Here is a 72,089-nt window from a genome sequence, read left to right as displayed (position 1 = left end):
CAAAACGTAAAATTAATTTTTATGAAGTGCATTGAAGTTCAGAACTTAATTAGCATCCTCATGGACTCTTCTGAAATCTGGGGCCTCATGCAGAAACTCATGTCTTACTTATTGTAACCTGCCACTGTCTGGTATTCTATTGAGACTTTAAATATGGAACAGTGACATCAATGTACAATATGCACATACGCCTTAACTTTAACTAGATGCTCTGTAACCGCACTCTGCTGCCCCACCATCCAATGAACTCTGTGTTATAGGTGCTATTACTGGGTTGTGACATATAGGGGAGATTGGCAAAGCTAAAATCTGAAGCTAAGGCCTATGTGGACAAGCCAAGACTGGGTGGGTGCACAGAAAAGGATTTATGGCATATTTTTTAACAGGCTACTGGTGGAGTCTATTTTTCAGCAATGATGTTGGTCTTAATTTATACCTTTTACTCTCTATTCATATTACAAGTTCACTTTTAGTTTTAGAGATTGAATAAATATATAGATAAAGTAGAAAGTCTATTGAAAGTGTTTTTAGTGTTACATGACATAACTGAAAAGAGTGTCTCCTTCCAAGCACCTTGAATTCCACTGAAGTGTCAAGTCATTGTATCTCCTCATGTCAGTTGAAAAATCATCATTTTTTTTCATTCAAACCGTCCTTTTTATAAAGTAACATTCTTGCACATGTCAATCAGCCTTTTGTAAATATTATCTTGCATACTCCAGTATGTGCATTTAAATGCAGGAACACCTGTGTGTTATTTAATTGCTTAGGGCTGTACCGGCTTACTGAAGACACTCCTTTTCCTGCACAGGAAGAACAAAGGATTTATACTATAAATGAGTGATGCTGCTGTCACTCATGGGCTGCTAGCTGAACTACCTTATGTTTGCCTACATTCAGGCCTAGGCGTTGGCGTCCCACAGGAAAATCAAATACACATATTTACAAAGTGGTTACATAGAATGGCTGGAAAGCTTTATAACCACCAGTGACAATTGTGTAAAATTCTTAATGAAACATTTGATATTTTTAATGTATTTGAAATTTTGCTGTCTTACTTATGGGAAATGTACCCACTTATTTAGCTTTCCATTACCCCTAAATGACAGTGCTGGTGCTTGGTGACTGGAGCTAAGCCAGCCAATGCTGTCACATGGGAATGAGCTTTCAGCTCTGCATAAGTTTCAAGTTGTGACCTGGAGCTTACAAAGGGTTTTTCGTTTATGTTCTAAGCAACCAATCAGAGCAGCAGAGGAGAAAAGACAGTAAATATGTGTAGCTAGGGTGGGCAGCAGGTAAGTGAACCTGTTGGTTCACCTTGCATGGGCAAAGAAGAAGTTCAGTTTAAAGACCTGCCTGAGATTAGGTCTTTATAGACTTAAGACCATATCTGTAAGCTCAGAACAGGCTATGCAAATGACATGGATCATGCAAATATTTTTGGTGCCCTTAGTTTTAGCTGTACAATCCCACAAATCAAAGGCCATTGCATCTTTAAAGGTTATGTTGTCAGGGAATGTGCATATCTATGCGCAGGCACAGAACCCTTGTAAGTCCTGCTCATGGCTGATTAGGAAATGCGTGCAAGTGCGCATGCGCAATGGTGCATTGGCACTGCCAGGCAAGCTATTTAGGCTGGGCTAGGGCCTTGCATTAGTGCCATTTGGTCTATTATGTTTAAGCACCCATGCATCCTGTTACCTGTGATTCTGTTGCCGATCTGACCTGTTATTGACCCTGCCTGAATCTGCCTGTACCAACCCCTGGCCTGCCCTTTGACTATTCTTCTGCCTGCTGTTTATGCTTGCTCTGCCTGCTAGTTGCCGACCCGGACTGTCTGACCTTGCCTTACTCTGCCTTCTGCACCCGAACCAGCTGATCCTTTCTGGTGTCCAGCTCCTGCACTTCTGCCATCGTGCAATCTTCCAGCTGCTCCTGCACTTCTGCCATCGTGCAATCTTCCAGCTGCTCCTGCACCTCTGCCAGCATGCCATCTGCCAGTCTGCTCCTGCCCCTCTGCTAGTATGTCATTTGCCAGTCTGCTCCTGCACCTCTGCTAGTATGTCATCTGTCAGTCTGCTCCTGCACCTCTGCTAGTATGTCATCTGCCAGTCTGCTCCTGCACCTCTGCTAGTATGTCATCTGCCAGTCTGCTCCTGCACCTCTGCTAGTATGTCATCTGCCAGTCTGCTCCTGCACCTCTGCTAGTATGTCATCTGCCAGTCTGCTCCTGCACCTCTGCTAGTATGTCATTTGCCAGTCTGCTCCTGCACCTCTGCTAGTATGTCATCTGTCAGTCTGCTCCTGCACCTCTGCTAGTATGTCATCTGCCAGTCTGCTCCTGCACCTCTGCCAGCATGCCATCTGCCAGTCTGCTCCTGCACCTCTGCCAGCATGCTATCTGCCAGTCTGCTCCTGCTCCTCTGCTAGTATGTCATCTGCCAGTCTGCTCCTGCACCTCTGCTAGTATGTCATCTGCCAGTCTGCTCCTGCACCTCTGCTAGTATGTCATCTGTCAGTCTGTTCCTGCACCTCTGCTAGTATGTCATCTGCCAATCTGCTCCTGCACCTCTGCTAGTATGTCATCTGCCAATCTGCTCCTGCACTTCTGCTAGTATGTCATCTGCCAATCTGCTCCTGCACTTCTGCTAGTATGTCATTTGCCAGTCTGCTCCTGCACTTCTGCTAGTATGTCATCTGCCAGTCTGCTCCTGCACCTCTGCTAGTATGTCATCTGCCAGTCTGTTCCTGCACCTCTGCTAGTATGTCATCTGCCAATCTGCTCCTGCACCTCTGCTAGTATGTCATCTGCTAGTCTGCTCCTGCACCTCTGCTAGTATGTCATTTGCCAGTCTGCTCCTGCACCTCTGCTAGTATGTCATCTGTCAGTCTGTTCCTGCACCTCTGCTAGTATGCTAGTATGTCATCTGCCAGTCTGCTCTTGCACCTCTCCTAGTATGTCATCTGCCAGTCTGCTCCTGCACCTCTGCTAGTATGTCATTTGCCAGTCTGCTCCTACACCTCTCCTAGTATGTCATCTGCCAGTCTGTTCTTGCACCTCTCCTAGTATGTTATCTGCCAGTCTGCTCCTGCACTTCTGCTAGTATGTCATCTGCCAGTCTGCTCCTGCACCTCTGCTAGTATGTCATTTGCCAGTCTGCTCCTGCACCTCTGCTAGTATGTCATCTGCCAGTCTGCTCCTGCACCTCTGCTAGTATGTCATTTGCCAGTCTGCTCCTGCACCTCTGCTAGTATGTCATCTGTCAGTCTGCTCCTGCACCTCTGCTAGTATGTCATTTGCCAGTCTGCTCCTGCACCTCTGCTAGTATGTCATCTGCCAGTCTGCTCCTGCACCTCTGCCAGCATGCCATCTGCCAGTCTGCTCCTGCACCTCTGCTAGTATGTCATCTGCCAGTCTGCTCCTGCACCTCTGCTAGTATGTCATCTGCCAGTCTGTTCCTGCACCTCTGCTAGTATGTCATCTGCCAGTCTGCTCCTGCACTTCTGCTAGTATGTCATCTGCCAATCTGCTCCTGCACTTCTGCTAGTATGTCATTTGCCAGTCTGCTCCTGCACTTCTGCTAGTATGTCATCTGCCAGTCTGCTCCTGCACCTCTGCTAGTTTGTCATCTGCCAGTCTGTTCCTGCACCTCTGCTAGTATGTCATCTGCCAATCTGCTCCTGCACCTCTGCTAGTATGTCATCTGCTAGTCTGCTCCTGCACCTCTGCTAGTATGTCATTTGCCAGTCTGCTCCTGCACCTCTGCTAGTATGTCATCTGTCAGTCTGTTCCTGCACCTCTGCTAGTATGCTAGTATGTCATCTGCCAGTCTGCTCTTGCACCTCTGCTAGTATGTCATTTGCCAGTCTGCTCCTACACCTCTTCTAGTATGTCATCTGCCAGTCTGTTCTTGCACCTCTCCTAGTATGTCATCTGCCAGTCTGCTCCTGCACCTCTGCTAGTATGTCATTTGCCAGTCTGCTCCTACACCTCTTCTAGTATGTCATCTGCCAGTCTGTTCTTGCACCTCTCCTAGTATGTCATCTGCCAGTCTGCTCCTGCACTTCTGCTAGTATGTCATCTGCCAGTCTGCTCCTGCACCTCTGCTAGTATGTCATCTGCCAGTCTGCTCCTGCACTTCTGCTAGTATGTCATCTGCCAGTCTGCTCCTGCACCTCTGCTAGTATGTCATTTGCCAGTCTGCTCCTGCACCTCTGCTAGTATGTCATCTGCTAGTCTGCTCCTGCACCTCTGCTAGTATGTCATCTGCCAGTCTGCTCCTGCACTTCTGCTAGTATGTCATCTGCCAGTCTGCTCCTGCACCTCTGCTAGTATGTCATCTGCCAGTCTGCTCCTGCACCTCTGCTAGTATGTCATCTGTCAGTCTGTTCCTGCACCTCTGCTAGTATGCAAGTATGTCATCTGCCAGTCTGCTCTTGCACCTTTGCTAGTATGTCATCTGCCAGTCTGCTCCTGCACCTCTGCTAGTATGTCATCTGCCTGTCTGCTCCTGCACCTCTGCTAGTATGTCATCTGCCAATCTGCTCCTGCACCTCTGCTAGTATGTCATCTCCTAGTCTGCTCCTGCACCTCTGCTAGTATGTCATCTGCCAGTCTGCTCCTGCACCTCTGCTAGTATGTCATCTGTCAGTCTGTTCCTGCACCTCTGCTAGTATGCTAGTATGTCATCTGCCAGTCTGCTCTGGCACCTCTCCTAGTATGTCATCTGCCAGTCTGCTCCTGCACCTCTCCTAGTATATCATCTGCCAGTCTGCTCCTGCACCTCTGCTAGTATGTCATCTGCCAGTCTGTTCCTGCACCTCTGCTAGTATGTCATCTGCCAATCTGCTCCTGCACCTCTGCTAGTATGTCATCTGCTAGTCTGCTCCTGCACCTCTGCTAGTATGTCATTTGCCAGTCTGCTCCTGCACCTCTGCTAGTATGTCATCTGTCAGTCTGTTCCTGCACCTCTGCTAGTATGCTAGTATGTCATCTGCCAGTCTGCTCTTGCACCTCTCCTAGTATGTCATCTGCCAGTCTGTTCTTGCACCTCTCCTAGTATGTCATCTGCCAGTCTGCTCCTACACCTCTCCTAGTATGTCATCTGCCAGTCTGTTCTTGCACCTCTCCTAGTATGTCATCTGCCAGTCTGCTCCTGCACTTCTGCTAGTATGTCATCTGCCAGTCTGCTCCTGCACCTCTGCTAGTATGTCATCTGCCAGTCTGCTCCTGCACTTCTGCTAGTATGTCATCTGCCAGTCTGCTCCTGCACCTCTGCTAGTATGCCATTTGCCAGTCTGCTCCCGCACCTCTGCTAGTATCTCATCTGCCAGTCTGCTCCTGCACCTCTGCTAGTATGTCATTTGCCAGTCTGCTCCTGCACCTCTGCTAGTATGTCATCTGTCAGTCTGCTCCTGCACCTCTGCTAGTATGTCATTTGCCAGTCTGCTCCTGCACCTCTGCTAGTATGTCATCTGTCAGTCTGCTCCTGCACCTCTGCTAGTATGTCATCTGCCAGTCTGCTCCTGCACCTCTGCCAGCATGCCATCTGCCAGTCTGCTCCTGCACCTCTGCTAGTATGTCATCTGCCAGTCTGCTCCTGCACCTCTGCTAGTATGTCATCTGCCAGTCTGCTCCTGCACCTCTGCTAGTATGTCATCTGTCAGTCTGTTCCTGCACCTCTGCTAGTATGCTAGTATGTCATCTGCCAGTCTGCTCTTGCACCTCTGCTAGTATGTCATCTGCCAGTCTGCTCCTGCACCTCTGCTAGTATGTCATCTGCCTGTCTGCTCCTGCACCTCTGCTAGTATGTCATCTGCCAATCTGCTCCTGCACCTCTGCTAGTATGTCATCTCCTAGTCTGCTCCTGCACCTCTGCTAGTATGTCATCTGCCAGTCTGCTCCTGCACCTCTGCTAGTATGTCATCTGTCAGTCTGTTCCTGCACCTCTGCTAGTATGCTAGTATGTCATCTGCCAGTCTGCTCTGGCACCTCTCCTAGTATGTCATCTGCCAGTCTGCTCCTGCACCTCTCCTAGTATATCATCTGCCAGTCTGCTCCTGCACCTCTGCTAGTATGTCATCTGCCAGTCTGTTCCTGCACCTCTGCTAGTATGTCATCTGCCAATCTGCTCCTGCACCTCTGCTAGTATGTCATCTGCCAGTCTGCTCCTGCACCTCTGCTAGTATGTCATTTGCCAGTCTGCTCCCGCACCTCTGCTAGTATCTCATCTGCCAGTCTGCTCCTGCACCTCTGCTAGTATGTCATTTGCCAGTCTGCTCCCGCACCTCTGCTAGTATGTCATCTGTCAGTCTGCTCCTGCACCTCTGCTAGTATGTCATTTGCCAGTCTGCTCCTGCACCTCTGCTAGTATGTCATCTGTCAGTCTGCTCCTGCACCTCTGCTAGTATGTCATCTGCCAGTCTGCTCCTGCACCTCTGCCAGCATGCCATCTGCCAGTCTGCTCCTGCACCTCTGCTAGTATGTCATCTGCCAGTCTGCTCCTGCACCTCTGCTAGTATGTCATCTGCCAGTCTGCTCCTGCACCTCTGCTAGTATGTCATCTGTCAGTCTGTTCCTGCACCTCTGCTAGTATGCTAGTATGTCATCTGCCAGTCTGCTCTTGCACCTCTGCTAGTATGTCATCTGCCAGTCTGCTCCTGCACCTCTGCTAGTATGTCATCTGCCTGTCTGCTCCTGCACCTCTGCTAGTATGTCATCTGCCAATCTGCTCCTGCACCTCTGCTAGTATGTCATCTGCCAGTCTGCTCCTGCACCTCTGCTAGTATGTCATCTGTCAGTCTGTTCCTGCACCTCTGCTAGTATGCTAGTATGTCATCTGCCAGTCTGCTCTGGCACCTCTCCTAGTATGTCATCTGCCAGTCTGCTCCTGCACCTCTGCTAGTATGTCATCTGCTAGTCTGCTCCTGCACCTCTGCTAGTATGTCATTTGCCAGTCTGCTCCTGCACCTCTGCTAGTATGTCATCTGTCAGTCTGTTCCTGCACCTCTGCTAGTATGCTAGTATGTCATCTGCCAGTCTGCTCTTGCACCTCTCCTAGTATGTCATCTGCCAGTCTGCTCCTGCACCTCTGCTAGTATGTCATCTGCCAGTCTGCTCCTACACCTCTCCTAGTATGTCATCTGCCAGTCTGTTCTTGCACCTCTCCTAGTATGTCATCTGCCAGTCTGCTCCTGCACTTCTGCTAGTATGTCATCTGCCAGTCTGCTCCTGCACCTCTGCTAGTATGTCATCTGCCAGTCTGCTCCTGCACTTCTGCTAGTATGTCATCTGCCAGTCTGCTCCTGCACCTCTGCTAGTATGTCATTTGCCAGTCTGCTCCCGCACCTCTGCTAGTATCTCATCTGCCAGTCTGCTCCTGCACCTCTGCTAGTATGTCATTTGCCAGTCTGCTCCTGCACCTCTGCTAGTATGTCATCTGTCAGTCTGCTCCTGCACCTCTGCTAGTATGTCATTTGCCAGTCTGCTCCTGCACCTCTGCTAGTATGTCATCTGTCAGTCTGCTCCTGCACCTCTGCTAGTATGTCATCTGCCAGTCTGCTCCTGCACCTCTGCCAGCATGCCATCTGCCAGTCTGCTCCTGCACCTCTGCTAGTATGTCATCTCCTAGTCTGCTCCTGCACCTCTGCTAGTATGTCATCTGCCAGTCTGCTCCTGCACCTCTGCTAGTATGTCATCTGTCAGTCTGTTCCTGCACCTCTGCTAGTATGCTAGTATGTCATCTGCCAGTCTGCTCTGGCACCTCTCCTAGTATGTCATCTGCCAGTCTGCTCCTGCACCTCTCCTAGTATATCATCTGCCAGTCTGCTCCTGCACCTCTGCTAGTATGTCATCTGCCAGTCTGTTCCTGCACCTCTGCTAGTATGTCATCTGCCAATCTGCTCCTGCACCTCTGCTAGTATGTCATCTGCTAGTCTGCTCCTGCACCTCTGCTAGTATGTCATTTGCCAGTCTGCTCCTGCACCTCTGCTAGTATGTCATCTGTCAGTCTGTTCCTGCACCTCTGCTAGTATGCTAGTATGTCATCTGCCAGTCTGCTCTTGCACCTCTCCTAGTATGTCATCTGCCAGTCTGCTCCTGCACCTCTGCTAGTATGTCATCTGCCAGTCTGCTCCTACACCTCTCCTAGTATGTCATCTGCCAGTCTGTTCTTGCACCTCTCCTAGTATGTCATCTGCCAGTCTGCTCCTGCACTTCTGCTAGTATGTCATCTGCCAGTCTGCTCCTGCACCTCTGCTAGTATGTCATCTGCCAGTCTGCTCCTGCACTTCTGCTAGTATGTCATCTGCCAGTCTGCTCCTGCACCTCTGCTAGTATGTCATTTGCCAGTCTGCTCCCGCACCTCTGCTAGTATCTCATCTGCCAGTCTGCTCCTGCACCTCTGCTAGTATGTCATTTGCCAGTCTGCTCCTGCACCTCTGCTAGTATGTCATCTGTCAGTCTGCTCCTGCACCTCTGCTAGTATGTCATTTGCCAGTCTGCTCCTGCACCTCTGCTAGTATGTCATCTGTCAGTCTGCTCCTGCACCTCTGCTAGTATGTCATCTGCCAGTCTGCTCCTGCACCTCTGCCAGCATGCCATCTGCCAGTCTGCTCCTGCACCTCTGCTAGTATGTCATCTGCCAGTCTGCTCCTGCACCTCTGCTAGTATGTCATCTGCCAGTCTGTTCCTGCACCTCTGCTAGTATGTCATCTGCCAATCTGCTCCTGCACCTCTGCTAGTATGTCATCTGCCAATCTGCTCCTGCACTTCTGCTAGTATGTCATCTGCCAATCTGCTCCTGCACTTCTGCTAGTATGTCATTTGCCAGTCTGCTCCTGCACTTCTGCTAGTATGTCATCTGCCAGTCTGCTCCTGCACCTCTGCTAGTATGTCATCTGTCAGTCTGTTCCTGCACCTCTGCTAGTATGCTAGTATGTCATCTGCCAGTCTGCTCTGGCACCTCTCCTAGTATGTCATCTGCCAGTCTGCTCCTGCACCTCTGCTAGTATGTCATTTGCCAGTCTGCTCCTGCACCTCTCCTAGTATGTCATCTGCCAGTCTGCTCCTGCACCTCTCCTAGTATGTCATCTGCCAGTCTGCTCCTGCACCTCTGCTAGTATGTCATCTGCCAGTCTGTTCCTGCACCTCTGCTAGTATGTCATCTGCCAATCTGCTCCTGCACCTCTGCTAGTATGTCATCTGCTAGTCTGCTCCTGCACCTCTGCTAGTATGTCATTTGCCAGTCTGCTCCTGCACCTCTGCTAGTATGTCATCTGTCAGTCTGTTCCTGCACCTCTGCTAGTATGCTAGTATGTCATCTGCCAGTCTGCTCTTGCACCTCTCCTAGTATGTCATCTGCCAGTCTGCTCCTGCACCTCTGCTAGTATGTCATTTGCCAGTCTGCTCCTACACCTCTCCTAGTATGTCATCTGCCAGTCTGTTCTTGCACCTCTCCTAGTATGTCATCTGCCAGTCTGCTCCTGCACTTCTGCTAGTATGTCATCTGCCAGTCTGCTCCTGCACCTCTGCTAGTATGTCATCTGCCAGTCTGCTCCTGCACTTCTGCTAGTATGTCATCTGCCAGTCTGCTCCTGCACCTCTGCTAGTATGTCATTTGCCAGTCTGCTCCTGCACCTCTGCTAGTATCTCATCTGCCAGTCTGCTCCTGCACCTCTGCTAGTATGTCATTTGCCAGTCTGCTCCTGCACCTCTGCTAGTATGTCATCTGTCAGTCTGCTCCTGCACCTCTGCTAGTATGTCATTTGCCAGTCTGCTCCTGCACCTCTGCTAGTATGTCATCTGTCAGTCTGCTCCTGCACCTCTGCTAGTATGTCATCTGCCAGTCTGCTCCTGCACCTCTGCCAGCATGCCATCTGCCAGTCTGCTCCTGCACCTCTGCTAGTATGTCATCTGCCAGTCTGTTCTTGCACCTCTGCTAGTATGTCATCTGCCAGTCTGCTCCTGCACCTCTGCTAGTATGTCATCTGCCAGTCTGCTCCTGCACCTCTGCTAGTATGTCATCTGCCAGTCTGTTCCTGCACCTCTGCTAGTATGTCATCTGCCAATCTGCTCCTGCACCTCTGCTAGTATGTCATCTGCCAGTCTGCTCCTACACCTCTCCTAGTATGTCATCTGCCAGTCTGTTCTTGCACCTCTGCTAGTATGTCATCTGCCAGTCTGCTCCTACACCTCTCCTAGTATGTCATCTGCCAGTCTGTTCTTGCACTTCTGCTAGTATGTCATCTGCCAGTCTGCTCCTGCACCTCTCCTAGTATGTCATCTGCCAGTCTGCTCCTACACCTCTGCTAGTATGTCATTTGCCAGTCTGCTCCTGCACCTCTGCTAGTATGTCATCTGTCAGTCTGCTCCTGCACCTCTGCTAGTATGTCATTTGCCAGTCTGCTCCTGCACCTCTGCTAGTATGTCATCTGTCAGTCTGCTCCTGCACCTCTGCTAGTATGTCATCTGCCAGTCTGCTCCTGCACCTCTGCCAGCATGCCATCTGCCAGTCTGCTCCTGCACCTCTGCTAGTATGTCATCTGCCAGTCTGCTCCTGCACCTCTGCTAGTATGTCATCTGCCAGTCTGCTCCTGCACCTCTGCTAGTATGTCATCTGCCAGTCTGTTCCTGCACCTCTGCTAGTATGTCATCTGCCAATCTGCTCCTGCACCTCTGCTAGTATGTCATCTGCCAATCTGCTCCTGCACTTCTGCTAGTATGTCATCTGCCAATCTGCTCCTGCACTTCTGCTAGTATGTCATTTGCCAGTCTGCTCCTGCACCTCTGCTAGTATGTCATCTGCCAGTCTGTTCCTGCACCTCTGCTAGTATGTCATCTGCCAATCTGCTCCTGCACCTCTGCTAGTATGTCATCTGCTAGTCTGCTCCTGCACCTCTGCTAGTATGTCATTTGCCAGTCTGCTCCTGCACCTCTGCTAGTATGTCATCTGTCAGTCTGTTCCTGCACCTCTGCTAGTATGCTAGTATGTCATCTGCCAGTCTGCTCTTACACCTCTCCTAGTATGTCATCTGCCAGTCTGCTCCTGCACCTCTGCTAGTATGTCATTTGCCAGTCTGCTCCTACACCTCTTCTAGTATGTCATCTGCCAGTCTGTTCTTGCACCTCTCCTAGTATGTCATCTGCCAGTCTGCTCCTGCACCTCTGCTAGTATGTCATCTGCCAGTCTGCTCCTGCACTTCTGCTAGTATGTCATCTGCCAGTCTGCTCCTGCACCTCTGCTAGTATGTCATTTGCCAGTCTGCTCCTGCACCTCTGCTAATATGTCATCTGCCAGTCTGCTCCTGCACCTCTGCTAGTATGTCATCTGCCAGTCTGCTCCTGCACCTCTGCTAGTATGTCATCTGCCAGTCTGCTCCTGCACTTCTGCTAGTATGTCATCTGCCAGTCTGCTCCTGCACCTCTGCTAGTATGTCATCTGCCAGTCTGCTCCTGCACCTCTGCTAGTATGTCATCTGTCAGTCTGTTCCTGCACCTCTGCTAGTATGCTAGTATGTCATCTGCCAGTCTGCTCTTGCACCTCTGCTAGTATGTCATCTGCCAGTCTGCTCCTGCACCTCTGCTAGTATGTCATCTGCCAGTCTGCTCCTGCACCTCTGCTAGTATGTCATCTGCCAATCTGCTCCTGCACCTCTGCTAGTATGTCATCTCCTAGTCTGCTCCTGCACCTCTGCTAGTATGTCATCTGCCAGTCTGCTCCTGCACCTCTGCTAGTATGCTAGTATGTCATCTGCCAGTCTGCTCTTGCACCTCTCCTAGTATGTCATCTGCCAGTCTGCTCCTGCACCTCTGCTAGTATGTCATTTGCCAGTCTGCTCCTACACCTCTCCTAGTATGTCATCTGCCAGTCTGCTCCTGCACCTCTGCTAGTATGTCATCTGCCAGTCTGCTCCTGCACCTCTGCTAGTATGTCATCTGTCAGTCTGTTCCTGCACCTCTGCTAGTATGCTAGTATGTCATCTGCCAGTCTGCTCTTGCACCTCTGCTAGTATGTCATCTGCCAGTCTGCTCCTGCACCTCTGCTAGTATGTCATCTGCCAGTCTGCTCCTGCACCTCTGCTAGTATGTCATCTGCCAATCTGCTCCTGCACCTCTGCTAGTATGTCATCTCCTAGTCTGCTCCTGCACCTCTGCTAGTATGTCATCTGCCAGTCTGTTCCTGCACCTCTGCTAGTATGCTAGTATGTCATCTGCCAGTCTGCTCTGGCACCTCTCCTAGTATGTCATCTGCCAGTCTGCTCCTACACCTCTCCTAGTATGTCATCTGCCAGTCTGTTCTTGCACCTCTGCTAGTATGTCATCTGCCAGTCTGCTCCTGCACCTCTGCTAGTATGTCATCTGCCAGTCTGCTCCTGCACCTCTGCTAGTATGTCATCTGCCAGTCTGCTCCTGCACCTCTTCTAGTATGTCATCTGCCAGTCTGCTCCTGCACCTCTGCTAGTATGTCATCTGCCAGTCTGCTCCTACACCTCTCCTAGTATGTCATCTGCCAGTCTGTTCTTGCACCTCTGCTAGTATGTCATCTGCCAGTCTGCTCCTGCACCTCTGCTAGTATGTCATCTGCCAGTCTGCTCCTGCACCTCTGCTAGTATGTCATCTGCCAGTCTGTTCCTGCACCTCTGCTAGTATGTCATCTGCCAGTCTGTTCCTGCGCCTCTGCTAGTATGTCATCTGCCAGTCTGCTCCTGCACCTCTGCTAGTATGTCATCTGCCAGTCTGCTCCTGAGCCTCTGCTAGTATGTCATCTGCCAGTCTGTTCCTGCACCTCTGCTAGTATGTCATTTGCCAGTCTGCTCCTGCACCTCTGCTAGTATGTCATCTGCCAGTCTGCTCCTGCACCTCTGCTAGTATGTCATCTGCCAGTCTGTTCCTGCACCTCTGCTAGTATGTCATCTGCCAATCTGCTCCTGCACCTCTGCTAGTATGTCATCTGCCAATCTGCTCCTGCACTTCTGCTAGTATGTCATCTGCCAATCTGCTCCTGCACTTCTGCTAGTATGTCATTTGCCAGTCTGCTCCTGCACCTCTGCTAGTATGTCATCTGCCAGTCTGTTCCTGCACCTCTGCTAGTATGTCATCTGCCAATCTGCTCCTGCACCTCTGCTAGTATGTCATCTGCTAGTCTGCTCCTGCACCTCTGCTAGTATGTCATTTGCCAGTCTGCTCCTGCACCTCTGCTAGTATGTCATCTGTCAGTCTGTTCCTGCACCTCTGCTAGTATGCTAGTATGTCATCTGCCAGTCTGCTCTTGCACCTCTCCTAGTATGTCATCTGCCAGTCTGCTCCTGCACCTCTGCTAGTATGTCATTTGCCAGTCTGCTCCTACACCTCTTCTAGTATGTCATCTGCCAGTCTGTTCTTGCACCTCTCCTAGTATGTCATCTGCCAGTCTGCTCCTGCACCTCTGCTAGTATGTCATCTGCCAGTCTGCTCCTGCACTTCTGCTAGTATGTCATCTGCCAGTCTGCTCCTGCACCTCTGCTAGTATGTCATTTGCCAGTCTGCTCCTGCACCTCTGCTAGTATGTCATCTGCCAGTCTGCTCCTGCACCTCTGCTAGTATGTCATCTGCCAGTCTGCTCCTGCACTTCTGCTAGTATGTCATCTGCCAGTCTGCTCCTGCACCTCTGCTAGTATGTCATCTGCCAGTCTGCTCCTGCACCTCTGCTAGTATGTCATCTGTCAGTCTGTTCCTGCACCTCTGCTAGTATGCTAGTATGTCATCTGCCAGTCTGCTCTTGCACCTCTGCTAGTATGTCATCTGCCAGTCTGCTCCTGCACCTCTGCTAGTATGTCATCTGCCAGTCTGCTCCTGCACCTCTGCTAGTATGTCATCTGCCAATCTGCTCCTGCACCTCTGCTAGTATGTCATCTCCTAGTCTGCTCCTGCACCTCTGCTAGTATGTCATCTGCCAGTCTGCTCCTGCACCTCTGCTAGTATGTCATCTGTCAGTCTGTTCCTGCACCTCTGCTAGTATGCTAGTATGTCATCTGCCAGTCTGCTCTTGCACCTCTCCTAGTATGTCATCTGCCAGTCTGCTCCTGCACCTCTGCTAGTATGTCATTTGCCAGTCTGCTCCTACACCTCTCCTAGTATGTCATCTGCCAGTCTGCTCCTGCACTTCTGCTAGTATGTCATCTGCCAGTCTGCTCCTGCACCTCTGCTAGTATGTCATCTGCCAGTCTGCTCCTGCACCTCTGCTAGTATGTCATCTGTCAGTCTGTTCCTGCACCTCTGCTAGTATGCTAGTATGTCATCTGCCAGTCTGCTCTTGCACCTCTGCTAGTATGTCATCTGCCAGTCTGCTCCTGCACCTCTGCTAGTATGTCATCTGCCAGTCTGCTCCTGCACCTCTGCTAGTATGTCATCTGCCAATCTGCTCCTGCACCTCTGCTAGTATGTCATCTCCTAGTCTGCTCCTGCACCTCTGCTAGTATGTCATCTGCCAGTCTGTTCCTGCACCTCTGCTAGTATGCTAGTATGTCATCTGCCAGTCTGCTCTGGCACCTCTCCTAGTATGTCATCTGCCAGTCTGCTCCTGCACCTCTGCTAGTATGTCATTTGCCAGTCTGCTCCTACACCTCTCCTAGTATGTCATCTGCCAGTCTGTTCTTGCACCTCTGCTAGTATGTCATCTGCCAGTCTGCTCCTGCACCTCTGCTAGTATGTCATCTGCCAGTCTGCTCCTGCACCTCTGCTAGTATGTCATCTGCCAGTCTGCTCCTGCACCTCTCCTAGTATGTCATCTGCCAGTCTGCTCCTGCACCTCTGCTAGTATGTCATCTGCCAGTCTGCTCCTGCACCTCTGCTAGTATGTCATCTGCCAGTCTGCTCCTGCACCTCTGCTAGTATGTCATCTGCCAGTCTGCTCCTACACCTCTCCTAGTATGTCATCTGCCAGTCTGTTCTTGCACCTCTGCTAGTATGTCATCTGCCAGTCTGTTCCTGCACCTCTGCTAGTATGTCATTTGCCAGTCTGCTCCTGCACCTCTGCTAGTATGTCATCTGCCAGTCTGCTCCTGCACCTCTGCTAGTATGTCATCTGTCAGTCTGTTCCTGCACCTCTGCTAGTATGCTAGTATGTCATCTGCCAGTCTGCTCTTGCACCTCTGCTAGTATGTCATCTGCCAGTCTGTTCTTGCACCTCTGCTAGTATGTCATCTGCCAGTCTGCTCCTGCACCTCTCCTAGTATGTCATCTGCCAGTCTGCTCCTGAGCCTCTGCTAGTATGTCATCTGCCAGTCTGCTCCTGAGCCTCTGCTAGTATGCTAGTTGAACTTTTTGTTTCCCTTCTCTGGAGTTGACTTTCCATATATCATACTGCTTAAGGAGTGACTGTCTAGTAGTTTCTCCAAAAGAATGAAGGGAGACGACACACCACAGAGTAGTGTAAATTTCAGCTCACAGACCTTCACTAGGTGTTTCTAAGACAGGAGGTACAGAGAAATATTTCAAATGGGAAAAAAACCGATGGAGAATCAAATCCTCCTTCACTGTATACAAAAAAGGTTTTGGACGGGGTTCCTTTTTAAATGATGGTGTTTTAAACTGAACCAACCCTGCAGTTTCCACCTGACATGATATATTTCCAGTGATACACTGGCAGTGTGGTGCCTACATAAGTGCTGATGACTTATCAGTAAATATGAGAGTTATTTGTATGTAAACTTATATAAATGTAATACAGATGTTTCTATTCATAAACTGACCTCATTATACTCTGTAGAAGCTGGGAATGATTAATTTACCATTTTCTTGAATTCTCTGTAATGGCCTGCGGTTGTGTTTTAATGCATTAATATAGTTACAAACATTATTATTTTCTTCTTGGCAGCAGTTATTTCCTCATAGCAGTGACTGCTGTCCAAGCATAACAGAGGACCTACACGGACCAACAATAAGTGTATGAATACAAACTTAAAACTGAGTCGGTCCCCCTCTTTCCACAAAAACAGCCACTTTTGCTTCCAAAACAGCCCTGACCCATCAAGGAATGGATGCCTCTAGGGTCTGTGGTATCTCGCACTAATCCATCAGTAGCAGATCCCTTAAGTCCTGTGGGTTGCAAGGTGGGGCCTTCATAGATCGGACTTGTTTTGCCAGTATATCCCACAGATGTTTGATTTGATTGAGATCTGGAGAATTTGGAGGCCAAGTCAACACCTTAAACTTGCTGTTGTGTTCCATAAACCATTCTTGAACCATTTTTGCAGTGTGGCAGCTGAAAAAGGCCACTGTCATCAGGGAATACCATTTTCATGAAGGGGTGTACTTGGTCAGCAACAATGTTAATGTAGGTGGTATGTGCCATGTAACATCCACATGAATGACAAGACCCAAGGTTTCCCAGCGGAACATTACCCAAAGCATCACACTGCCTCTGCCAGCTTATCTTCTTCACATATTGTATCCTAATGCCATCTCTTCCCCATGAAAATGATGCACACCCACCCCACCATCCACATGATGTACAAGAAAACGTGATTCATCAGACTAGGCCACCTTCTTCCCATGCTTTGTGGTCCAGTTCTGATGCTCATGTGCAAATTTTAGGCACTTTTGACTGTGGACACAGGTCAACATGGGCACCCTGACCGGTCTGCGGCTATGCAGCCCCATACACAACAAACTGCGATTCCCATTTTTTCTGCTTTCAACACATCAACTTCAGAGACAACATGTTTACTTGCTGCCTAATATATCCTACCCACTTTCAGATGCCATTATAACAAGATAATAAATGTTATTCACTTGTAGCATAAATCCGGGACTGGTCTGGCTGTTTGATCCTAGGTTGGTCTCAGGTTCCATTCTCTGATAGGCACATAGAAGCCAGGCACAGTCACTCGAGTCAGAGAACAGGCTGTACATGTCTTTTTGCTGTTTTTTTTTGCTATAAGAACTGGGATACTCCAAAAACTTCTAACAAAACTATCATGGAGGACTCTAAATCTGACCTGGTCCTTCAGGGTGAGAACCACCCTCTTGAATGTGAAGGGTAACTAGATTCCAAAGAGGACCTCCTCAACAACAGTACAATCCTGTACCCTGTATACTGTGTTGTCACCTGCAGTACAAATCAGCTTCCTGTGTCATGGATCCTCAGATGAGTTTTCTGCATGCTTTCAGGAGGTAAGGCCAGAGGTCCCATAGCCCAAGCATGAGATGGGACTCCAAATGGATTTCTTTGGTGTTGCAGGTAGTCTCCCAGGGATGCCTAAGTTTTCAGGCTGTGTCTTACTTCCCGAGGAACAAGAGGATTAAGGATTGGCACCTTTGGGGAACGGTGGGGTGCCCTCTTCCTCTTCCTCTGTGATCACCTAGGCAATCGGAAGTTGTCCTCCCCCCCATCCCTGTAGTTTTCTGGGACACGTGACAGGTCCCAGTAAACTACGGGGCCATTCACAAAGTGCAGTGCTTCTAGCGCATGTGCAGTGGGAACCCGGCTGTGAAGCCACAAGCTTTCAAAACCAGGTGCCCACACTGAAGATGCCGGGGAGAGAATATGGCTGGTGAACCCAGCTGCGATGAGGACACTGCTAGACCAAGGGACAGGTGAGTGCCTGTATTTTAAAAGTCAGCAGCTACAATTTTTGTCATGTTTCGGTCCATTCAACACCGCCAGGTTGCACTTCAGACTGTCCAGAAGGTCAGTGATGTCCTGGTCCAGATCTGGGAGGAAATACCCGAGGACACCATCCGTCATCTCATCAGGAGCATGCCTCGATGTTGTCAGGCATACATACAAGCACGTGGGGGGCCATACAAACTACTGAGGACCATTTTTAGTTGCTGCAATGAAGTTTCAGTAAAATGGACTAGTCTGCTGCATCATTTTTTCACTTTGATTTTCAGAGGGTGTCTTTGAATTCAGTCCTCTGTAGGTTGACAATTTTCATTTCCATCAAACGATGAGGCATCCTTAAGTTCCTAATACATTACCCAGTCCATATCAGTATAGATATCCAGATATTTTTCCCCATTGAGGTCTGATGTGTTTTCACAGTGTTCCTTTAATTTTTTTGAGCAGTGTATATTATTTATTATCAAATATGCCAAAAAGTATCCCTTAATACAAAAAATGGAATACATCCTATTTAAAAACAACGCAATGATGGAATTGCCAACCGTCCATAGATTTACGAACAGACCGTAAACTTTAACCATTTACGGGCTGTCCGTAAATGTCAGTTTATGGATGGTGGGCGTCAGTGGAAAATGCAGGGAAAATAATTATTTGCATTGCGCATGCGTAGTTCCGGGGATGGCTGATGATATTTGGCTATCCCCGGCGCACATGCACAGTGTGGCAGGAAGTCAGGTCTGCCCATGCGCAGTGGCTATTTCTGTGACGTCTTTGTGCATGTCGCTCCACATCTATAAAACCGCATGCCAGCTTCCCACCTGCCACAATTTCTCAGCTGGACTGCTTTGCTCTCCTTCACCAGCACATTTCCCTGTGGAACTCTGTTAGCACGGGTCACAGAAAGAATCAGTATGTTTGTTAGCCTAGTACTACTACTCTGCCACCGGTATTTTGGGCATTTTTGTGAGCACACATAAGTTCAGTTTGACTTTGAGAATGCAAAAAGGCCGCAGCACCGCTTCCGTGCCTATGCCTGCCTATGCCTAAGTCTACTCTGCTCACACAGACTGAGGAAATCTCTGTTTTCTAGTACTGCTCTGCCAAGGAGATTATTTGGGGCATTTTTGTGTGCACTAAGTTCAGTGACAGAGCGTAAAAAGGCCATGCTGCTTGCCTGCCTATGCCTTAGACTTGCTGTTACCTGTTTTCTCACAAAGGCCACAGATACATGTATGTGATTGTGAATGTGTGTCCTACACTGCTGCCACCACCACTGAGATTATTTTGAGCATTTTGTGTGTGCACTAACTTCAGTTTTGAGAACACAAAAAGTATATGTCGCTTGCCTAACGTGACATGATGTATGTGATATTGTGAATTAATTTGTTCTACTACCACTACACTATGGCCACCATCAAGATTATTTTTGGGAATTGTGTGTGCTCTATGTTCAGTCTGAGAGCGCAAAAAGGCCACGTCACTAGCCTGCCAAAACTTGCATCTGCATAGCTGGCACAGGCCACATGTATATGATTGTGAATGTTTACTACTACTACTGGCAGCACTGAGATGGATTTGGGCATTTTGTGTGCACTAAGTTAAGTTGGCTTGGCCAGGAGGGTGAAAGAGAAAAGCAAACATAATAGTGGCCACCATCATGTTTGCTTTTCTCCTTCACTCTCTCCCCTTCCATCTTTTTCCTTTGTGCTGTTAGGTTGGATTTCCCTAGAATGTGGACTCCCAATCACACCAGCTTCCATACAATGGTGCCACCACTGCCACTACCATTAGGAACTACCATCTGCCTGCCACAACTGCTGAAGCATTCCCTTTGGTTTCAATCCAGTAAGCAATCAGAGAATGGTTTTGCAGTGTACTCAAAGAAGTTATCTGCTATAGTCCTCATGTTTGCTTTTCTCCTTCTCTCCTTTTGTGCCGTTGGGTTCTCCTGGACTGACGCCACCCACTATTGACCAGCCACTGGCAGTGCATCCAGTCCCATCCGGATCATATCACTTTTCTTGCAGCTCTGTCCTTTGGTAAGTATGGAAGCCTGTTGCTTTGGAATGTCTGTTTATGTGACTGTTACTGTGGGGAAGGGAACTTGGGTGTGGGGAGTAGGAGTCTTTGGCGATTGAGGTCATAGAAAGCTAATTTGTTTTGTTTCTTGAGAAAGCAGCTGTAAGGCTGTGCAGACACCACCAGCAACACCACCAGATTAGACAACCAGCTTGTGTAACTGTAAGTGCTTACCCATCACACCAATACACCACACACACACTTTGTCTTTGCAGCCTACTGTAGTGGGCAACATAGACAAAACTACATTATTTTTAAATTTTTTAGACACCTTCCAAGACTCCACATCCACAACAATCTTCACACATGATGCATCTCTGTCTAATTGCAGCTAGCATGTTTTATTAGTACAATAATTCAGAAAATTCCTAAAGATCAGTTTCTATTAATTATAGCTTTCTTGAATTTCGTGTACACATACAGCCATCTGCAGCACTCAAAGCATTGAAATGTAGGAGGGCTCATTCTGGGCTGGTTTGACAAAAAACTGACAAAAAAAACAGAAATATAAATCCCTTTTGGAAGAACAAGAAGAAGAACCAGACAAATCAATGATCAGCACTAGCCATTCGCTCATCATTTACTCTATTCAGAAAAAAGCTAGCATTCTTTTCAAAGGATGCAAGGTGTTCTGTGATTTTTAGGTGGGGAGATCATGATATTCAACAGCACCTTTTCCAATCACAGAGTGACTTGGGTTAATTAAAAAGAATTCAAGCTTCTTTATGAATGGAGGAGGTGTTAAGTGAGTGACTCCCATTAATTCACTTGGCACCTCTACATGTACAGCAGCCAGAACTACATATCTCAGCACTGGACATTTGGTGCTGACAGGAAATTGCTCCTTGAATAGCAAATGTTACAGAAGCCAGATATGAGTGCTAACTGATATGCAAATGGTCAAAAATTATTTTTCTTCATACTTCAGCTTTAAGGAAGGGTAAATTAGCATCCCCTCCATTTACAGCAGTGGGTTTAGATACACTTTAATTATGCATTTATTTTTTCAATTAAATAACACTATACACTTTATAACTAAGACATTTTATTTAAGAGGCCACAACAGCAATGCAATGCAATGCAAAACAAGAATTATTTTTGGTCCAGTAAGAGCAGAGTAAGCGTTAAAAATGTTATATTTATATTTCTAGAAATGCAGAAAAAATGCTATAAATTAAAAGATACAAATTGAATCAACATCGGAATTGGATCTCCAGGGGCAAAGGTTGCTGCCTCTCCTATCCTTGTTGTTACACCAATTAGATACATTAGGTAGCATGCCCTGTAGGAATTACTGATTAAAGGAAATATTGTGCAAAAGACATTATAAAATATGCGAAATCCCTGCTGGAAGAAAGTACAGCCTGCTGTAGAAAAGAATGGGTAGGTTGGATGGTATGCATGTTTCTTTTTTGCTGCTATATATAATTGTCTTTTTTTCTTGCCTACCTTGTCAGTTTTTTTTCTTGCAATTTGCTTAAATTTTGTCTTTTTCTATGTTCAGCCAGCAGGGAGTACAGTATCAGAGGTTCAGGCTTAGTATATACTGTAAATAAACTCTGAACACACTTTTGCAGTGTGACAAAGCATCAGGGGCGGACTGACAACTCATGGGGCCCCCGGGCAATAGGGGATCATGGGGCCCCTGTGTCCTTGCCCAAACTCAAAAAAGCCTATGAAAAAGGTACCAGGGGCATCTCATGGGGCCCCCTACTGACCCCAGGCCCTCGGGCAGTGCCCAAGTTTCCAAATGGTCAGTCCGCCCCTGCAAAGCATGCATTTTACATTACGCTTGAGTTTTAGTTAGCCCATGCATTCTTAAATCTGAACTCCGGGATTCTGCTGGCCCAATTAAACCGTTACCGAATTATAACCAAAAAGGGCATACTTTTTTAGATCTCTGTGACTGTAAAGTACTGTGACGTCATAGCGTTCCACAGAAAATTGCTCTGCTTCTGAGCGCTGGGAGGAGGGCTTTAGAGCTGACCACACATCACATCTGCACTGCTATACAAAACTACATTTCCCATGACATGAAGGTACATGATCCAGGCGGAGATGAGCCATGGTTGCAGTTAAAGTGGGTGGATCAGACCGGGAGACTGAGACTCCTGGATCCACCCACTACAGTGAGTCGGGCGTAATTAAGTCTGCTCGCTGTCTAAAGTACTACAGTGAAAAAGTTACAAGACTGGTGGCCAGAGGGATAGAGAGCGTAACGGCCACCGGTCTTATGCAATGGAAGTTAAAGGGAAAGAACACCTTAAAGCACTAAAGAAAGCATGATTTTATCTCTACCTGGATAGCAATTAATGGAAAGAAGAAAGTTTTACTTAAAGGTATGAAAGTACCTTTACAATGATGCATTAATGTTTCTGCCCAGATATCTGCTTTGAAACCTTTACCAGCATTCATTCAATTATATTTCCCTTTCCCTAAAAAGGTAATCACTGAAACAAAGCCTCAGGCTTCATTTTGTGAATGGTCAGAAGGAGAGGGAGGTGAAGGCATGACCATAGAGCTTGAGCCTATGAGAGCAGCAGGGCTTAAACCTGAGTGGCCTAGAAACTACAGTGGGAGCTATATTTCTCTCAGAATGTGAACAAGATTTACTTAAGCAAGAAAAAAGTTGGCATGATGGGGTGTAGTTTTTCAAGAATGTAAAACTGTATATAACTAATTGAATGCTGATGTACTTTTTGCCACAGTTGGCCTTTAATGGACTGCCAATGCACCAAAACTGCACTTGACCCTTTTTTCACAAACATGTGGTAGTACAGCACTAAGATGAAGGTAAAAGCAGATGATCAAAAAAGTTGCATAAACTGATAATGAAATTGAAATAATAAAAATATAATAATAAAAACAGTGGTGTTGGATAATGTGCTTATAGTGATTGATAATGCCATCTCCTACGACGCAACAATAGTCCCAACGATAGGTGCAAGGTGGATATATAATATGCACTAACCAGAAAGCGCATAAGACTGCGCATTTGAGTTATCAGACCACTCCTGGTGCTCCGGAACTGAAGGAGTAGGGTTCATCTGACAGACCGTCAGCACGGCAGGTAATCAGCAACCCAATTCTAGCAACTGTGGTCCTTCATCCAGCCAGCAGGGGGTCATCAAGTATGTAGTAATAGGTATTCACATAGCCAATGAAGGACTCATCAATGCAGGGCGACTAAACCCACACTCGAAATCCACATAATATAAACCAGGAACAAAAGATGGCCGACGGCCTCCATGCGGCTCGGACGGTGTGACGTCACCGGCCAGTGGAGCCTAGCCGGTGACGTCACGCCGTCCGAGCCGCATGGAGGCCGGTGGCCATCTTTTGTTCCTGGTTTATGATATGTTTTTTTCCAGTTTTAAACCTTCTATGGACTCTGCCTCGGCATAGGCCCATTTTTTCAGACCCAACCCTGCTACACTTGATGTGGTTATGGGACTCATCCCATTTGCCCTTATCTGGTATCTTAGACACTCCCCAATTTTTGCCAGCAAATGACAACCCAGCAGCGTTTTGCTGGTGAAAGATGAGAGGGACTAAATATGTGTACAAGTTCATGGCGCTGGACGGCATCAAATCCTTCGACCATGTACGTAAGCACTGGCAAACTGCTGAGATCTTTTGCTACACTCAAATCCATCATCCTCTCTCCTTAAGCCCTGGGTCACACTGGATCTGACATTGAAATCATGCAACTTCACTTGAAAGTCAGATGGCAGTATGATTTCATGCACAAATGTCTATGCAAGTCACAACCCAAATTGCAAAAGTAGTGCAGGAACTACTTTTCTAATCAGTGCGACTCCAACAAAGTCAGATTCACACTGATTAGAACAGTTCCATTGCTGATCATTGCAAGTGATTTGTCACGTGATTTGAACAGTCAAATCTAATGACAATTTGCATCAGTGTGAACCAGGGCTAAATTCTATCCGGACTCCCCTAAACAATTGACTTCATTTGAAAATAGGTGTCGTAAGGATCCCTGACTGAAGGGTTTGGTGTCTGACCTCTACAGCTCGCTGACGCACAACTTGGAGCCGCATACCATTTTTACATTACAAAGTGGGAAGCGAACTTAGACAAATCTCTGAATGATTCCTCCTGGAACCAAATTTGTCTTGATTCCTCTAAATGCTCTTAGAATATTTTTGCCCAGGAGAATGCCTACAAGCTTCTTTATGACCCCAGTGTGAGTGGTGAATTTTGTCCCCTCTTTGTCATATTCTTGTTTTCAGGGTTGTAGGAAACCTGGGACCCTTTTTTCATATCTGGTGGTCCTACCCTAAAGCCATAAGATTCTGAACTCGGGTCTACTTGTGACAAACGTGGTGTTAGACCCCTGCCCTTCTCACCAACTTGTGACAAATGACTGGCTGACCTCACACCGTGCTGTCACTGATATGCAACAATTACACTCTAAGCCTCACCCTGCACAAAGATTCTCCAGCTCGTGGGACCATTTAGGTGCCAGCAGCCCTCACTGGGTTAGGTTAACTCAGCAATTAACCCTTTAAACTGCCACTACCTGCTTTTACCAAAAAGCAGGAAATTTCCCAAGATTAGCAATAAAAATTATGATTTTAAAATAAAAGTCTGTACAAGCACTGTCAACACAAACAGGCAAATTCAGAGATTTATCATGTAGTTGCGCTCTTCAAGAGACAGGGATTCTTTAAGTTTGCGTTAGGGCATTTAGAGACAGTTTTAACATTTTTTTCATAATGGTTTAATAACCAAAAGGTAAAATAAAAAGGTGCAAAATAAAATATTTACAGAAAAGGGTATCAGAAAGAAACAAAGAGACAATAATGTAACAGAGAAATAAAAAGGAGTCCATAATGAAAATATACTTGCAGGTCCTGGTTTCAGCAGACTTCAGTCACTGAGCAAGGTTATATATTTCATGAGGTATGAAATATACTGAAGTTTTAGAATCTTGGCTGCTAAGAAAAGAGGACAACTGCTGCTATTCACCAACTTGTGTTACAAATTGTCTTGGCTGAATTCTGAACAACATGGCGTCCTTACTCTTTCACACAGCTTTGTGAGGGCTCAGTACAAGTTACATTTATTCAACTTATTGATCAGATCAGTCATAAACTTTTCACTGGTGCGTAATCCCTGGAAACCCTTCCTGCATAAGACCATTCTGTCCTTGACAAACGCCCAGAGGAAGCAAGTGGGGTTCATCTTCCTAGCAGCTTGACACACATTTGCTAGAGCTTGGCGTCAGCATTTTCTTAATTTGCTGAAGTCACGCAGCAGCTCATGGGAACCATGGCCCATGAGAAGCTCACATCTATCCTAATGGATACCCATGCTAAGTTCTTGAAGATTTGAGACCCATGGATTGTCTTTAATGATCAACTGAGCCTGGACTGCTCTTTGCTATCCATATGATTGCATATGATACAACCTCATAGAGTTACTTGGCACCCCTCCCTTCACCACCCCCACTCCCCAGTAAAATTCCTTTGTCTTTTGTATCTCCATCCCTTTCTTTCTAACCACAGATTGTTGTGGATAAAGGTGGCTATTCCTCACTCCCCCACCCCCCATCTCCGGTGTCTTGCCTACTTCTTGGACGTTTCTGCCTTTCCCCCAACACCTCTTCTTCTCTTGCTCAGGGGGAAGCTTTGTTGGTGAGGATGCTCTTCTGTTGGGAAGCCTTTTCTGTTGTAATGAGACTGGCTCTGCACATATATAGATTTTATTCATGTGTGATACATCTCTGTGCATTACTCTTTTGTTCAGACAGAATTGTTATTGTGTACCTACCTCTTTCAAGCCTTACCTCACTCTCAGTACGGCATCTTCCCGTGCAGTTTTGAGTATTTTGTATAAAAATCGTAAAAACTCAATAAAATCTTTTGTTAAACAAAATTAATGTGTTATGATGGAATGTGTTGACAGGTTTTGTTCTTGTGTTGATGAGAACTTGCAATTTGCTACAGGGGTACATTCCATTTGCATTTGAGATTGGTTTAAGAAACCTCTGAGATCATTCAGAGTTCACTGACAAGTACATTTGACTTGCATTTGACCTCCTTCTAAGCTGCATCCACCTGCTTCAAGCTGCTTCCGTGTTTCCGTTGGCTTGTGTGGGGAGATAAGCTGTTTTAACCACAAAAAAGCCCTTTGACACAGGCTCTTATTGCTGCGCCTCACTTTTAGCAGCCTCCACTTAGGGGAGGCTCTTCTGATTTGTACTTGGTTGACCCAGTGTAGCCCCTGTCTGCAAAGCTGGAAGGAGAGGAGTGACAACATGGACCAGGCTGTCAATGATGCTGTAGCTGCCCACACAGCCGGCACTTAATTTTCTCTCTCCCTCCTTGGCCACCAGCAAGCAGAGAAGAAGCTGCGAGAGAGAAGAGGAGCCGATGCCACCAGACAATTGGAGCTGCCCACAAGTGACGAAAAGAGTCTTATGGTGCCATCTTCTCTGGGAAAAATTAGGAAGTCAATGGCTTCTCATCACGCAGCAGACATAGCATTTGGCAGGCAAAAGTGACAATGCAACAGCCAGAAGATCGGTTGCAATCACATTGCCATTGGCAAGTGCATGGAAAGGCAAGCTTAATCAGGTATTTGCAAAAAAAAGATGGATGCAAGCTTTTGCACACAAGTATAATACTCATTTTACAGAAATATATGCAAATAAATGTTTTGGGATTAATTACACTTTCAGAAAATATTTATGCCAAAGACAGCTTGATAACTAGTATTTTCAGAAGAAGGCAACCCCTGTAGGTCTCTTATAACATATTTCTTTAAATAAATAATTTATCTTGTAGCCAGGGAAACAAACCTGAAGGTGGTATTAAACCCTAAACCAAATATATAATATAGTGCAGCTTACCAGTCATTGGATGTGGTGGCTGCATTAGTTTTCTTTTTTTAGGCAGAGCTCTTCTCTGTTTTCCCTCTGTTTTTCTGTAGTGCTCTGGCCTGTAACACACCTGAATTATAGAATGCCCTCACTCTGGATGAATGAGCACAGGGGGCAGATTTGGACAGGAGCATTGTCAGTCTGGGGGAGGGGAGTGTTAAATGTACTAGCAGATTTAAGTACACTAATTAAAACTGAACTCCACCTCACACTTTATAAGCAGTTACAACAAACTTTTTTTTTCCTTTTGGGATTAAGGTTTTATATAAACAATTAAATAAAAGCTGGCCATTGTATGCACCCCTGTCAGTTGTAAATGATTTGTCTCATCCCTGTAACAGCAAGAGAGCCTGTTCTTTTGAAAAACAACAGACTTACTGGCTTGATCACCAGATGAAAATATTACTAAGAAAGACTAAAAAAGAAAATTAATGCAGCCATTACATCTAAGAATTGGTAAACTGAAATATAATAAATGTTGGATTTTGGGTCTAATACTGCTACAATATTAAGCATAGAGGAAGGCATAACATCGTATCATTTGCACCTGGAAAAATATCAAGTATGCATCAACAAATGTCAGTTTTGTACTTGTGAAAAAGTAATATGTACTGTATAGCTTCATGTTGCCACTTGTTTAATTATAAAGGGGCTATATATAAAAAAAAGCACAGACAAGAGAAACTGAATCTGACTCAAAATCTGCCAGACAAACCCCACTATGCTTGGTTGCTTTATGGTCTTTTTATCTGTTTCAAAATTTTATTATGTCAAATTTATTTTGGATGATAAAAAGTAAGTCTAATTAAAAGCACCATCGCTCTGCGGGGTCAGAAGAGGACTGCTTTTATCACCATCAGCGCAGATGATTGAACTTGATACTTTAAAAAGGGATTATATTAAAGGTCGAGTTGCGAAGCATTAGCATGTCAGGTGAAAGCCTGGGAATGAACACAGACTGTCTACAAATAAAGGTTTGCACAATACACAGCCTAACAGAGGGTTAAAGGGTCAGCCCATCCAAAACAGGCATTTTAATTTTACATAGATGCTGGATAGGTAAAGCATATGTGATCCTTCATTTACACAGTTGGGGATAACTATTACTGTCAATAACAATGCACTGATGGCGGCCATAGGGGGATCGAAATTCAGCCGGTTCAGCAGGGACCGGCCAAATTTTGATCAGTGTGTTACTGTCCCTGTTCGATCAGAGTGGACCATTGGATTGACTTCTGTCGAAGTTGGAAAACATTTGTCAATGTATTCTGACAACACCAAGTCCTGCTGTCAGAATGCAATATCCTGGCAGGGGGGATTTCTCCATGCACCTAGTTGTGTTCACTTTTTTGCCCACTTTTGGTAAGTTCTTTTTATTTATATAAAAGCAACACCCTATAACCCCCTGTGGGAAAATATGGTATGTACTGGGAGACACTCAAAAAAAATCTTAGCGGTCATAACCTCAACAAAACATGTTGACAGGGGCCTAACCCCAAAGCAAATAATTAAAAAGCACAGGGGTGTAGCCCCTAGAAAAATGAAGAAAAATAGGCTCTAAACCCCTGGGACCCTACTAAGGGGCCCAACCCAAGGGCACTATGAAAGGGGCATAACCCTGGATTCTCCTACCACAAAACAAAAAAAAGAAGCTTCCTCCTTAGGACTGAGTCTCAAGACTCGTATACATCAACATATGCATATTAATCACATCACTGTACAAAGCATATATCTTTACACCTTTGCCATGACCTGGTCCTTACAATGCTTCTCATGATCACCAAAAACCCAGGCAGACTTCCGCCAGACTATAAAGTATATATACGGGGTCTCTTACCCCTCACATTGGCAAGTGAGGGAAGTGGAAAAATAGTGCTGTACCTGTAAGGTTATCTCATTGGTATTGCTATCCTAAAGTATTCATTTTGATGTAAAGGATCTGCTGCCGGGGCAAGAAGCTTCTGCAACCCAGAGGATCTCCATGGTCTCCTTGGTCTGTAGAGTAATGTAACAAAAACTGAAATTGAAGTACCACATCACTGCTAAGAGGTCCAGATACAACTTTATTCCAAGAAAAGTTAGGTGGACGAACCAATAAGTATCCAACACATTTTGCGGGTTCAAGAGCGCCCCCTTCATCAGGAATAAAAAGAACCTAAGGACATCTCCATATTGATCTGATATCAATACAATGTCCCCTCCTTGGTGTTACATTTTATAGATAATAGTTTTGGAAGTATCAAAATGAATACAAAAATTTCAGACAAATATGAGAAAATTTATATTAAACCATACTATTTTAGTTCATTAATTAGGTAAAAAAAATAAAATACTAATAATAGTAATAACAATAAACTTATGAGTGTTAGTTTACTATGTTGCACTTTTAGCTTAGTTATAGAGGTGAACCTAAATTCACTTAAATCGTCAAATCATGTGCAAGCAAAAGCCCTATTTTTTTTTTCCATTTTCCCTTGCACATGGTTGGTAGTCAAAGTGAACAAAGTTAAAATGATTTATTAAAGGTTTATAGGCTATTTTCTTAACAAAGCAAATTTTCATTTTACAAGGGACTATTACCATAGCTTAGTGAATGAGGTGAAGCTCTGCTAGATTTTATCATCCAACCATATGCAAGCAAAATGCAATTTTTTTTAATAATCCTTGCACATAATTAGATATTCTTTGCAAAGTGAGTTTTCACCATATTCACTAAGCTAAATGAAAATTCTATGAGCTGAAAGAATTAGATCATCTGTGGCGCAATATGATATTCTTTCCGATTGTAAGCTTTTAATTTTTTACAAGAATACAGTGTTGCTGGACACTAATAGAAATGTTATAATATATATGGTGTATATTGATATGAAATAAATTAATGATTTTATATAGATGTTGTGCCTCAAAAGTCCCCACATTTTTGAGGGTTGGTTCTGTTTTCCTCCCTCTTTCTCTTTTTTTGTTTATGCGTAAAATTCACTTGAAAATTGGAAATTAACTTCGCAACATGAACATGGTCTACTTCTTTAGTAAATAAATCCCAGTGTTACACTATTGACTAAGCTAAGTGAACATACTCTTTGTAAACGTAAGATTTACTTCACTAAGTGAACAGCCTCTACTACTTTAGTAAATCAACCTCATGCCTGTCTCCTACGTACTTATATTTTGTTTTAAATATTCAGGATGCCATCCCTCCAAATAGCCTCTGCTGGATCTCAGCCTCTGTTTCTCTCACATGTGGTCTTTATCTTGCAATTATGACGTAATGGCAATAAATTGATACATTAGCAATGAAAAGTAAGACATCTTGTAACTATAGTATATGAAGTGTAGAAATATTATTACATAAAATACAGTAGCAGCTATTGACCGTCAGCTGCAGCAAATCCGATTTTAAAAACGTTTTCCAAGATGTCCATTACACATCTTCTTGCATACATTGATCCAGGTTGGACCAAAGTAAGTATGCATATTCCATACCTATGGGATCCCCACAGAATATGGAAATCAGTATAGTAAGCACCACTACTACAGTGATTTCTGGTTTCAGGGCTGCAAGTGTCTGCATTGCATTTAAAGTGGTAAGTGGTAGTAAACACTGTATATTAACTTGTACCTACAGGTAAGTTTACAATAAATAGCCCCTAAACATGCGCAGTTTAGGAGATATTCCCATTGGCAATAGCTAATGACGTCATCCGCACATGGGACGCACAGTATTCCATGAAATGCAGAGCTCTGTGCTGCGGCTGCTGTTCCTGTGTGCATGCGTGGGAGCGACGCCATTGCGGCCCCAGCTATTCAAATGACCAGAGCCTGCAAACCCGAAAGGAGGAGCAAGTGAAGATGGAAGCCCCGGCAGCAGTGACAGAGCGCCACTAGAGGGTTTTGTTTGAAAGGTAAGTCTGTCATAATGTGCTAGAGAATCCAATAAACCTATAGGGGACCCAATTTTTGGGGGGTCGGTTTACTAATGCTTCAACATGGTATCATGGAGACTCCTCAGTACTGTATAAGCTTCAACATAGACTTTGAATTTTTACCAGCCTTCACTTTCTCCCTTCTGACAGCTGAATAAAAGAGTTGGGGATGTGAAGTGCTTGTCAAAGGTAAGGGGGCTTAAATCAAACCATTTGTTTTGCCCTGCATACAAAAAAGGAAACATGCTTGCTTTAAATTAAATCACAGTCAAGGCACGATATATTTTGGCCATCGATTAGTGAATGCCACATTATATTAGATGCTCTCTTTGGTACAAGGATGATGTCATTCTACTACAGCAATATCACGTCTGTTCCAATCTGAAGAGTTAAAGGTAAGTACAAAAAGAAAATTGCAGGTGCCCACAATCTCGCTACATAGACCAAAATAACTATTTAAACTTGTAAAGGTAAGTTTGTGTAAGGTATACAATGGATCTGTAATTTTTCTAATATATACTCCGGGACAAGCGGTTAGCAAAAGTGGCACTTGACTTGGGTGCAATGTTGGGGGGGTCACTGGGAGCTTCAGCCACTCTGTTCTCCTGCACCTCACTGACAGGAGGGACTGCAGCATCTCCCCTGTCAGAAGGAGCAAGCACCTCCATAACTGATGGAGGAAGGATTCTGCCCTGTTCCACCAATAGTAGCCCTCTGTGAGTGTTTCAGTACTATGTTGCTAAGGAGTGAAGGCAGCCTTCATTCCCATTGAGTAGCACGCTGAAAAGGAGACATGAACTGTGAGCACACATAGGATGGGGGAGGGACAACTCAACCCTAGATCTCCTCTCTCCCCCCTAGAATCTACTAAGTGTCCATTAACCTCCTTCCACCTTTAGAGCCCCTCAGCCCCCTCTTCCTCTTCCAGAACCCCCCCCCAATCACTTTACTTCCATGCACCAGACAGAGCCCAGATACCCTCTCCTTCTGCACCCCACTGACATAGATGCCAATGCAGTCCTTCACAGACTGTCACCACTGACGCAGGGGCATTTTGTTCCTTCCAGTAACATGACTGATGCAGTGTCATCCCACACAAAGTAAGTACAGCTAAATAAGACGGTAAATCTAAGTTATTCATAACTAAGTTTGCACCATTATAATCACTTAAAGCCAAATTCAAGGCACAAAACTTTCATCAATAACCACAAAAGATAGAAATCTTCTTTGTGTGCAGCAAATAGTTTTGCAAACCCAGTTATTATCTAATAAAAGTAGTAGTGACATAATCACTGTGCTGCACACAGCATGTACACAGAGCAGAGTTGTATGAGGGACACAGCAGACTCCACCTGCTATATGCTGCCAGGAGAAACTACAGGAAGGGGCGGATACAAGACCAGCCACCCTGCACAAGGAGGGAGAGCTGCAGTGGCTGGTCTTTATTACAGGAAGCTCCTGCACAGAGGCAAACTTTTATGCTGTATTATCGCACAGATCTGAAAGTCATATGTTTCTATTGAAATACACAAAGCTCACCAAGATTTACATTAAAATACACGTTACAATATTTGCTTATTCTGGACTTCAGTGTTTAAGGATAAGTTCACCTTTTAAAAACAAATTTATAAATGCACATATTTTTGCAGGTAAAAAATGTGAATTTAATATTTTTTTATAGGCGCGTGTAAAGCACTGCACCCATGATCAGCAGATCGCGGGTGCCATGCATGGCTCCTATAGACTGTCAGTGTAGCTGTCTGCTCGTACCTCGTATGGGCAGGCAGTTTTACAATGACAGGAACCATCAACGAACTACCTACAGTAGAGTGTTCAGCAGTGCTCAGGTAATTTATTGAAAACTACAAGCCATCAGCCACAAAGGCTGATGGGATTTGTAGTTTTCCCATTCACTCTTTTTTTTTGCCTTCCTCTGGATCAACTGTGGGTATAGGATTATAGCTTTTTTTTTTTTCTATGGTTGAACTGGATGGAATTTTGTCTTTTTATAGCCAGACTAACTATGTAATGACGCGGTGGATGGGCATGACAGCGGGTTTGGGGAGAATATTCCTGGTTCGCTGTCAATAGAGGCGGCAGATTGGGAAAGGCTGCAGCAGTGGGAACATGTTACATGTTCCAACCTAAAAATGAGTGGGACTTGTAACATGTTCCCAAAAGTGAATTTATCTTTTAACAGTGAATAGTGAGAAACTTGCATAGGCCCAAATATGACTGTTTCCCTTTAGGGCCTACTATCTCTTCTCTATGAATTTTACTGCACAGAAAAGCATTTCAAGTAAAAATCCCAGATCTACAGAGGCAAACTATAAGAACACATTCATACCTACACGTGTGTGTAAACCATAAGCACTGCAATCCTCATGTATTGGTGTTATGAAGCCCTTAATATTTCTTAAAATAATGAAATATTACGTAAAGGTTCTTGTATCACCGCATCCTCTGAGAATCCTAAATCTTACAGTAATCAATAAAGCAGTACTAATTAATGTGCAAAGTTCAGTAATCCATAAATCCATATTATGCTTTACCACACTGCAGCCAATACAAGAAAAGATGGTTTCTGGGTTTTTTTCTCCAGCAGTTGTTGTACTTTGCACATTGCCTAGAATGCGCCCGAAAATAACATCCCTAAAGGGGAACCAGACCATATATAAGAATCTGTCACTGGTAATTAAGTGCATTCTGCTGGTAGGGGACATCCTTGTAGGTTCCATCTCCTTATATAGATATGCTGAACCTTCCTGTCTAGTAAACTTAATCTTATTTGGATTTCCCACTTTCCTGCAATAATATACCAGCATAATGAACTCAAGCATGAAAAGGATTCAGCTACAAACTATTATCATGGGTATACTTGTTAGGAATTTAAACTACTATCTCTGCTTCATTTTATAGCTACGATATTTTGTTGCTTTGACTATTTTTCATGGCAAAAAAAAATAAAGCAATACAGATTGTAAAGGATAATTTTTCTTTTTTTTTTAACCACTTCAATACCAGGCACCTTCACTCCCTTCCTACCCAGGCCAATTTTCATCTTTCAGCACTGTCACACTTTGAATGACATGCAACACTGTACCCATATTATTTTTTTTTTTTCACACAAATAGAGCTTTCTTTAGGTGGTATTTAATCGCCACTGTGTTTTTTTATTTTTGGCTACATAAATGAAAAAAGACTGAAGATTTTGAAAAAAAAGTGTTTTTTTCATTGTATCTATTATAGAATCTTGCAAATATATAATCTTTCTTCATCAATTTAGGTCAACAAACTATGGTGTATATACACTGCTCAAAAAAATTAAAGGAACACTTTGAAAACACATCAGATCTCAATGGGGAAAAATATCATGCTGGATATCTAAACTGATAAGGACTGGGTAATGTGTTAGGAACATAAGGAAGTCCCATCATTTGATGGAAATGAAAATTATCAACCTACAGAGGACTGAATTCAAAGACACCCCGAAAATCAAAGTGAAAAACTGATGCAGCAGGCTAGTTTATTTTGCTGAAATTTCATTGCAGCAACTCAAAATGGTACTCAGTAGTTTGTATGGCCCCCATGTACTTGTATGCATGCCTGATAATGTCGGGGCATGCTCCTAATGAGACGACGGATGGTGTCCTGGGGTATTTCCTCCCAGATCTGGACCAGGGCATCACTGAGCTCCTAGACAGTCTGAGGTGCAACCTGTCGGCGTTGGATGGACCAAAACATGATATTCCAGAAGTGTTCTATTCGATTTAGGTCAGGTGAGCATGGGGGCCATTCAGTTCCTTCATGCTCCAGGAACTGCCTGCATACTCCCACCACATGAGGCCGGGCATTGTCATGCACTAGGAGGAACCCAGGACCCACTGCATCAGCTGGATAGTATCTGACAATGGGTCCAAAGATTTCACCCCTATACCTAATGCCAGTCATGGTGCCATTGCCTACCCTGTAGAGGTCAGTGCGTCCCTCCATGGATATGCCTTCCCAGACCTTCACTGACCCCCTGCCAAAATGGTCATACTGAACGATGTCACGGGCCGCATAACATTCTCCATGGCTTCTCCAGACCCTTTCACGTCTGTCACATGTGCTCAGGGTGAACCTGCTCCCATCTGTGAAAAGCACAGGGCGTCAGTGGCAGACCTGCCAATTCTGGTGTTCAATGGAAAATGCTAATCAAGTTCTATGGTGCTGGGCAGTGAGCACAGGGTCCACTAGAGGACATAAGGCCCTCAGGCCACTCTGATGGGTTAAATACCTTGTACGGCCCTGTCCATCTCTCCTAGGGTAACTGCCTGTCTCCTGGAATCTCCTCCATGCTCTTGAGACTGTGCTGGGAGACACAGCAAACCTTCTGGCAATACCACATATTGATGTGCCATCCTGGAGGAGTTGAACTGCCTGTGCAGTCCAACTTTGTAGCATCCAGGTATCACCTCATGCTACCAGTAGTGACACTGACCCTAACCATATGTAAAACTAGTGAAAAACAGTCAGAAAAGATCAGTAGGGCAAAAATGTCAGTGGCCTCCAGCTGTAAAACCATTCCTCTTATGGGGGTCGTCTCATTGTTGCCCATCTAGTGCACCTATTGTTAATTTAATTAACACCAAAGCAGCTGAATCTGATTAACAACCCCCTCTGCTACTTAACTGACCAGATCAATATCCCAGGAGTTTCATTGACTTGATGCTATACTCTGACTAAAAAGTGTTCCTATAATTTTTTTAAGCAGTGTACTTTCACTGGTATAAGCAACTATTTTTACTGAATTAAATGGATTCATTCAGTGTTTACTATTGTGGATAGCTGTGATTGGCCACAGCTAGTCACATGGTACAGATGGACTGTGATTGGCCCTATCTGTACCATGTGATCACTGTGACCAATAACAGAGATCAGCACAATGGTACACAATTGATGGCATTCATTGTGTACAATTTTCATGTAATCTGCTGTGATCGGTCATAGCAATCACATGGTACTGGAAGTGGTTGGTATGCTGATCGGTTATTGGCTGAGTCCAATGGACACAGTGGGTGAAAGATTGTGCAGCAGCGCAGCCTGATCTGTGTAGGCCATCATTTGACCATAGGCTGGGCGGGAAACTAACATGTCATCTTTACCTGCTCTGTGCAATGGTTTTGCACAAAGCAGCTCCAACCCTCCTCTTCATGGGTCCCTCACCAGCGCTCCTGACCCCTCCCACCTGCCTACTGCCCCATAGTAAGCCTCTTGATATGGGGGGTCATTTGCACGTTTTCGCTCCTGAGCCAGCTCTGTGTGTGCAGCTCAGCCCACCCCTGCTCCCTCCTCACTGTCTCTGATTGACAGCAGTGGCAGTCAATGGCTCTTGCTGCTGTGTCTGAGCCAATGAGGAGAGAGTGGAGAGAATAGTGCCAGATCAAGATCAGGCTCAGATAAGTATGGGGTGGAGGGGGAAACTACATGCAGAATGTTTATTTTACTTTAATGTAGTGAATGAATTAAGGTAAAAAATCTTCTACCTGTAGAACTACTTTAAGGGCCTGCATGCATTGGTGTAAATTGTAATGGGAGGGGAAATTCTTTGTTGCACTGCATCGCACTATTTACATTTTTTAACTTTACTGAAAGAAACATAAAAAACACTTAAAGCGGAGTTCCAGTTGAAAAAAAAAAAAAGTCAGCAGCTACAAAAACTAGCTGCTGACTTTTAAAATATAGACACTTACCTGTCCTTCGGTACAGCGATGTCCTCACCACGGCTGGTTTCACCGGCCGTCTTCTCTCCCTGGCGCTGGCATCTTCAGTGCGGGCACTCGGCTGTGACAGCTTGCGGCTTCACAACCGGGTGCCCACTGCGCATGTGCGAGAAGCGCTGCGCTTTGTGAATAGCCCCATAGTCTTCTAGGACCTGTCATGTGCCCACTCCCCAAAGGTGCCAATCTTTAATAGGGACAAAGGTTTAAAGCGGAACTTCCCCTTTTGGGTGGAGCTCCACTTTTATTTGACATTATACACTGCAGTTCATTGTAATGTGCTACTGAACATTGACATGCAGTGATATGCGCTGTGCTGCATACATAAAATGCTGACATGCTGCATTTGTATACAACACACACCACCGCACATGTGTGGTGTGAACAGGGCACAAAGAAAACAATTGTTTTCTATGTGCCCTGTATTAAGCATGCGTTGATCAATATAGATCTACACAGATCAACACAGTGTGAGTGAGCTCTTAATGAACAATGCCATATTCATTCAAGCCATCTGGGGTTTCAGTTGAATAAAGCCATGTTTATATGCTTTTGCTGTGTTCTGGGATTCCTGTGCCATGTATGAAATGTTTATCTGTAAAAGAAAAATTGTGCATATCTAGTAAAAAAAAATATTTCTTAGGTCTGTTTCACAACATTTGAAGTGCAGTGCAATGTGAGGCGGGGAATTCTTTTAACATTCTTGGAGTTGGGCTGCAAACTACCCCCTAAAAACTAACATTGAAATAACCCTAAAACTTTTACTAGACAATCTAATACTTTATCTAAATGCTAGCCTGAATTACCTCTAAGTATTTAAATCCTGTTGTACTGTATACTCATCGGTGTCTAGATGGCCATTTACTTTGGAGGGGGTGTCCATATACAGTACCTTAGAGCAGGGCCGAAACTGGGGGGGTGGGGAGGGGGCATGTGCCCCGGGCACCACTGCTGCCATGAATAGTGAGAGAAATATTACTCCAGTCAGCCCAGCGCTGGGAAGGAGAAGTAGAGAGCCAGGAGAAGGTGCAAGGGGCCTGTATGTCGGCAGGTGCTCAGAGAAGGAGTAGAGTGGTAGGAGAATGAGACCAATACAGAGTATGCAGGAGAACATGTGTGCACCCCCCTCCCCTATGAGCTCCTGGTGCCGGTACACAGCAGCGGTCATCTGTCCAGAAAAGCTCTGGAGAGGCAGAGGAGTGTGGGAGCTTGATGCAGGAGAGGTAGCGGCAACTCAGACTCAGATGTCTGTCCAGCTATGCTGTGCTCTGGAGGACACATGCACCACCAGCTATGATAGTTAAGGTAGGGGGCATGTTGATGTAAAGGGGGTGCAGGCATACTGATCTAAGGATCTTGTGAGGGGCGGAGAGTGCGTGTAGGGTGGTATTTGTATATTAGGTCGGTGATGTAGTTTGGGGCAGTATGATGGACAGCTTTGTACGTCAGTGTTAGGATTTTGAATTTGATCCATTGGGCAATCGGAAGCCAGTGGAGGGATTGGCAGAGGGGGGTGGCGGAAATGGAGCGGTTGGTAAGATGGATGAGTCTGGCTGCCATATTCATGATCAACTGAAGTGGGGATAGCCTGTGGTCAGGCAGGCCAGTGAGGAGGGAGTTGCAGTAATCGAGTCGTGATATGATGAGGGAGTGGATGAGCTGCTTAGTGGTTTCTGGGGTTAGGAACATGCGTATTTTGGTGCTGTTGCGGAGTATTTTCAGCAGGTCAACAATAAAAATTCTCATTGTCTAGTGAGGATAAAGTTGGCCATGGATGGATTGAAATTTGACCGATTCAGCAGGGACTGGCCGAATTTTGATCCATCTATGGCCATTCCAGCTCAAGAGAAGTCAATCTAATGATAGACTTCTCTCGAACGGGACTGTTGGAAAACTGTCATTCAATAAACACCTGAAACCAATTGGCTGCAGCACTGATCAGTGTATTCTGATTGTGAAGGAGTCTCCACAGTCAGAGTATAAAAGCACAGCGGGGAGGATTCCTCCATCCACCTCACTTGTGTGAACGAAGGAACCCATTTGTTGTTTTTTTTTTTTTGATCATCCTGCAGGAAGATCAAAAAGCGTATTGGCCAACCTTACTGCAAATGTGTGCCAGTGATTAGTACAAGAATACTGGAAGGTGGGTTGACCATTTCTGAATAGTCCATGTTGGAGGGCAAATAAGAAACAACCCTACTAAACTAATAAAAAGTACAGAGGTATAATAAGTGCGAGACTCTACAGCTGTTGTGTGACATAGTACATCACACTCCCAGTTCTACGGCTGCCAGCTATCCTTCAGCCAAGAGAGGAAGTGTGCTGCTCTACTAGAGCCTTGAGGGGATTCACCTGTACTGAATTATTTACGTTTTATCAACTGAATTCCTACGTATAGTGAAGTGTCCTGACTGAGGGAATAAACCCTGTCTGCCTGTTCACGATATGTCCTTGATTCTTGTACATTATGATACCTGCAAGACACTGAAAGTTTAGCTGCATCATCTGTGATTATTACAACTTATAATAGCCACTTGAATGCTTTCAAAAGGAAACGAGAAATAAAACCAATAATTGGATCAAACTTGTGATTGTAAAAGTAATTGCTGTGGAATGTCCACAGAATAAGTTGGCTGCACCCAGCTGGAGATTCTACTAAAAAAGAGACCCAAGGGCCTATTCAAACTATGCATCCAAACTGAATGGGCTTGCAGTACATGTAAAAAATAGACCTGATCCATATTTTTCAAAGTTGCCCGCTACTGTAATAGTTTTTGTAGCACCTTGCAATATGAATGGCACTGCAATGCACAGTGGTTCACACTTTGCTATACACATACACACACACTACTGCAACACATAATATAACCTTAAATTAGTGAAGCGCTAAAATAATAAATCTATACATATATTAAAGTGCCATCAGTGAATAATAGTGCTTTGGTGTTAATAATTTCTTACTGATCAATGAAACACTATAACTAATATATACCAAATTAACAACTCATATTGGTATATATAAATCAAACTAATCCATAATATATCATTGATAGATAGTATATTCCGTGAAAAAGACTATATTTATATCTACAATAAATTCATACTTCACATCCAATATTTAAAGTGAAAAATAATGATCAATATTTATAATATCAGGGTTCCCTGATGAAGTCACGACGCACGTGACGCAACGCGTCAGTACGCCATATCCGGTTTGGAGTTACGTCACTTCCGGTCACGTGGGACGCATGTCCGGACGCAGCGGCCATATTGGTTTCCCTTGTTTCATGTGATACACCTATGGGATGAGGTGGAAAGCTTTCTGTAACCAGGAAACAAATGTGAGTGTAACCAATATGTTCTAGAAGTGTGTGTATTAAACAATATTACACTATGGGAAGTTCTGTTTGTGTCCTATATGACGTGTGAGTGGAGGTGGAGTGGAAATCCTGTGATCCCCTGCTGAGCTACCTGGAAATAAAGATTGGCCATAGAGGAGACCAGTAGCCTTTTGGCCCCTTGAGGGTCAGTGTGGGGAGGTGAGCAGGCACTGCTGCCATTTGAGGATTTTTTTGAGCACTAGAAGTGAAGATCACTGTTCGTTTTGTCACAAGTTACACCTGCATGGACTTTTTTTATATATATATATATTTTATATATATTTTTTTTTTGTATATGCACATTGAAAGGTTTATGTTTGTCATATACACTTTTCACTTTAAATATTGATCATTATTTTTCACTTTAAATATTGGATGTGAAGTATGAATTTATTGTAGATATAAATATAGTCTTTTTCATGGAATATACTATCTATCACTGATATATTATGGATTAGTTTGATTTATATATACCAATATGAGTTGTTAATTTGGTATATATTAGTTATAGTGTTTCATTGATCAGTAAGAAATTATTAACACCAAAGCACTATTATTCACTGATGGCACTTTAATATATGTATAGATTTATTATTTTAGCGCTTCACTAATTTAAGGTTATATAATTGGTTACTTAATGGTTTAAGGTAGAGTGACAGCAGCTGTTAATTTAGGGACCTTACCTGTATTAAGCGCAGGAGGACATTTCCATTTTCACTGCAACACATAAGTCTTCTGTCTGCACAAAGGCTGTTATTTCACAGCTTATAGGATGCTTACAGCAGGGCTTGACAAATTTGCTTTGAATGAAGGGCTCTAATTTTTGCATGAATCATCTGCCTATGGCACGTATTGGTATATTTAAATAGTACATGCAACCATAAGAGAATTAACAGAAACTTTTACATTTTATAAGAATTTGGCTTTCATAACTGTGATGTGATCTGGTGGATTGTGGAATCTGATGTATAGAAAAGACTGTTGATAATCAATTAAACACTGTTACCAGTTATTATATCTGCTACCATTTATTATGATGATATGAGGCTGGATGGCTGAATCACATAAGCTTCTTTTTTTAAGATACAGATGGCCTATGATGTTCAAGGCAATAAATAATTACATTTTTTATGGATATTGAAAAACACAGCAAGAAATGTCTGAATCATTTTATGTCCAATAATTTTACATTTCTGATATATAAAGTATACAGGGATTCTAAAATGTTCCATTCATTGCTTTCTTATTATGGAAATTTTGGGGATTCTTCATGTAATTTGTGTTTGTTGACAGTAAAGTTATAAAATTACTAAGCAAACCATACATACATGTTATAATGGGTTTTCTACTAAACACATACAATTTACATGGTTTAAAGCTGGTTGATGGAAAGTGTTTTCCATTTATTTAAAATGGAAAAAATATTGCAAAAATACCAATATTATATTATATATTGGTATATTTGCTATTTTTTCTTTTACATAGCCTCTGTAAAGTGTAACTTTCTTTAGTCAGTTCACTTACCTGCCTGCATTAGGTTTATTGGGAAAACCTCTGTCATACTTGATATTGGATAGTGCATTAATATGTATCAATTTATTTGTAAATGTTTATGTAGAAATTAAAGCATTTAAACATTATATATATATATTATATATATATATATATATATATATATCACTTTTGGTGCGGTTATGTTTTTGGGTTTTCTTTTTCTTTTGTCTTTTTTATTTTGATTTATGAATGTGTATCTCATTGCTAATTTTAACTATTTCAATGCTTTTTATCTTGGTAACATACCCATGTGAAAGACGGCAAGTCCTTAATTGTAATCAGCTGTGTTTTCACTATTTAAGCTGTTCCCTGACAGGTAAAATTTAGTAATGACTAAGCACATGTTTGTGTGAAACGCGTTTACTGTTCTCCATCCAGTGTAGGAGCTGTCATGTCTACAATGTACTGTTGGTGAAGACTTCCATAAAGGATTTTGCATCTGCTACACCGCTGACAGTGCAGCCAACCTATTTCTTTCTCCATTATTGCTACGATCATGTATCGGGATGGCACTAACTAGTGTGTGGAGGGGCTATGTGATCTAGCACTCGCCTGTCTTTTCTCCTCTTTATGGTAACAGCATATACCTTTGCCTACATTGAGGGTAGAAGGATGGAATAGTAAACTAGCCCACTGACAAATCCAGATTTTGAATGAGTGGAAAAGCCATGAATATCCTGTACATACAAACCTTAACTCATTTCTTCTAGTTTTAAAATGAGTAGTTAAATAAGGACCTTTGCCTGGGGAAACACAGAAATGAAAACTGGCTTTTATTAAATGCCGATGGCATGTCACAAAATATCTTTCCGTTCCAGCAACTTTGGTGGGATCAGCAGAGTGTGCACACACACACACGTTACTATGCTGGGTTTCAGCATCCCTGGATCCTTCCCAGCTATTAATTGAGGTTCCTTTGAGACTGTGTACAGTGCATAACAGCAGCTTCCATCAATGAGGCTGTTGTGTTTAGAAACTGGATCAAATTTGCATTCACTTCCACTGTTATAAGAACGCAGATTCTTTTTCTGAGCTTTTTTCGATAACACACCTGCCAGAACCATCTTGATAAAAATAAGAAGGCATTATCTCAAGTCCATTAAGTGTCATGTCCTACTTCTGCCACCCTTTACAGACATCTAGAAGAAAAGTGATCTCCATTATCATACCTTGGTAACAGCCTAGGATTTCCTGTTTTGGCCAGGGCCATCTAAGGAAAGCTATTGTAAATATTCAGCAGGGGTTTATGCTGAATTGTAAAAGTAACATTTATCTGGAAACATTTTTACTCTACATCAGTGATTCTCAGCCTTGGGGAGACCAGGACACAATACATTCTTTCAAACCCTCCATGACCCAACATGGCCATGATCGACCTCTTGCCAACCCTTGTTCTAAACCTCCCTTCCCTACATGACCCATAATGAAAAAAAAAAGTTTGGGTTATAGATATAACTAATTTTATTATATAACGTTATAGGATAGATTCATTAAAACTGTTAAGACGGAAGAAAAGAAAAATAGCACACAATTGCGGTATGTATCCCACAGCTGCTGATCAGAAGTCTTGTTTACCATTTCCCCAAAGTAAACAGTGAAATCTCATCCCTTTTAATTGCAAATCCAGTCATTTGCTTCTATTCACTTCTCATTTTTAATGTATTGTTAAGTCCCTGGAGCAGATATTTTTTGCAGTGTCAGTATCTGGACTTGGAACACAAACCAGTCAGAATGGATAAAAACTTGCAACAAAGAATTTCAAACTGGAAATCAATGAAAGAAGAGTGATCGCTGGGGAAGCCGTGAGCCCATCTATAATACATACACATTTACAAATCATTATTTTTGTAACATTTTCATTCATTTATATGCACACTATATTCCATATTTATATCCCTCAGTTTACATAACCAGTTCTTTATTGGCATGTTATTGCTTCCTAGAAGGCAAAGGTAGTAGGAGAGTTATGCTTCTCCAATGGCTCCTTCTTCATCTTACTTCATATGAGCAATGCAGAAAACTTCTATTTCTTCTTTTCTTCTACTTCTTTTCTCCCTCAATCTGCTTTATGCCCGGTGGCTTATTGTTTACACATGATGTACGCCTCATGTGCCCAGGCTGTCAATCCTCTGATAGTTTGGGTTCTGTTTACAGGCCTCGCTGTGGAGCACGCTTCGCCATAGCCTCCACCATGCTTCCCCACTGATCCACTCCAGGAGCCAGCGGAAGTTCAAGACAGTAAACGTCTGCTGCGCCGCAGCACCGGGGTCTAGCAAGTGGAAGGCTGCAGCCCACTACCAGGCCATGACACCTCAGTTGGAAACACTGCTCTACAGCTTGGTGTGTTTTCTAATAATGTTACTAACTTGCATCCACTAGGGGGCATTCTTAACAGTATGTCAGACAATGTAGTAATTCAATTTGGCAAAAAACTACCATGTGAGGTCAGGATCACTCGGGATAAGACTCTTAGAAAACCATAGCTGGAAATATTTACTCCTACAGCCTGTAATGCAAACAGGTATGTCTGATGCAAATCTTGGTAAATAGAAATTAACATATTATTTAGAGAAAAAAACGTTTTCCTACCTCCCATCATGGTCATTAGGGTGATGGGCCTAAAAGGGGTAGTGTGTGTGTGTGTAATGTGAAATGTAAAATGAAAGAAAAATTAGCATGCAATTAAATAAACTCACCAAACTTAAAGTGGACCCCCCCCCTAAAACAAACAAACAAAAACAACAGTATAAATACATGAGTGAAGAATAGATGAGGAGTCCACTTTAATGTCTGTGTGAGCAAAATAAAAACATATGCAGTAGATATGTGCAATACATGCACATTCCCTAATGTTTTATTATTTAAAAATGCTACAAGTATGAAAAATAAGTGATGATCCTGCCAGAAATCCATCAAGCTGACAACACTGTTGCACAGAGATCCCAGTGATGTTGCCAGCACTGTCTTAAACTGTTACTAAACCCACAATAGTAAAATCTTTATATGCAGTGCCTGTTATACTCACTGTGGAAGCTAAGGAGTTAATCCTCTGCATTGTATAAAAAAGCTGTTTGTTCCTATCTTTGACGATCCTCTTCTTCTTCTACTGTCCCCAATGCATCTCCAGATAGAACACAGCCTTTTGGGCAAGCTGCACATGCTCAGTTTAGTGTGTATTGCTAGATAGTTTTTTTTTTTCTTGGGAGAGTGCATGTGATCAGCACAGGGCCAATCATCACTGTCCAGATAGAGGGTCAGGGGTCCTGCAGCCTCATAGCACAATCAGGGTAGAATGAAAACTCATCCTACAAGCTTTAACCAGTGTTCTGCTGGACACTGACAGAAGTCACAAGACTGCTCTAATTGCTGATGAGTAAAGGTAATTAGCAGTTTATATTTACTAAAATAATTGCATTTCCATGTTGTGTGTACTGTGGGAGACCAGATATAGTGAATGCAGGGTCCTGGACTTAGTAACACTTTAATTCGCCTCTGCTGGACTACATGATTATATAGTGAGTAAATAGTGCTGAGCTATAAACTATCCCCTAAATTACTGTGCAAAAAAGAATATATAAATCAAAATACATAATAGTTTACCTCCACTAAACTCTGTCTTTTTTCTTATGCATACATTGTTTTTTCCCCAGGCTATACTGCTGCCTTGACACTCAAGACCCGTGGCCCTTGGGAGATGTAATTCTGAGAAGACTCCATCACTGAGAACTGTATCAGGCGTACCTTGCTGATCCCTCCTTTCAGCAGGTGCCCCTCTAAGAAGGTTATCCTTCTTGTCATAACATCACATAGGGTTATTAATGTTTCTCACTAAAGGAACAAGGTAAAAGAAAAAATAAATGCTTGGACGTGATCTAGAGGAGGAAGGGAGGTTTGAGGGTACATTTTGGTCATGCCTGGGGAATACCTTTAATGAAGCCTGTACTTAAAGAAATATAGAGGCTGTAATTGTTGACCTCATTCAAAAAATGTAGTTGTCTGATTGTCTCTGAATTCAATACATTTTAATCACTAACTCAGAGCATGGATGCACATTACACAGTTATAGACACTGACTTTCTAGACTCAGCTGTATTATATTAATAGATATTATTGGAATAGCCTGCCAACTAGCTTTTTCAGAAGCAGAAGTAAGCAATGGCAGCTTCTATATTCCCACATTATAGGTTTCTTTTGACTCTCAGTATTAGATCTGCTCTGGAAATATCTACAAATTGTCCTTTATTATGTATCGCCACCTGCTGGCAGTCTCTTGCATCACAGCTACATTTTACAAGCAAATGAATGGGAATTCAAGTACAGGTTCATTTTAAAATAAAAACTAAGATATGCATTTTAAATAAGTTTTTTATAAATGAGTATTGAAAAATAACTTTATTTATTCCAAGCATATTCATCTTCTGTAAAGCAAAAAGCAGTACCAGTATCTATTTTATAAATAGTATAAAACAATTCTTCAGTAAATGAATATATGTAATACAGTCAAAGTTCTTTCAGTTGGTAATAATCCATGAATGTCTGGTGTCACCATTGAATTTAATCAGTCTTCTTTTTTGCCTTTGCATTTTTTTGTGTTTTCGTGCCGTATTGTATCAGTTTCCAGGCTGGCCATTTCTGAAAGTCTCTGCAGGTATTGTATGGGAGCTCTGCTGACAGGGTCTGCATAGCTACAACGGCCTAGGCACAAAAGGAGAAACATATTTGTATAAGCTACAATATACACTCCAATACTGTCAGTATAGAAAATCCATTAATTAGGTATAATCATAGAGATTCTCCGGTATCTGGTCTCTATTACTGATAGGAGGGCCTTCTGTTGTCCATGGAGTTGATGGGTAGCACTTCTGGTCAAAATGAATACATACTAAAGGCCATGTCTTTGAAATGTATCTGAGCCCAAGAACAAAAATGTAATTTATTGGAGATTTCCAGTTCTTAGATTAGATGGCTGCATTAGTTTTCTCTTTTTCAGGCCTTTTTTTGTCTATATTCACCTGGTGATACTGCCAGTACCACACCTCCTGTCCTAGGTTGCATTTACTCACTAATTGTACTGCATTAATGGAGTAGCACCATGTCACCCTAGGACAGGAAGTTTGTTGGAACTATAGAACACCTTCCCCTTTTCTCATCTCTATAACAGAAGTAGGAAATGCTCCAAAGTTCACAGAAGTAAATTAGGAAAGGCTGATAATACTGCACAGACAGTTTGCACTGGAGGGTATGTTTACATTGGATTTCTGGCAGGATCAACAGGTATTTTCCTATACTAGCGATATGTGAGACTTAATATGGAGACATGTGCATGTATTGGGGAAGTATACAAAATATATATTTTTATTTTGCTTGAACATAGTATTCTTCACAGGCTCATTGCAGCAAGCTGTGAAGTTATGGGGCTCTCATAATTAGCCTGACAAAGGTTCTAGTGCTTTGAAGCTTGCTATGGTTTCAGCATACTGTATATCCTCAGTTACACTGTTGTGTTGAAAAAAGACAAATGTCCATTGAAATGATTTTATTTTGACCAAAAGCACTACTCTTTTACCAATAGATGGCAATAGCTTACCAGAATATATTTTTCAAGAGCAGAGTTTTCTGTTAATGCTTTCACATGCAGCAAATTTTGGACCTTACATGAATGGCTGGCAGTCCTCAAATGATGGTTCCAGAACATGATATTATTCCCTGTTGTTGCGATCATTGGCTAATGCTATTATTCATTATGATTTACAAAGCTTTCTGATACATCATTCACTGACAAATCAAATCTGTGTGAGTTCTCTGAACAAATAATTTTCTTTTCACTGAGCTCCATTCATGGTTTGGATACCAAAATTTAACTCACAGTAGGGGAGGACTGGGAATCTATGGCCTGGGGGGTAAACACAAGCAAGTGGCCCTTCCATGGTGGGGATGCATTTCTGTGGGCTAAAGTAAGTCTGCTATGGAAAGTGTGCCTTTATGCCATAATGATTAGTGAACATGGTGAAAGGTGGGTGTTCTGTCCCATCTATGAAGGATTTTCAGTTACTGAATTGAGCTGAATCTGGTTATTACTGTTCTATTGTTCTATATATATGCTGAAAAGGTGGTTTAGAGCCACTACAACTTGTTTATTTGTGATTTCGTAAATCCCTGTTTCTTCGCTTTTATTCAGTGCTAATTGGTAAACTCAGTTCATTGCAGAGTTAGACACAGTTAGGTCAATAAAATGCCTGGGGGTCAAAAGGGGAACAGTAAAAGTCGGAGGGTCAATAGGTTGCTGATAAACAATGAAAAGTTTATTCGGCCCAATTAATCTTTTTAGGTCTCTGTAGAGCCCCACCTCAGTCCCTAGTCCTAAATGTGATGTGGCTAGTTGCAAAACAAATGCTAAGGGTTTTAAATTGTGTCTGTCAGTTGTGTGTTGTTATTGGCCCCATTACTATAGCTGTCCATAGATGAATCGAAATTCGTCTGGTCTGGTAGGGACCAACCAAATTTTGATTCATTGGTGGCTGTCCCCGCTTGATGAATGTTGATAGAAACAATCAACTTCTGTCAAATGGGAATGTTGGAAGATTTTAATTCGATCGGCAGCTGCAGCACTGATCAGATATTCTGACAGCAGAGAAGTCCCGCTGTCAAAAATACAATGGCACACCAGGGAGAATTCTTCCATCCACCTTGGATGGGGAAAACCATTTATTTTTTTCGATCGGCCTGCTGGCTGATTGAAAAGAAATGATCCATCTATGGCCAGCCTTAGTGTATCCATGACCTTACCCCTTTCAGGAAGACTTCCTGTTCTGAGCGTCTTCCCTTCGTCAAACTCTGTTGGAGAACAAGTGAGTACACCATCTCAAAACACTGTCAGAGAGACAGTGAGCGCACCCACAGCAAAATCTGATGTAGAGCTAGTAGGTACACCTACCTCAAACAAGGTTGGAGAGCCAGTGAGAACACACACCTCAAACTCTTTTGGAAAGTCAGTGAGTACACCCATATTGGTGCCAAAGAACTGATTGGTGTTTTATCAATCATAATGGAAACTGCTGATACCAAGTAATGTTGACAGCATTAACAAGTAAATTATCATTATTATTATGTTGTACTATACTAGTGTTTATCCATTTTTTTACATATATTGCTCACCCCTGGAGGGGCAGCTGGGAAAGACCTGGGTTCTCCCTTACTATTACAAAGGCTTCCTGTCACAGACACAGTTCCATACATGCCAATAATACAGGTTCAGTCTTGGGGCTGTCTTTTTGGGAATTTTATTGTAGAACTTGAACAGGAGGGGATTTAGGGGATTATGATACTGCAAAACAATATCAGAAATCAACAGGAGGACAAACTTCAAGCAGCAATCCTCATAGTTGCTGCCAAACACGAAAGTCTCACAGTAGGTCCTAGGAGCTCTCTGCCACCCAGCGTCCACATGACACTCTTCAATGAGGGATACAAAAGATACTTCTCCATCCCAGAATTCCAGGATAGTGCCCTCCAGAAAAAATACTTTAGCCAATCGTTCTTCCTCCCAGCAACTGCCAAAACCCAAACTGCAAATCTTCTATCACACAAGCTGCCTCCCAGGGGCAGCAGCCCCAGGAGAACGTGAACTTTCCTAGCAGAGGAAAGAAAACTCTGGAAAACACTCCCAAATATTTTTATTTCCTCAGCCATCTTCTGAGTGTCCCCTCTCAGGAATTGGCCGAGGTCTGATACATTTTCATAACTGAGTGATTGAAGCTCCCTCCAAAAAACAAGCAGGAGCAATCAATCACCCAGCTTTGTAAATTCTGACCATACTAAAAGAACGTATTCTTGCTCCACTGGCTGAAGGCCAAAGCAAAATTTTGTCTGACAGAGGCAGGGTGCTACATGATGTTTGGGGTCACTGATCAATCTGAAACATCATGTAGGAATCAATGAGCTGAAGAGTTAATGTAACTTCAAAAAATATTTTTTAATATTATAATTTTCAATATTTTTAAATTAGCAGTTTTCATTAAAATAACATAATGATTATAATAATAATAATAATATACATAGTAATCTTGCCACAAAGGTCCTTGTTCAGGCACTTCCTGTTATGGAGTGACAGCACCCTGTGGCCCTCTTCTTGTTGTGCTCCTGCATTGTCATACTGTAACATGTGCTTCCGATGGAGACTACAAGTGACTATTGCAACAAATATTACACAGACATGCACACTGTTGTTGTCACCATCAGGAAACCTCCCCTCAGAAATACCACAGAGCCATCATTTAGAGTATATGCATGTATCTGTACCAAGAGATTGCAAATAGTCTACAGAAGAGCACTGAGATGCAACAAAAGATGAAAAAAGGTGAAACAGGTTTTTCTATTTAAAAAATGGCAAATGCTTATGATACACAGTGCTTTAGAAAGGAGCACTGCTCTCTCCTCCTGCACTAGGCACAGTGAGAGCAGGGGAAGCTATTGGCTCCTACTGCTGTCAATCAAATCCAGTGATGAGGGAGCAGGTGGTGGAGCCGAGCCAAACTGTGTGTGTCAATAGACACACATGGTGTGACTTGGAATCGAGCCCACTTGAGTGCCCCCTTAGCAAGCGACTTGCTCTGGGGGGCACTTGGCAGGGGGAAGGAGCCAAGAGCACTGGCAAGGGACCCCAGAAGAAGAAGAATGGGGCTGCTCTATGCAAAACCATTGCAAAGAGCAGTTAAGTATAATATGTTTGTTATTTTAAAAAATACTTGAACCTTACAATCACTTTAAGTATCTGGTACCACAAGAATAATCTCAATATGACATATGCCTGATCTGCAACACAAAATAAATATGTTGTTAATAAAGAAAGTTATGAGAAGAAGTTAATCTCATGCAATTAAACACATAAAAACCTCCTGTGCAGATCACTTTTCTCCTAAAAGTATAGAATACATAACATATAATAAAAAAAGAACATACTTGTCTGCTCCCGCTGAAATGACCGTGAGACGAAGGCATCACTGGACACTGGTGTTCTAGACCACAGAACACATGCAATTGTAAAACCATTAACATTCAAATAAATTAAATATGGCAGGTCAAATGCATACAATTATCCCAGCCTTTCAGTTACTTTCAAATACATATCCAATTTTAAAATAATTTGTGCTCTGCTGCTAGCTGTCAGTCATTGACAGCTCCAGTCCTCATTAATGATAAGGAACCAGTCTGCATGGTTCCCAGCCATAGGATCACTGTGTCAGCTATGACACAGTGGTAATTTGCAGGATGGAAGTTCATTTACAATAAAGCATTGAGCCTGAAGCTGTAACACCAGTCCAGGGATGACAGTGTTTTTATGTTTAATACTGTAACTGTAGGATACAATTACATTATTTAGAAATAAATATTGAATGGAAAAATTAAAATATACTATTCTTATAGTGTAATTATTTGGTTTTCAAATATATAGCCTTTTGTAAACTATAGTCAAATTAACTTTCATACTGATACTGTTAGATTGGCCTGGGTATTTAGGTTTCCATGAAAGTCTTAAAAGGGTTTAAAGTACTCCTGTCAATGGCAGATACTCAGGTACAGCCTTTTTTGCTATGTAACATACATATCCTGTCCTGTGAGGTCTCTTATGGCTGTAGCATTGTCATTGCAAATGTACCCTGCATTTCAACTTTACACACTGTTTTATGCTGAGATGAGCATTTTCTGATGCCGGGGAGAAGGAGTTTCTCACTCCGCTGGCATTAGGGAATGGTTCCAAATGAGCCAATAATGGAGATGGGATTTGTGGGTGGATTCAGATTTCTAGAAGAGGACAGAGGTAGATGAGCAACATGAGGCCCTGTTTATTGCTGAGAGGTTGCGGAACACATATGAATAGTGCAGAAGGAAAAGCTGAAAGGTAGTATGTTTTTAGGGAGTGAAAAAGGAATGGCCATCTTACTGCCATAAATTCCTAACTTCAGCTGCACTTCAGGAGGATAGGACATTGTAGAAGTGTTACAGTTACTTGTTGTCTAGTTTAATTAAACAGGTATAACTTGGAAGTTTAGCTTCCTGGATGTCTTCCATCCACCCAAATTATTTCTGAAAAGATGACTGTTTAGTGAAGAGTCAGTGGAAGCCAATATACATGTGTTTCCCAAGTCAGTAAGTCAAATAGCTGCAACGCAATTCAAATATATACAATGAATAAGAGACTACTGAATTGTAAAAAGCCTAGGTCTCAATTACCTGCAAGTGGTGAGATGAGGGGAACACATCATATATCCTCTGTATGCTTGTATATGAGGGAACTGATTCATTTTAGTGCCTGGAACTCCCCAGCTGAGGACAGGTGTGTTTGAGTTCTGGTTACCCATGACAGAATTTAATCCTAAATAGGACATTATTAGCAAATAAACAAGATCTCAACTTTTCACAATACATTATCTGCTACTATACTCTTCATAAAAAGGTTGATTTTGCATTCACTGTAACCCAGCAACACAAGTAAGGCACACTGTATTATCATGCTGTTTCTAAGTAACATCTCAATAGGCATATAAGGAACTAATGATAGCGTATGCAAATACTGGCACCAATCCCATCAGAAAAAACAATGGATAAATGTGTGGTGCAGAGTTCTCATGCTCAAGTTTTAGGTTTTCTCACACATATGTAATATACAGATAATATAAAAATACTGGCAACGGCAGAGGCTGAAGTATTAACCTGGAAAAAATGAGAACAGAAGACCAGGTCAGGGCGTTACAGACCTGAGAAGTAGAGGCCTAAGGCCAAAATGGTAAAATTAGATATAAAGAGTTGTCCCAAACCACATCTACACCAGGGGTGCTCAACCATTTGAAGAGCGAGGGCCACGTAAGTGATTTGGTAACCAGTCACTGGCCACAATGAAATGGTTCAGAATTTAGAATTTTATTATTATGAATAGCATAATGAACATTTTCCTCCTGCAGCTGCTGAATATCGGTGGGAGGGAGAGGAGGAGAAGCTGGCTTTCAGCAGTTGCAAGAGGAAAATGGAGGGGATCTGTTCCTGTATATGCTTCCCCCACCACCTCTCCTGTACAAGTATAAAACAGAATGTGATAGGATGACTGCACAGGCCCTGGAACATGTGGCGGGGTCACCATTGCAACCTCTGATGCTACACCAGTGGTTGAGGGGGAGCATGGTCAACGTAAAATGTAAACAAGCTCTTACTGTCCTGAGCCTCCTATAAGGCTGTTTTCACACTGATGAGCTGCGGTTTACCTGCACCACTTTCCTGCAGGTTAGCTGATCTTTGTTATAGACTTCTATTATATCTTGCTGGTGTAGAGCACTTTTTGAAAGCGCACCAAAACTGCATTCAGTTCCAACCCCATCTGGTAAAGGCAATTGCTTTCAGAAAGCACACCAAACCCACAGAATATAATAAAAGTGCACTTCCTTGGTTTGAGGTTGAAGGCCACATCAGAGGGCTCCGAGGGCTACATGAAGCCCACGGGCCAAAGGTTGAGCACCCCTGATCTAGACAATAGTGAACAATTCACTGGTAATGAACTGGTACCAGACCAACGGATAGCAAAACAATGTCCTCATTTAAATAAAAAGTAGAGGCCACCTTAGGCAAAAAGAAGGCCTGGGCCACAAAACAACCTTGCCTTGTGGAGAACCAAAAAGGGTTTTTACAGGACAAGGCTGCCAGTTCCAAGACCCATCTGGTCAAGGCAATTGCTATAAGGAAGGCCAATTTGTGGGGCAAAGGTGAAAATAAAATTTCATTAATCAGCTCAAATGGAGGTATTTGAAGAACAGACAAGACTAAATTCAGGTTCTATGATTGAATATAACAATAACTCAGCAACCTCAAGGTCCCCTATAAAATATATATATTGATAATCCAGGATCCCCTAGTCAAAACATACAGTATATTAACCCAAGTTCTATGATTTAAAGGGGGATTTGATAGGAACAGCCACATGACTAACCTCTTGAATGACTGTACAAATCAAGAAGTGGGATGCCAATAGTGTCTGAAAGAGTATAGCCATAGCAATTGTCTCGAGGGTACCTGGATGATACCTTGATGGTAGCTCAGTACAACCACGGCAGCACCACTGATGGTACACGCAGGGCCAAACTGGCTCCAGCCAGCATTGAAAAACATATGAGGTCCTGTACTATAGTGATGTTCTTAAATGTGACGATACTGTGCATATTAGCATATCAGCTATTTTCTGATCATTAACGCTGAACCCCAAGCACAGAAATCTTCATACATTCTAAAAAAAAAAAAAGTTAACTCTTGTCAGCTGTGCTATACATATGTGCAGCTCAGTCCTATACATGGCTTTCTGTGAATGGCCAGGAGGAGTAAAGGCACATACAAATGACACTATCACTTCCCTATATGAAAGCAGTAGGTCTCATAGCTGCAGAAGCTGGAAATATGGCACTGGTTTTAGTATCTGGCACAGTGCTGGAAAAAGGTCATATAGAGCCCAGGGTGAACATGCCAAATTGTGCCCGCCTCACAAGATGTATGAGCATTATGTGTCAGCAATGCCCCCCAAAAAAATCAAGCACTAATCTGCATGCTTACCCCCCTCCTCCCAATAAAATCCGCCACCCCACTTAAATCTCACCTTCCCAGCACAAATCTTTGCCAATTCATCCACTCTCAGCTCAAATCCTCTTTCTTTGCATATGCCCCCCAAAAAATTCCCCTCCTAGCACAAATTTTCTACCCCTCAAAATTTCTCTCTGAGCACAAATCCTCTTCCCCCTTCATTCCAAATCTCCCCCTCCCAGCACAAATTCCCCTACCTCAATTCTCCATCCTAACACAACCCTCCAAAAGTTCCCCTCCTAGCACAAATACCCCCCAATTACACCAACTAGCACATATGCCCCTCCAAAAATGTTTTCTCCTCCTAGCACAAATACTCTTCCCCCCTCCCAACACAAATTCCCCCAAATCAGCACTCCTAGCACACCTCCCCAAATGTCCCCTCCTAGAAGCATTCTTACCCCCTGCCACCCCCCAAATTCGATTTCCCAAAACAAATCCCTTGACTCAATCTGCTCGTAATGTCACCTACCTCACATGATACCACAGTGCCCAGGGCAGCCACCCCTCCTGCCCACCCCGTGTCTCATGAATTGTACAGTAAATAGGACTGATCATCAGATTTAACACACCTCACCAGAGATGTCTTTCTGTCCAATCAGTTATATGATTTACACATTTCTACCCCACAACACAGTTCAGTTTGGCAATGCCAGAGGACTTTTTTTTTTCTCTAGTGGTTACACCTACAGGTCTTCTCTCCATCCCCAGCCTTTGACTGGACATTGAAAATAGAAAGAGTGTACTGATTAGCTCATTTCTCAGTCACTCTTCTCTATCATTCTATCCACATGCGTTTTGCACTACAGCAAAAACCAGTTGGTTCATTGAGCTCCTTCTCCCCTACCCAGTCTGAACCCTGCTGTTAATGGATTACAAGTCAAATGCAGATACTTCCACTGCTTGCACTGAAAGAAAAACATTTAAGGATGTATTGCTGAATACAGAGCTGTATCAATTTGTGTCTTTTTTATCTGCCTGGGGCTCAACTTTAAGGACTTATTTACATCAGCTGTAGTCAAACGCATTTTTTAACCCCCTTCCTGCTGACAGTATGCAGGTATGGGGCCTCACAGGAGTGGGTCTTTATCCGTGGGGCTGCATATATGCGTAACTGTGTTTGTGCTGGGAGCATGCCGCACAGCACACTCCCAGCATAGAGCCTGGGCTCCCACCGAGGGTCCCGGGTCTTGTACTAACAATCGGGTCCTGGGACTCCCAGTTCCCGGTCACCTGATTGCTGTGATAGCCTCTGATTGGCTATCACAGCAATCACAATGCATCCCACCCATGTGTTTTCTTTCTCTTCTGAAATGAAAAATAGATACATTGTATCTTCCTCTCCTTGCAGGAGAGAAAGATGTAAACAAACAAAAGTGTGTAAAAATAAATAGGATCAAGGTCTGACCCCTACCTAACACTAACCCTGGCACTGGCCTAGATCAAAGATCAGTGTCAGTATATTTTGTGTAGTGTTTAAAAAAAAAAAAGCATTTTTTCAGTTGTTGTCAGTGTCAGTTAGTGTCAGTGTGTTATAGATGGAATAAAAGGGCAAAATGTGCACTTTTGCTTCTGGAGCAATTTATTTTGCATTGTTCTTAGGTGGTAAGTTATGGTAAAAGATAGAAATTTACAGGTACATTAAAAAAATGCTTTTTGGGAAAATGTTCCTTTGATAATATAAAAAAGACACGAGATATCCATTCCCATTCCCAATTTGTCCTGAAAAAAACTAGGTATAATTCACCTGGCTACACAAAGTAGTTTCTATGATGTATCGTTTTACTAACACATGTCAAAGTTGCAAATTGTGTTCAGGCGTTAACATTTGTTTTACCCTCCCCACCTTCACTAAGGTGTTAAGAGGAGTACAAACACATATTTAAAAAAAAGGATTTATTTCAATGAGCCTAGTTTATGTCACTGCAGTACTTTTGCATGCATTTAAAGTAGTACTAAACCAAAAACTAAAAATGTTATTATATTGCAGCTTACCAATTAGATGAGGTGGCTGCATTAGTTTTCTTTTTTTTAGGCCTTTTTCATACTGTTTTCACCTCGTGATATGGCCAGTAACGCACCTCCTGTATTAAAGTACCCTCACTCTGGATGAACAAGCATAGGGGCACCTTTGGACAGCAGCATTGTCAGTCTACCCTAACAAATTGAAGCCAAACTTCAGCTCACACGGCAGTTACAGCAACAGTTTTTTTCTTTTGAGATAAAGGTTTTATCTGAATAAATAAAAACTGGTCATTGCAAGCATCTCTGTCAGTGGTAAATGGTTTCTCTTAACCCTCTAACTGCTACATTTGCAGAAAAGTTTCTTCTGTTGAAAAACAACAGACTTGCTAGCCAGATCACCAAGTGAAAATGGAAGAAAGAAAGCCTAAAAAAAGAAGTTGAATACAGCACACTGTAATTTTTTTGCACATAAACATACCCCAGCACACATGAATACACCGCAAACACATGTAAATGCAACTCAGTGAAAAAAAAGGATCATAGATAATGCAAGAAAACACCACAAACACACCTTAAACATATTACAAATGCATGTAAATGCACATGTGGAACTGCACACTGAAGGAGCTCTAAATGTCTACTAGAGGTTTGCTGAATTAAACACAAAAGACTACACAAAAGGTTACGGACAGTCTCTCTCTAAACCATTTTATTACACAAGCATTGATATTGCAATCTCTCAAACATGAAGAAGACAATAGGGTGGTAGAGCCAAGTCTATGGGAGGGTTTGCTGGATAGAAGAACTCCCAGGAGACCAGAGATTGTATAAGAATACGTCAGTACTCTGACACCATGCTGAAATGTTATATGACGTTGTTATATCAGTATGTGGCATTTTGTTTTTCTTTTGGGACTATGAGGTAATCAGACATTTTTATTATCTAGCTGAAGAAAGAATGTATAATCCAATGGGGCCAGACTGTCTGTTTTTAAAGCCAGAAGAAAGAGTCAAATGTGCTTGTCATACATATAATGGAAGTTCATATCAGATAAATACATTAAAACTGTCTATTATTTGAAGTAATTTGACAGAAGTACAGTAGAAGCCAGGTCCACCCACAAGTGATAGCTTAGACTTAAGCAGAATTACATAATATACACGAAGTTAGATATAGCTGTGTTCCAGCAAGCCCTACTACTTTAGCTTTTTCAGTGTCCTTCCAGATGTTTCCAACAGTCTCCTCCATTCCTAATGTATCAGTTTGTTGACTGCCATCATGACGATTGTTTAGTAAGAGCTCATCCCAGAGCGGTCAAGAAAAACATGTGGTATGTGCCAAGAGTCCAATGATTGTCAGAATGTCACATCCCTTTTAACCCCAAAAAGGGGGGACAACAAAAAAGAAAGGGCTTTTGGACAAAACCAAACAGGCAAGCCCTCCAAGCCTAAATAGTTACTTGACAATGACACTCCACGGTTAGGCCAAAGCAACTCAAGAAAAGTTGGAACACGATATAGCAACTGGCCCTGGCAATGTCACCAAAAGTGGTACAGCTGGCTAGTAATACTAGAGAGCATGTGACTCATATAATCAGGTCAGTGAGTGGTGGGACAAGGCAAGTGCTGGAAGCAAGATGTGGTGTGGACTAAGAACTTGCAGGACAGCTAGTAAGAATACTTGCATACTTCATGCTTCCCTGAAGAGATGAGATTTCCGGAATCATCTAAAGGTGGTCAAAGTAGGAGATAGCTGGACAGAGTGGGGTAGGTAGTTTCAGAGGATGGGAGAGGTTCTGAAAAAGTTCTAGAAGCGAGCATGGGAAGAGGTGACAAGGCAGCTATAGGGCAGGAGGTATTGGGACCATTTGGGTGATATTTTGAGATTAGGTTGATGATGTATCTTGGACAGAGCTGTGGATGGCTTTGTATGTTGTGCATACAAGTTCATTTGAGTGCATACAAGTTCACTCCACAATATATTCTTTATTTAAAGTAGAGCATCATACACTTAATATGTGGCATTACAATCAAGTAGAAAGCATATCCAGAGGCAGATTTGGAAACATTAAATATAGTTTAAATTTGCAAAATCACAAGGCCATGGAGGAGACTATGTTCCTTAATTCCAGGATCACACCATGTGCTTAAGTATAACATTGTACAGACATATGCCTCAACGCTTTAGACCCATGGTGCCGTCACGCGAGCCAAGTCGCCACACTACTTTCCTGCACCCGAGCATCAGGTCCCACACATGCATGGTTGCGACGCCGGCCAATGACGTCACGAGCCACAACTACCTCCCTAGCCACTCATTGGAGCTTTCTGTGTGCCTTCAGCCAGGGCGGTCAGTCAGCAGTGGATATGCTATAGCAGCTAGTTGCTACAAACAAGAATGCCGATTTGCTGCACTGAATGTGAGTTTTTATACATAATTAACTGAGAGTAACATTCTTTTAATGTTGTGCTGTCCCCCTGGCATTTAAATCTGCAGCATTAGGAACATTGCCCCTCTGTGCTGGTGGTCAGTGGAACATTGCCCCTCTTAGCTGGTGGTCAGTGGAACATTGTCCCTCTGTGCTGGTGGTCAGTGGAACATTGCCCCTCTTAGCTGGTGGTCAGTGGAACATTGCCCCTCTGTGCTGGTGGTCAGTGGAACATTGCCCCTCTTAGCTGGTGGTCAGTGGAACATTGTCCCTCTGTGCTGGTGGTCAATGGAACATTGCCCCTCTTTGCTGGTGGTCAGTGGAACATTGTGCCTCTGTGCTGGTGGTCAGTGAAACATTGCCCCTCTGTGCTTGTGGTCAGTGGAACATTGCCCCTCTTTACTGGTGGTCAATGGAACATTGCCCCTCTGTGCTGGTGGTCAGTGGAACATTGTCCCTCTGTGCTGGTGGTCAGTGGAACATTGCCCCTCTTTGCTGGTGGTCAATGGAACATTGCCCATCTGTGCTGGTGGTCAGTGGAACATTGTCCCTCTGTGCTTGTGGTCAGTGGAACATTGCCCCTCTTTGCTGGTTGTCAGTGGAACATTGTCCCTCTGTGCTGGTGGTCAGTGAAACATTGCCCCTCTGTGCTTGTGGTCAGTGGAACATTGCCCCTCTTTGCTGGTGGTCAATGGAACATTGCCCCTCTGTGCTGGTGGTCAGTGGAACATTGTCCCTCTGTGCTTGTGGTCAGTGGAACATTGCCCCTCTTTGCTGGTGGTCAGTGGAACATTGCCCCTCTTTGCTGGTGGTCAGTGGAACATTGTCCCTCTGTGCTGGTGGTCAGTGGAACATTGCCCCTCTTTGCTGGTGGTCAGTGGAACATTGTCCCTCAGTGCTTGTGGTCAGTGGAACATTGCCCCTCTGTGCCCATGGTCAGTGTAACATCACCCCTCTGTGCTTGTGGTCAGTGGACCATTGCCCCTCTTTGCTGGTGGTCAGTGGAACATTGTCCCTCTGTGCTGGTGGTCAGTGGAACATTGCGCCTCTGTGCTGGTGGTCAGTGGAACATTGCCCCTCTATGCCCATGGTCAATGGAACATTGCTGTCTGTGCTGGTGGTCAGTGGAACATTGCCCCTCTGTGCTGGTGGTCAGTGGAACATTGTCCCTCTGTGCTTGTGGTCAGTGGAACATTGCCCCTCTTTGCTGGTGGTCAGTGGAACATTGCCCCTCTTTGCTGGTGGTCAGTGGAACATTGTCCCTCTGTGCTGGTGGTCAGTGGAACATTGCCCCTCTTTGCTGGTGGTCAGTGGAACATTGTCCCTCAGTGCTTGTGGTCAGTGGAACATTGCCCCTCTGTGCCCATGGTCAGTGTAACATCACCCCTCTGTGCTTGTGGTCAGTGGACCATTGCCCCTCTTTACTGGTGGTCAGTGGAACATTGTCCCTCTGTGCTGGTGGTCAGTGGAACATTGCGCCTCTGTGCTGGTGGTCAGTGGAACATTGCCCCTCTATGCCCATGGTCAATGGAACATTGCTGTCTGTGCTGGTGGTCAGTGGAACATTGCCCCTCTGTGCTGGTGGTCAGTTGGTAGCTCTGAAATACTTAAAGTGTGGAATTCTCTGCCAAATAATTTTAAGTCAGTGAAAGCACTTGGGATTGATTTTCTTACTTTGGATCATCTTATGCTTGTGAGCAGCTGTTTTCAGCTTTGAATTATATCAAATCTGATACAAGAAGCAAACCTGAGTGTTGCATGTATTGCTCTCAGTAAGAGCCACAATTTGACAAATTATCGGCATACATACAACGACACAGATCACATTAATTGTGCAAAAGCACACCAAATGCAAACTTTTACTTTTCAATAAAAATCTCTGTTGTGTTTTTCTTTTAAAACAAAAGATGTTAATGTACAAGTTTTTTTTTCTAACTAAAACCTCAGTATTCGGGTTTAATTGCAGTGTTGGCACTTTGCGATAAATAAGTGGGTTTTGGGTCACAGTTTGAACACTCAGGCTCCAAAAGGTTTGCCATCACTGCTCTAGAGCATGGTTTTACAGCAGTGTTCCATGGAATCCCAGGGTTCTTCCAGAGGTTACTAGATGTTCCTAGACACCAATTAACTTTTTAGCTATATGTTAATGGCCAATTTTTCCCAATGACCACAAGTGTAAGGAGCGTTCTTCCCATTATCACACTAATGCTTCATGAGTTGTAGGAGAACGTGCAATACATATAGGTAAAGTGAAAGAAAAGAGAGGGCAGGAAGGATGCAGTATGGCCTGGCAGTGGAAAAAGAGACAAAATAATAAAGGTGTGCATGGATCAGGGGAAAAGAAATAATAAATAAAGGAGGGGTTTCAAGGTGGGATGGGGGGGATGGATGGGAATACTCTCCTCCAGCTATGGCTATCTATCAATTCCTCACTTAGCCTGACTTACCTAGAATGTTAAAATACTTCAGAGTACTAGAGAATGGAATCCAGTAAAAACACATCTGCCTTTACTTGAGGATATGAGTTCTTCCACGTTTTTGATCTTGTTTCTTTTAACAAACCACATTGTTATGGAGGGTGCACGGGCTTGCTTTCACAGGACTGGGATAAAATTCGGACCGCGTTAAAAAGGTGGGAGAATACAGTTTCCTTGTATCTTTTTCTTGGTATGGAATTAAGTTGGAGTATGAAAAAGGCAAGCTCATCTGGTATGGCAAAGTCTATATATTCCTAAGAAATCTTCCTCACCTCCTCCCAGAATATTAACTGAAAGCGGAAGGTCCAGAACATATGCAAGATCTGACCCCTAGTTTGATTGTATCTCCAACATGCAGAAGGGGACAATGGAAACATTTCATGTAGGACCAATGGGGTCAGTATTTTTATATATAGAGAATCTTGATATTTTGTAGGGTAAAGTCACCTTTTTCAGAAAATAGCCTATGTAGTCAAAGGGCTCCAGTCGATCTTTAAAAACTATGCTACATTATAAAATGTTAATTAATGGTATTGTCACACCTCTGGGTCATTTTCCCCTTTCAGAATCTTAGCATAAAAACACCCACTTAACAACTCATATGTCCTGATTTGTTGCTAAGATGGGAAAATTGTTGGTCTTTGCTTCTGTATGCCGGGAGTGAGCGTCCAATGGTTTTCACATACTAGCAACAAGTTAGGACATAGGTGTGGTTAAGTGTGTGTGTTTAGGCCACCCTTCTGGGGGAAGGGGGTAAATGGCCTACATGTACAGTATGACAATACAATTAATGAATATTTTACAAAGCTGCACAGTCTGCTATGGCTCCTTTTCTGCTTTCACTATAAATGTGATTACTGTGCACTTATGAATATTGTGTGTGTTTTGCATTTTGTATATGATATCAACGCATCTACCTCGTACCTTTATGGGATGTGTTTTTTGGTTATACGTTTGGCATTAACATTTTTAGTTGGTTCTATCATCATAAGCTTTACATGGTCATTTTTATAGTTTTAATTCCTTGAGGCACAATCGCACCTATCGAGTGTGTGCGTCTTTCATGCCACTAGTTTGTTGTCAACCATTTTAAGCACTGCACTACCATTTTATATCAGATCTTTTGAAGGCATATGGTATACCTTTTGAGTGTTTCAGCTGCTTCAGCATTCATTAGCGCTCGCTTCTTTTTCTGTTTGTTATACTATCCAAAATCTACTTTATTTTAAAAGTGATAACAACATTTCATACTATCTACTTACCATTACTCTGAATTGCTGTACTACTGCAGCTGAGCTCGCGAACACAAGAGTTGGCACAGTTTGATGAAATAGGCATACGCTGACACTGGGGTCTAGGGAGAACTCCTGGAATTGCATGTCCATAATTTAATGGATGACCAGATAGCATGACCCTAGCCATAAATAAAAAAAAAAGACTAAATTAGAAACTTACAGATTAAGAGAAATGTAGTTACCTATAGCTTAGCAAGAATTTGGGAACGGTAAGTAAATAACAAAAATACGTAATTTAATTACAACTGCTTACTTAATAAAGGCTAAATTCTACCTTAGATTACCTCTAAAAAAGTTTTTGAGCAGTATTATGAGTACCTGCACTATTATGGTCTCAAAGTGAAGCAGTGGAATGAATTAAATATATAGAAAGGTGCAGCGCTTATATATTATACAAACAAATATGTGAAAAACAAAATCTCTGTGTGGACTTATTATAAAATCAAACATATAAGTGGAAATAACCAAAATAAAGTACAAAAAGTGAAGTGTCCTTCAGAACCGACTGTCAGTTCTCCATGTTCCCTCTATGACTAACGCACCGCACACCTTACCTGCTAAGCCCAGCACTCAGCGCAACTGCAAATACATGCGCATGCGCACTACACCCAATTAATCTGCATGTGTGCTGGTAGTGTGCTGCTGGCCATCCGTCTGTGTCATGTCTATAGGGAGTACACCCGGTAGAGGAGGTATACCCATGACATCTTCACTCTTTTCTAGAATTTGCCACTGCAAGGCTGCATGTCTATTCCTGTAATGGAGAAGTAACATGCTCTTCAGAGGGATTGCTGTATAAAGCTCAGGTGTTTTGTATTTTTTAATTTGCCACTGCAAGGCTGCATGTCTATTCCTGTAATGCAGAAGTAACATGCTCTTCAGAGGGATTGCTGTATAAAGCTCAGGTGTTTTGTATTTTTGAATTTGCCTCTGCAAGGCTGCATGTCTATTCCTGTAATGGAGAAGTAACATGCTCTTCAGAGGGATTGCTGTATAAAGCTCAGGTGTTTTGTATTTTTGAATTTGCCACTGCAAGGCTGCATGTCTATTCCTGTAATGCAGAAGTAACATGCTCTTCAGAGGGATTGCTGTATAAAGCTCAGGTGTTTTGTATTTTTGAATTTGCCTCTGCAAGGTTGCATGTCTATTCCTGTAATGGAGAAGTAACATGCTCTTCAGAGGGATTGCTGTATAAAGCTCAGGTGTTTTGTATTTTTTAATTTGCCACTGCAAGGCTGCATGTCTATTCCTGTAATGCAGAAGTAACATGCTCTTCAGAGGGATTGCTGTATAAAGCTCAGGGGTTTTGTATTTTTGAATTTGCCTCCGCAAGGCTGCATGTCTATTCCTGTAATGCAGAAGTAATATGCTCTTCAGAGGGATTTCAAGAGAGAAAATATGGTAATTAATTTTTTGGTGCCTAGCCAAAATCATAGCTCCCAACTGTCCCTGATTTCAAACAAAGTCCCTTTGTCCCTCTTTACGCCTCATTTGTCCCTCATTTTGGTCTGATCTATATAGCTGTATATAAAATGCACAATTTATCTTTCAAAAAGTGTTTAAACCTTGCTAAACAGTACTAAACCTTTCAACCAGTTTTTAAATTGTTGCATTTGTAAATTTAAAAGCCAGTATAAAGGAATAGTAGTGATTAAAAAAAAAAGCACTTGTGGGTTTAACTATTTTTTTTTATAATTGTCCTTTTAAGGGGGCGTGACAGGGGGTGTGTCCTATGCCTACATACTTTTTCTAATAGGTGTCCCTCATTCCCATCTCAAAAAGTTGGGAGGTATGCCAAAATGGAAAAAAACAAACAAACACCTTTTTATTAGAATTTTTGTAAAATGTGCATTACATACCTGTCATTAAGGATTGAAGAATCCAGATAACCCGAGCCTCTAACATGTAAATCTGTAGGGGATTAAACAGGGAAGGGATATGAGATATCAAGGCATATCTAGCAAGGCTTTCATTAGTTGATTCACTCACATTCCTCAGTTTCAACTTCCCAAAGATTTTACATACCGTAATTGCTTGCAAGGCTTTTTAGTACCTGCAATATTTAGGCAATTTATATTATTTATTTTAGGTTTATTCAGTTTTTCCCCTTATTTTCGCCTGTGAATCCTGTGACTAACACACTTTCTGTTCCATGTCTACATTTTTTTTCCACTCTGCCTATAGCAGCCATGGTTGTCATATAGACTGGGCATCAAACATGTTCGTCTTAGTTCATTTCCAATACACCGTGGATTAGTAGGAATAGTAAGTACACAATAAAGAAAACGTTCTTTGTGCTTTTTTTCAGCTCATAGGAAGTGACTGAAAATTGAAAACTTGCAGCCACCACACCGTTAAAAAAAAGAAGTTCAGGTACGGATATTTTATACATAGTTACACTGGTCCAGCTGGGCCCAATCTAACTATGCATATGCCATACCTGGCCAATGTGCCTGGAAGCTGGAAATCTTTGAAGTAGACACTGATAGTCCCATGATCTCCACCTGCTTCCAGGTCCCTTGCCAAATGGCTGCCTTGCTGCATTCTGAACACAGGTGTTGAAGCTTACATAGGTTTGATGACATTCTCCTCAAGTGACGGTGTTCAAGCCTGGTGACTGGCCGCTCAGAATGAAGCAGTGTATTCCTTGGCTGAAGGGAATGAGGTTACATGCCATGCCATATGCAGAAGCACAGGTTATTTTACCAAGGACACCAGCATAAGAATAGAGTGCCAGGTAGTGTGACAAAGGAGACTATAAGTGGGTTGGGGGAACTTTCAAGAGAGCCCCGATAACCAGAAATGTATTTACCATTATGGCACTCATAGGCTGGTGTCTAGAGCAGCAGGGTTAGAGAGGCAGCACAAATCTGCAAAATTTACAAACTGTGATAATTTTTTTCCATACTTTCTTTCATCCCTCTGGTCATCTCTCCATATTTAATAACTTAATTACAAAGCCAAGGTATTGTGGATAATAAGAACAAATACAGAAATTGGATTTTGCTTTATTGGCTTTTTTTGCCTTCCTCTGGATCAACTGTGGGTATTGGATAGTATACTGTATATGGAGGTTTTCTATTTGTTTTGGTTTTTTTTTGTTGGTTGAACTGGATGGACGTGTTTTTTTTTTTGTTTTTTTTTACCAGATTAACTATGTAAGCATGTAACTATGTAACAAATGGAATAGTTATTATCCAATAGATCAGTGTTCTAAAAAAAGTTAGTAACTATGTTGCCAGGGTCACATGTCTAAATTCTGATTGGGGTGTACATGGAAATGAAAGAATAAAACAGTTAAAAGCAAAAAATGCTTGAATGCCCCCAAAACCTGTTTCAGTTATTCACATGAATAGGCTGATGCAAGGCAGACAGGATTGGCTTGTTAGGCTCTAGTAGTCTTCAGCAAAATGGTGGTTGTGACGGGAGCGACTTTTGGGGGTGGGGGGACCCCTGTATCATCTCCCCAAATCATTATGTTTAACCCACCCTGTGCCTGTTTAAGGGTACAGGGTGTACATGTGAATGTCCCAGTATTGTGCATTTGTGTGTTGTCCTTTGTCTAGGCCACATGGCTGTCCATTGTTTGTTTGCCATGTGCTTCCCCCCATGGTGCTGTGCCTTCCTGTCCAGCAAACTATTATGGGATGTACTGTTTGTGTATTGGTGTGGGGGTTGGTCAATGTCCTTTGCCGCATGGCTGCATCCCATTGTTCTGTGTCTTGGGTTGGTTGGGGTGGTTCCCTGTAGCCCTTCCCACTGATAGGGCGGGCTGATGATGTATTTCCTGTTCCTGGTTGTGTTTCCCCGCCCTCTGTATATATTCTGTGTTTTGTGTTAAAATAAAGAGTTGGCTTCCTGTATTAAGAAGAGCTGGGTATTGTCTGTTTCCTGAGGGATTTCAAGGGTGTGGTCCGTGGATGGTGTTTGGACAGGGGAAGCTGCAGGATAACGGAATATACCCAAGTGCGGTCGGGTTCCGGTTCCGTTACAGTGGTCATCTGCATTCAAACACTGACTCCCTCTTGCATAAATGTGAATGAGGTGGGTAAAAGATGGCTTCAGCTCCTTGTCTCCACCGTAGAGAACTCTTCAGATGTGTTTCGCCCTTTTTGGGGCTTAATCTTTGTGACTCTACAATTAAACCCCGAAAAGGGTGAAACACGTCTGTGTTACACGTACAGGTGGAGAACAGGAGCTCAAGCCATCTATTACCCATCATATTCACATTTATGCAACAGGGTGTCAGTGTCTGTATGCAGATGACCACCATTTTGATGTAAAAAAAACAGAGTTAGCTATTCAATATCTAGGAATCTTCCAGAACAGCACTGAGAGATGATTCTGTCTACCTACAAACAGGAAACACATCATCCTTCATTATCAAAAAAGAACAGTTCACCATTGTGCCTCAGTAATGCAAATTAACTAAAAGAGCAAAAGTTAATTAGAGATACACACTTAAAAACTACTACCTAAATAGGCAGGAAAACAAACAATATATAAATACACCATACTGCCAAAAGTATTGGACCAGCCTTCAAATCATTGGATTCAGGTGTTCCAATCACCTCCATGGCCACAGGTGTATAAAATCAAGCAGCTAGTCATGCAGACTGCTTCTACAAACATTTGTGAAAGAATGGGTCACTCTTAGGAACTCAGGGAATTCAAGTATGGTATTGTGATAGATTTCCACCTGTGTAATAAGTCCATCCATGAAATTGCCTTGCTACTAAATATTCCACGCTCAATTGTTAGTGGTATTATAACAAAGTGGAAGCAACTGGGAACAACAGCAACTCAGCCACCAAGTGGTAGGCCACATAAAATGACAGAGCATGCTGAAGTGCACAGAAGTTGCCAACTGTCTACAGAGTCAATAGCTAAAGACCTTCAAACTTCATGTGGCCTTCAGATTAGCACAACAACAGTGTGTAGAGAGCTTGATGGAATGGGTTTCCATGGCCGAGCAGCTGCATCCAAGCCTTACATCACCAAGTGCAATAAAAGTGTCGGATGCAGTGGCGTAAACACACCGCAACTGGACTCTAGAGCAGTGGAGATGTGTTCTCTAGAGTGACCAATCACGCTTCTCTGTCTGGCAATCCGATGGACGTGTCTGGGTTTAGCAGTTGCCAAGAGAACGGTACTTTCCTGACTGCGTTGTGTCCCCTTCCTGTTCTAACAGTGCACAAAGCAAGATCCATAAAGACATGGATAAGCGAGTTTGGAGTGGAGGAACTTGACTGGCCTGCAACCAGATAGAACACCTTTGGGATGAATTTGAGCGGAGACTGCGAGCCAGGCCTTCTTGTCCGACATCAGTGCCTGACCTCACAAATACTCCTCTGGAAGAATGGTCAAACATTCCCATAGACACACTCCTAAACCTTGTGGACAGCCTTCCCAGAAGACTTAAAGCTGTTATAGCTGCAAAGGGTGGGCCAGCTCAGTATTGAACCCTACAGACTAAGACTGGGATGCCATTAAAGCTCATGTGCGTGGAAAGGCAGGCAGCCCAATACTTTTGACAATATAGTGTATATACAGTACATAGAGAACAAATACTTGCTGTCCTGGGAGACTCCTAGAAGACAAGTTACCATGTAACTAACTTTATTCTCATGTCATCTTCCAGGACAGTATTGAGAGAATAAGCAAGCAATTCTTACTTGGGAGGAGGGGGTTGCTTGCAAGATATTCCTGACAATTGCCTGGTCCTGGCTGGACAGCTGATCAATCATTTAGTGGCAGATAAAGGTCTGAGCTTGATCACCGCCCTACAGATCTACTCTAGCAAGGTTCCTGCTTTCTCCACCCAAGATGATATCCAGGCTGTCACAGAATGGACAGTGATACTACCAGGAGGGGTTTTGTTCTGTGACTGGTAGGACTGAGCAATACCTGCCTTGCTCCATCTAGCTATGGTATTTTTAAAAACTCTGTTGTCTTTCTTTGGCCTAAAAAATAGGACAAACATGGCTGTGGTTTTCCTCCACACTTTGGTCTTTCCTAGGTAAGCTATCAGACACCTTCTAACATCCAGACTGTTGAAAACTTCCTCTTACTTGTTGATTGCATTATCAAAAAAAGGAGGAGATAATAATCTGATGGGTCCTGTGGAAAGCTGTCGTGACTTTGAGCAAGAAAACCAGATCTGGTTTCAGGATTATTTTATCCATAAGGATTGTGCAATATGGTTCCCCCATGAGCAAATCTTGAATTTCACCCCCCCGTGTGCAGAGATCAGGGACACAAGAGGTACAGTCTTGAGCGTGATGATTTTCTCTGAGTGGGTGAGCTCAGAAACCCCTGGAAAACCATAGAAAGATCCCAAGAAGGAAAATATTGGGCCTAGTTATTAATTTTAGGAGTCTTTTTACCAGTGGCTTCTGCTAATCTTTTGTCCAAAAAAACAGAAGAGTGCTGACATCTGAACCTTAGGCATACTGCATGCCAGATTTGTATCTACACCATCTTGTAGAAAATCTAATATTGTTGGAATGAAAGATCTACCTGTTACTGACTTTTCTTCAAGCCATAATAAAAATGTCTTCCAAACTATCTTATACTGTATATAGCCATTGTCACTTTTGTCCCGCTTTTCAGCAATGCAGAAATGAAATTGTTTAAAATGCCTTTTTCCTTTTCAATATCTCCCTTTTAATAGCCATTGTCAAAGTCTCAAAGTCTTTAGATGAGGGCTATGTTGAAGAATATTGTGCTTCTACGGTAGCATCATTGGAGGGGCTATGTGGCCAGTGAGGAAAAATCAATATTACTTGGCCTTGTCCTTTATAATAATTTTAAATCACTCTTGGGGGACATGAATATGCCAGTGGGAATGGCCATTTATGTCCAAAGCCATCCAGTCTGGAACTTCCATCATTTTCCTCTAAGAAAAACATCTTTAGCTTGGTGTTGGTTCTCAAGACAAAAAGGTTCACTTCAGGAACTGGCCATTTCTCTACCTGCAATCCGAATGTCTGCTGGTCTAGAGACCACTCTGAATTCTCTTCTGCTCAAGAAGTCTGCAAGAAAATTCTGCTTCCTCTTTACGTGGATTGCTGAGACGGATAGTAGGTTTGATTCTGCCCAATATAAAATGTTCTCTGTCAGAGCCATTAAGTGGTGTGACCTTGTGCCCCCTTGTTTGTTGATGTATGTAACAGTTCCTCCCAGCTGCATGATAGAACTGCTGCTAAGCATGAAGGGTTAACCATGGGAATGGGTAACTTGCGACTGAAAAAACAAGTGAGCAAAATGAAACAAATGTGGCTGGCATTTCTTCTCCAATGGAGTCTATCAACCCCTCGAACATTCCTTGCGATTTTTTGGTCGCTGGCTTATTAATGCATTTCTAGCAGAAAGACTTGGACCAGTTTGCTGACTGCTTCACATTACAGTATGCACACTCTTTTGTTTGGGGATGGGACCCTTCTGATCCCCTTAGTTTAGTAAACTAAACCACACAACTAGGCAAGGAATCATTTGGAGTCCAAATGCCACAGACCTCATCCCCAAAAAAGTGAGACAAAATATGCAAAAAGGAACAAATGAATCCCTTTGACTTACCTTAGAGCCTTCCTGTTGTAAAGGATCTGTAGGGCAGGAGGGTTCTGTGGCTTCGGACATGGTCTACCCCTGTATAGAACGCACACAGCAGCTATAAATAGTCATGTCTGGTCCCCCTTGTGGCTCTGGCCCCTCCCCCAGGTGCTCCTGCGGGATGTATAGGTGGAGGCAGAAAAAAAAAGTTCACAACCTACTGCCGTTGCAGCTGCTGTTTTCCTCCTTGGCCCTCCATGGCCTCATGCTGTATATCGGGGCCTTAAATCCGGTCCGCACCTCCTGGACTGGAACTGCATCATCATCAGGTTCCCAGTACTAGCCTCCATAATTGGAGCTGCGTCTCCTGGAAGTGAAGTTGATATTGCTGTAAGCATATCAATTGGAAGTGATGTCACTGCTGGTGACCACCAAGACTGGGCTTCCGCAGCACAACAACATGAAGCAATGTCACAGCCAGCAGTTACTGGAAGTGCAACACATGGGAATGGAGGACACCGGGACTTCCATGCAGATCCACAGTCTCCTCTACCTACCATTTGCCTCCCAGAACAGCACTTTGACACAGAAAGGCAAGGCCAAGCTGGGCATTGAGTGAAGGATGTCTGGAGACCAATCAAACATGGAGAAAACCAGCAACCTGCAAAATGAGGAAAGCTTCCGAAACCTGGGCATCTAAGGGAATGACAGCATCCCCAGTGGGAGAGAAACCTCTGGGGTAGTACAAAAAAAAAAAAAAACATGACAGGGGGAGAATTTCTCATTCTCCCCTACCATTCCTGGCCAGCCTGCTCTCCAGTCCTCTGTCCCGGTCAAAAAGGGTAGTTAACTCAGGAGGTCCCTGCAACTAGCATGATGGCCTAAAAAGCATAAAATAAAAAACTGGTGATACTCCTGTTTGGCTGGAGGAAACACAAATGACTGAGGCACAATGGTGAACTGTTCTTTTTTATAATAGTGGATGATGTGTTTTCTGTTTGTAGGTAGGCTAAGCCATCTCAGCATAGTCGCAGAAGATGACTTAAGAATAATTTAATATATCAGTCCTTATACGTGGTGGCTGCATTATTTTTCTTTTTACAGGCTAAAAACATTTTCAGAAAGTATAGAAAATACCTGTTGATCTTAGTAGAAAGGCATTGTCATTGTCACCTTCTGTGATCTGAACTGATCTATTAAAATATCTTCCTTCTACGTTATCTTTTGTAAACTACTAATTCCCCTGTCCCCCTCATGTAATGGAGAAAAAGGTAGAAAGACATAGTTGTAGTTTTGTCCCTGGGAAAGAACCAGGACCCCTCCATAGATACAGTGGAGTGAGTGAGGGTAGTCACCCTAGAACAGAAAATGTAGTGTTTACAGTATTGCCAAGTACAAAAAGTGGGGGGGGGAGTCTGAAAATGAGGAAACCAATACAGCCATTACATCTAAGGACTGGTAGGCTGCAATATATTAACTTTTTTTTTTTAGTAATAGTATGGGTACACTTGAAAAAAATTGTTGCCAACGATCTCTACCAAGTTCTGTCTATCCTATCAATGTACCTTTTGTGGAACGTTTATTTTGAGAGATGCTGTGAAAACCCATCCTTCCATCTCCCATATACTCACTGTGCTGCTGCGTCCAGTTGTTCCACCTCCTCATTTTTGGGCACCTCCGGTGGGAGAGATAGCATTACAAGGCACCTAGGAGACAAGGAACCCCAAGACAGAAGCAGCGATCATAATGCTCACAGATCTTTTCTTCAAATCAGGATGCGTTTGAGCAGAAAATAATCATTTCGAGTAGATGGAGAACAAGACATCCATCGTAGAGATTTGCATTGATGTCCTGCATTGCCTGAAAGCATCTTCTATTCCTTGCAAAGGATATGGAAGGATTCAAAAATCTGACCTAGCAATGAGCATCCTTTATAGAATGTAAATGGCTGCGGAGGAATACACAAGTGAATAAATATTAAATACAGTGGAGAGTTTGTTTCTAAGAATAAAATCCTCAGTTCCAGAGTGGCATTGGCTGTCTCCTAGTGACCTAATAAACAAACTGCAATAGCAAGCGAAACCGCATTAGCTAGGATTACAATGTGAGCACAATGTGCTGGCAATGGATGGTTGTACAAGCTGAAAAGGTAGACTGGCACCATGCCATCTATTGCTAGGCAGGTCAATGCTGTCCAGTCATTTTCAGCTTTATTCAGTAGGATTTCTATTAGTAACCCAAAGAAACCAGAGTTTATGCTGCTAGAATCAGACCACTACAGGATGCATTGCACTTACAAATTACCACAAATTACCATAGTAAGCACACTTTACTGAATAATGCTGTAGGTGTAAATAGCATCAATGTACTTTTTCCTTTTAAGTTCAGCTAGATGGTAGAATCACAACGTTTTTTTTATTTTTAATAGTGTATATATATATATATATATATATATATATATATATATATATATATATTTATTTATTTATTTATTTATTTATTTTTTTTCCTTTTAAAACATCTGTGTAGGTTTTAAAAACCATGTA

At 43.1% G+C, this 72,089-nt stretch overlaps 1 protein-coding gene across 1 annotated transcript; it reads right to left on the bottom strand.

Moving 5' to 3' along the window:
* Positions 1 to 45,584: 45,584 nt before the first annotated feature.
* Positions 45,585 to 71,439, bottom strand: CUNH8orf89 (chromosome unknown C8orf89 homolog). Its single transcript, XM_089661065.1, has 6 exons — positions 71,175 to 71,439; positions 63,852 to 63,903; positions 61,960 to 62,111; positions 51,442 to 51,583; positions 50,170 to 50,225; positions 45,585 to 45,906 (listed from the first exon to the last, which is right to left on the bottom strand). Exons 1-6 carry the CDS (start codon positions 71,206 to 71,208, stop codon positions 45,770 to 45,772), a joined length of 573 nt encoding a protein of 190 aa, XP_089517191.1. The 5' UTR covers positions 71,209 to 71,439; the 3' UTR covers positions 45,585 to 45,769.
* Between the last annotated feature and the right edge of the window lie 650 nt (positions 71,440 to 72,089).

Source organism: Staurois parvus, unplaced genomic scaffold (genome assembly GCF_062004578.1).
Source record: "Staurois parvus isolate SC_StPar_1 unplaced genomic scaffold, SC_StPar_1.0 ptg001302l, whole genome shotgun sequence".
NCBI lineage: Eukaryota > Metazoa > Chordata > Amphibia > Anura > Ranidae > Staurois > Staurois parvus.
Note: the sequence above shows the minus strand (reverse complement) of the source record. Positions and strands in the feature narration are given on the sequence as shown.

Bases quoted from the DNA above. Each gene is read 5' to 3' on its own strand.
- CUNH8orf89 (XM_089661065.1), bottom strand. From the start codon at position 71,208: ATGAGGAGGTGGAACAACTGGACGCAGCAGCACA. The intron at 63,904-71,174 runs GTGAGTATATGG...AATCCCCTACAG, and splicing joins CAACTGGACGCAGCAGCACA to ATTTACATGTTAGAGGCTCG. The intron at 62,112-63,851 runs GTATGTAATGCA...ATTTATGGCTAG, and splicing joins TCTTCAATCCTTAATGACAG to GGTCATGCTATCTGGTCATC.